The sequence below is a fragment of the Tachyglossus aculeatus genome, chromosome 2 (assembly GCF_015852505.1).
Source record: "Tachyglossus aculeatus isolate mTacAcu1 chromosome 2, mTacAcu1.pri, whole genome shotgun sequence".
Taxonomy (NCBI): Eukaryota; Metazoa; Chordata; class Mammalia; order Monotremata; family Tachyglossidae; genus Tachyglossus; species Tachyglossus aculeatus.
In genome coordinates this window covers 91,443,860-91,515,948 of record NC_052067.1, presented here as the reverse complement: position 1 = coordinate 91,515,948, position 72,089 = coordinate 91,443,860, and positions in this window count along the sequence as shown.

Sequence of the window (72,089 nt, the reverse complement as noted above, 5' to 3'; positions counted from 1 at the left end):
CTAAATCAAATCACATCCTGAAAATCCAAGGGAGAATTTCCACTTTCCCACCCCTTGCCCAGTTGAACTAAATACCTGACCCTGCATGGGAGCTTGGCTCTCATGCTGACTGGAAAAAAAAAAATCTACAAGAGTAGTAAAGAGTAAAATGTTTGTCTTTTTGTGATGTGTTAAGAGTATTTTAGGTGATCAAATGGGTGGATGAAAATGTGGTTTGAAATCAAGGAAAACTCAAATTGAAATTAAAAAAACACATAACTAATGGTATTTGTTAAGCTCATACTATGTATCAAGCACTGTTCTAACCACTGGGATAGATAAAAGGTAATGAGCATGGACACTGTCCCCATCCCACATGGGACTATGTAGGAGGGAGAACAAATATTGAATTCCTATTTTTACAGTTGAGGAAACTGAGGCACAGGGAAGTGAAAGGACTTTTTTTAATGCTATTTATTAAGCATTTACTATGAGCCAGGCACTATACTTTGGCCACACAGGTAACAAGTAGAAGGGCTCGGATTAGAACCCAGGTCCTCTGACGCCTAGGCCTGCACTATTTTCACTAGGTCTCACTACTTCTCTATAACATCAAACTTCATATTACAAATATAACTGATCCTGGTTGAGTGCTTACTTTGTTGACAGCGCTGTACAGTGTTATCCATTTAGGCATATACAAAAATATATATATAAATAGAAGATGATCCCTGCTCAGGCAAAACTTGAGAAATAATGTTGTATTTTCAGAGGCATTTTGTTTTGCGTGGACAGAAAATCCACCTTTTTTGGAAGCATGGAATGGTTTTGTTTGGGAATATGTGTCCAAGGGTAGATTTGGTGTGCCTCCAAAATTCAGCTCATGTGAAGCAATTATTGTGATTTGTTGAGTTACTTGTTGGTTGAGTTCCTGAGAACCTGGGAACATAAATCTTGAAGAACTAGATGGAGATTTGGGACAGTTATTGCCCATTATTTCCTTTTTCTAAAATTGTTTAGTGGGTTTCTAGGACTAGACAAGGCTCCCATCAGGTAGCTGGCTAGAAACTGAATGACACCTTCAAATTTGGGGGTTACACCCCACTACACTGATTAAAGGACAGATGGTTCCCTCTCCAGATGGGAGGTGTCACATGAGCTTGGAATAACAATAATGATAATATTAATGATGGCACTATTTATTGAACAGCAGAGAAGCAGCATGGCCTGCTGGGAAGAGCAAGGGCCTGGATGTTGGAGGATTTGGGTTCTAATCTTGACTCTGCCAATTGTTTGCTGTGTAACCTTGGGTAAGTCAATGGGCTTGGGAGTCAGAGGACGTAGGTTCTAATCCCAGCTCCACCACTTGTCTACTGTGTGACCATGGGCAAGTCTCTGGGCCTCAGTTACCTCATCTGGAAGATGGGGATCAATAATAATAATAATGACATTTGTTGAGCGCTTACTATGTGCAAAGCGCTGTTCTAAGTGCTGGAGGAGGATGCAAGGTGATCAGGTTGTCCCATGTGGGGCTCACAATCTTAATCCCCATTTTACAGATGAGGTAACTGAGGCAAAGAGAAACTAAGTGACTTGCCCAGGGTCACACAGCTGACAGTTGGCGGAGTCAGGATTTGAACCCATGACCTCTGACTCCCAAGCCCAGGCTCTTTCTACTGAGCCACACTGCTTCTCTAACAGCGAGCCCCACATGGGACAAACTGATTACCTTGTAGCTACCCCAGTGCTTAGAACAGTGCTTGGCACATAGTAAGAGCTCAACAAATGCCATAATTATATTATTATTATTCTTCTCTGTACCCCAGTTCCTTCCACTGTCAAATGGAGATTAAATATGTGTTCTCTGTCCTACTTAGACTATGAGTCTCATGCAGGACAGAGACTGTGTCCAACCTAATTAGCTTGTGCCTACCCCAGAGCTGAAAATAGTGTTTGACACCTAGTAAGTGCTTAACAAATATCATAAAAAAATAAACACCCCCACCCCGCCCCAATTTATATATATATAAATGCATGTATGCATATATAAATGCATATATACTATATGCCAAGCACAACACTAAAAACTGGGGCACATATGAGATAATCAGATCAGGAAAAATCCCTGCCCCTAAGCAGGCCACAGTCCAAAAGGAAAGGCAAAGGGATATTTCATCCCGCTTTTATAGATGAGGAAACTGAGGCACTAAAGGTCCTACAGAAGACAAGTCACAGAGCCAGAACCCAGGTCTCTTTACTCCCAGTCCTGTGCCGTTTCCACCAGTCTGCACTGTCCTGCTGAATGTGACAGGTGTAGACACCCCAATGTTCTCTTTATTTTAGTGAAATTAAATTACAGCCATGCTCCAAATTATGTCCACCACACAATACGTGTGACACACTGTAATATTGCTGACTTACTCCAGAAATCATAAGCCCTGCCTCCAGTGTTATTTCTAAACCCTGACTGGTTTGCTGACACCCACCCTTTCTCTCCTCCCTCACTCTATCTCCCCTTGCTCTCCTATTTTCCCAGCAACTTTCCAGCAGATTTCTTGATTTCCCCTCCCCAAATTTATCCATTTCTGTATTCCACTTAAATCCAGTAGGCTTTTTTTTATAGTTAATAGCAGCAGCTCAAGGTTTCTCGCTTCCCCTTCCCCAAACTCATCCCTGTGTCCGTATCCCACCTAAATCCAGTAGCTGCTGTGAGCTGTGCATGCATGATAAAAATAATAATTATTATAATAATAGTGTTAATGAAGTATTTACAATGTGCCAAGCACTGAGGTTTATACAAGATATTCACGTCCGACCCAGTCCCTGTCCCAGCCAGGACTCACAGTCTGTGTAGGAGGGGAACAATTATTGAATCCCTATTTCACAGTTGAAGAAACTGAGACTGAAAGGAGTGAATTGACTTGCCCAAGGTCACACAGCAGAGTTGGAATTAGAACTCAGGTCCTCAACCTCCCAGGCCCGCGTTCTTTCCGGTAGGCCTCCACCAATCTCATAGCCCTGCCTCCCCACTCTACCCAAAACTGTGGGATTATTAGGGACAGGGATGGGTGGGGGCAACATGGTGTGTGAGAGGGGATTTCACTATGGTCACTTTAAAAAAAGGAAAGAAATGCAGGAGCACAGTAAACTGGGAGGACTGGTGAGACTGCGGAGGGAGTAGGGACATTTTTGGGAGGGGTTTCAGGAAACCACTGAGAACAGGCGGTGGGGAGATGATGGCAGGAAGAGGGGGAAGAAATTTGCAGTTTCCTTCCTGGCCTGCTTGTAGTGCTTGGCCATCATATTTGGGGCTGGCTCTGGAATGGAAGCTAATTGCATGGAAATCTATGGGTACTCTAAGACTATGTGCAAAGCACTGTTCTAGGTGCTGGGGGAGGATACAAGGTGATCAGGTTGTCCCATGTGGGGCTCACAGTCTTAATCCCCAGTTTACAGATGAGGTAACTGAGGCAAAGAGAAACTAAGTGACTTGCCCAGGGTCACACAGCTGACAGTTGGCGGAGTCAGGATTTGAATCCATGACATACTGACTCCCAAGCCCGGACTCTTTCCACTAAGCCACACTGCTTCTATGGGTACTCTAAGACCTGATCACCTTGTTACCTCCCCAGCGCTTAGAACCGTGCTTTGCACAAAGTAAGCGCTTAATAAATGCCATCATTATTATTATTCCTATTATGTGAACATTCATGATACAGCCACGTTTCCAAGGAAGATAACTTGCTTCTGTCATGGAGTAGGCCTTACTTGTGAGGTGGAATAGGATCAGTACAGAACATGGATAGTTCCTATCTTTTTGCCTTGACCTTAAGAATGTTCTTCCCATTCTCCCAAGCACTTAGTACAGCGCTCTGCACACACTCAGTAAGCGCTCGATAAATATGATTGATTGTTTGATTGATGACTCCGGCATGGATTTCAGCATAATTCTTTTTGTTAAGTTGTCAGTAGCTGGAGAGTAACTACTCAGCTCCCTCAAATCTCCACGATGAAGGGGCGATACAGAGAGGGTTGCCCATTTGTTGCTTTCTCTTCCGCAGGTTTTCTAAACTCTGGTCCCTTTCTGGGAAGATAACCACCGTCAGGTCTTAATCTTTTTCCTTTCCCAACTTTCTCCCTACTCCTTCTCTTTTTCATCCTTCCCTCCCCAGCCTCTTTATTCCCACACTCCTCTTCAAAGAGAAGAAATCAATCAATCAGTGGCATTTATAGAGCACTTCCCGGCTGCAGAACACCGTTCTAAGCACACGGGAGAGTAGTCTCCAAAGCGTTTAGCACAGTGCTTTGCACACAGTAAGCGCTCAATAAATACAATTGAATGAATGAGGACAATACACGTGGTAGACAAGGGATGAGAGATTAGAGAACCAGTACAGCCTAGAAGAAAGGATACAAGACTGGGAACCAAGGAACTCAGGCACTAATTCCTGCTCAACCACTTGTCTCTGCATAACCTTGGGCAAGTCGCTTAACTTGTCTGTGCCTCAGTTTCCTCGTCTGTAAAATGAGGGCGAAGTAACAGGTCTCCCTCTGTGAGCCCCACGTGGGACAGCGACTTTATCTGGTCTGCTTATAGTTAATAATAATGAAAATGATAACAATAATAATAATTGTGGTATTTGTTAAGCACTTATTATATGCCGGGCAATGCTCAAAACTCTAGGGTAGATAGTCAGGTTGGACAAAGTCCCAGTCCCACATGGGGCTCACGGTCTTAATCTCCAGATGAGGGAATTGAGACCCAAAGAAGTGAGGTGACTTGCCCAAGGTCACGCAGCAGACAAGTGGCGGAGTCAGAATTAGAACCCGGGTCCTCCTGACCCCCAGTCCCATGATCTATCCACTGGGCCACCTAGGGTGCTGGGCACATAGTGAGTGCTTAGCAAAAGCAATTATTATAAGGTTAGAGGGGGGATGTCTCCCCTCTTCTGCCTTCCTCAGAGTGTCACCCTCTAGAAGCAGAGAAGCAGTGTGGCTTAGTAGAGAAGCAGTGTGGCTTAGTGGAAAGAGCATGGGCTTGGGTGTCCCAACTCCGACACTTGTCTGCTGTGTGACCTTGGGCAAGCCACTTAACTTCTCTGTGCCTCAGTTACCTCATCTGTAAAATGGGGATTAAGGCTGTGAGCCCCACGTGGGACAACCTGATTGGCTTGTATCTACTCCCAGCATTTAGAACAGTGCTTGGCATATAGTAAGTGCTTAACAAATACCATTATTATCATTATTATAAGCAGAAACTTGCTGGGGGCTGAAATCAGGGCCTACAAATTCATAGACTCCTGTTGTCCCATTCAGGCTCAGTCTCTCTCTCCCCCTCCAGACTCACATCTCCTCCTGCCTTCAGGACATCTCCATCTGGATGTCTGTCCGCCATCTAAAACTCAATATGTTCAAGACTGAGCTCCTTATCTTCCTTCTCAAGCCCTGTCCTCTCCCTGGCTTTCCCATCACTGTAGATGGCACTACCATCCTTCCCAACTCACAAGCCCGCAACCTTGGTGTCATCCTCGACTCCACTCTCTTGTTCACTCCACATTTCCAATCCATCACCTAAACCTGCCGGTCTCAGCTCCATAACATTGCCAAGATCTGCCCTTTCCTCTCCATCCAAACCGCTACCTTGCTGGTTCAATCAATCATCCTTTACCGACTGGATTACTGCATCAGCCTCCTCTCTGATCTCCCATCCTCCTGTCTCTCCCCGCTTCAGTCTATACTTCACGCTGCTGCCCGGATCATCTTTGTTCAGAAATGCTCTGGGCATGTTACTCCCCTCCTCAAACAAAAACTCCCCACTCTCAGCTTCAAGGCTGTCCATCACCTCGCCCCCTCCTACCTCACTTCACTTCTCTCCTTCTCCAGCCCAGCCCGCACCCTCTGCTCCTCTGCCGCTAACCTCCTCACTGGGCCTCATTCTCTCCTGTCCTGCTGTCGACCCCCGGCTCACACCCTTCCCCTGTCCTGGAATGCCCTCCCTCCACACATCCACCAAGCTAGCTCTCTTCCTCCCTTCAAAGCCCTACTGAGAGCTCACCTCCTCCAGGAAGCCTTCCCAAACTGAGACTCCTTTTTCCTCTCCTCCTCCCCATCCCCCACCTCTGCCCTACCTCATTCTCCTCCCAGCAGCACTTGTATATATTTTTACAGATTTATTACCCAATTTATTTTATTTGTATATATTTACTATTCTGTTTATTTTGTCAATGATGTGCATATAGCTATAATTCTATTAAGTCTGACAATTTTGGCACCTGTCTGCATGTTTTGTTTTGTTGCCTGTCTCCCCCTTCTAGACTGTGGTGAGCCTGTTGTTGGGTAGAGACCATCTGTATATGTTGATGACTTGTACTTCCCAAGCGCTTAGTACAGTGCTCTGCACACAATAAGTGCTCAATAAATACAATTGAATGAATGAATGAGTGCCATCTCCTCAGGAACCCATTTCCATCTCCCCCTCTAGACTGTAAACTCGTTGTAGGCAGGGAACTCTGTTGTATTGTACCCTACCAAGCAGCATGGCTTAGTGGATAGTGCACGGGCTTGTGAGTCAGAAGGACCTGGGTTCTAATCCCAGCTCTGCCACTTGTCTGCTGTGTGCCCTTGGGCAAGTCACTCAACTTCTCTGTGCCTCAGCATCCTCCTCTGTAAAATGAGGATTAAGACTGTGAGCCCCATGTGGGACATGGACTGTGTCCAACCTGCTTAGCTTGTAACTACCTCAGTGCTTAGTGCAATACTTGGTACAAAGTGAGAGCTTAACAAATACTGTAATAAAGTGCTTAGTACATTGCTCTGCACATAGTAAGTGCTCAATAAATAGGCTTGATTGATTGATTGTTTCCACATGCGGCCCCATATCTCTTCCATTCTCCTCCATCCCCTTTGGCAATGACCCATATCTATCCTGCTCACTCCTGGCTCAGGAAAGTAGGAGGAACCAAAATTTTCCTGGGATCCTTTTGGGGTCAGGCCTGGGAGAGGAAGTGTTTCAGTGCCTGGGCCCTCCTCTAACCAACTGTGCAGGCCTAGCAGTCCGCATTTTCAATTTGCCATCTTTCCCTACAAGCTGGGAAGCGGTGTGGCCTAGTGGAAAGAGTATGGCCTGGGAATCAGTGGACCTGTGAATCAGAGGACCACTTACTGCTGTGTGACCTTAGACACGTCACTTCACTTCTCTGTGCCTCAGTTCCCTCATCTGCAAAATGAGGATTCAATACCTGTTGTTCCTCCTACCTAGACTCTGAGCCCTGTGCGGGACTGGATGATCTCGTATCCACACCGGGGCTTAGTACAGTAAGCTTAGTAAGCACTTAGCAAATACTATTATTGTTGTTATTATTATTATTATAAAATACTCCATTGTAGAGCTCTTGGTGCAATTTCCTCTTCTGAGTAGCTAGACGCCACTGAGAAATTCTCCTTCCTCCTATAAGTGGGTGGGATTTATGTCACTTTCTATGACAACTCCTCTGGCCCGCTCACATGCATTCGTACACTAACACACAGACACATACACTCACTCTCTCTCTCTCTCTCTGCCAGACACCCTCACACCCAAACTGCAGCCCTCTACAGCTGATTGATGACATTCCCTTAGGCAGAATGAGGGAGATGACTCCTTTTGAAGAGAGAATTAAAACTTTCCCTTTTTAGGCACCAGGACTTCTTTGGCAAAACCAGGCAGCCCCAAGCACATTAGCTCTTGTGGTCAAAACATTAACAGGGTACTTTGTTAACAAAATGTTCGGGTCACGGGGAGGTCAGCACATGAACCGAAGGGTTTTTTTTTATGAGCTAAATGTTTCCAAATCGCGCTCCAACTAGAAAGGACTGAAAAATGAAACTTTCTCCAGCGAACAGGAGCAATGGGTTTCCGGAGAGGGCAGAGCACTGGCCCTCGAGCACAAATGGTTGCTGACTGAGTCTCCAGCATCCCATTTCAGAATCCTCTTCCCAAGGGATGGGGCATGAGAATGGTTTAAGCTCTCTGATTTTCCCACTTGAGGAACTCCAGGAAAATGGTGTCATGAACCACAGTCTCAGGAGAAGGTGATACGAGAGACTAGTGGTGCTTTCACCCAATAATCGACGTGGAATTTGGTGATCCAGTGAAGTACATCCTTGAGCAGTATGGTTGGGTAGTGGATTTCTGAGAGACTCCAACATCAGGAAGACCAGCTTCACAGGCAACTGTCAGGGAAGGGTTGCTCTCCTTGACGCTTCAGAATTAATAATAATAATAATAATAATGATGGCATTTATTAAGTGCTTACTATGTGCAAAGGACTGTTCTAAGCACTGGAGAGGTTACAAGGTGATCAGGTTGTCCATGGGGGGCTCACAGTCTTAATCCCCATTTTACAGATGAGGTAACTGAGGCACAGAGAAGTTGTGACTTGCCCAAAGTCACACAGCTGACAATTGGCAGAGTCGGGATTTGAACCCATGACCTCTGCCTCCAAAGCCCCTGCTCTTTCCACTGAGCCATGCTGATTCCCATGAGCCATGCTGCTTCCCATTGAGCCATGCTGCTTCAATTAATCCTCTGGACTGTAAACTCCTCTAGACCATAAGCTCCTTGTGGGCAGGGAATGTGTCTACCAGCTCTGTTATATTGTACTCTCCCAAGCACTTACTACAGTGCTCTGTGAATAGTAAGCTCTCAATAAATATAATTGATTGAAATACGATCGATTGAGTCAATCATTCAATGGTATTTATTGAAACCTTACTGTGTGCAGAGCACTGTACTGAGCACTTGGGAGAGTACTATACAAGAGTTGTTAGACACGTCCATGCCCAAAATGAGTTTACAGTCGAGAAGACGAGACGGACGTTAATATTAATAATTTATAGATATGCACGTAAATGCTGTGGAAATGTGACTTTCCCTTCATGACCAAATTTTTAGAACTCTACAGGTTAGTACAGTGCTTTGCACACAGTAAACACTCAATGAATACAACTGAATGAATGAAAGAAGGTTCTGCTCTACTAGAATCAGATTTGCAGGTACAGAGGGGCTGTGAGGTGACATGCTTATAATTATGTCTCAGATGAGAATTAAAATACCTACCCCTCCGAATTATACCCAAAAGAATGAAAATGTTAATCAATCTCTGAGAAGTACTAAGGGATATTCTTGAGAGACTTTCAGGGTTCCAGTGTACATTTTAAAAAGCTCAGGGTCACATAACCGCACCTATGGGTCAGTTCAGAAAAAGACAAAAATAATAGAATAAGTAAAACTAACAGCAAGTTCTAAACCTTTTAATATCAGGAAGATCAGGAAATTAAGAAGCAGATTTAGAATAGGTGGGGAAATATTACTCCCCTCCTCAAAAACTTCCAATGGCTACCAATCAATCTGCGCATCAGGCAGAAACTCCTCACCCTGGGCTTCAAGGCTGTCCATCACCTCGCCCCCTCCTACCTCACCTCCCTTCTCTCCTTCTACTGTCCAGCCCGCACCCTCCGCTCCTCCACCGCTAATCTCCTCACTGTACCTTGTTCTCGCCTGTCCCGCCATTGACCCCTGGCCCACGTCATCCCCCGGGCCTGGAATGCCCTCCCTCTGCCCATCCGCCAAGCTCGCTCTCTTCCTCCCTTCAAGGCCCTACTGAGAGCTCACCTCCTCCAGGAGTCCTTCCCAGACTGAGCCCCTTCCTTCCTCTCCTCCTCGTCCCCCTCTCCATCCCCCATCTTACCTCCTTCCCTACCCCACAGCACCTGTATATATGTATATATGGTTGTACATATTTATTACTCTATTTATTTATTTATTTATTTTGCTTGTACATTTCTATCCTATTTATTTTATTTTGTTGGTATGTTTGGTTTTGTTCTCTGTCTCCCCCTTTTAGACTGTGAGCCCACTGTTGGGTAGGGACTGTCTCTATGTATTGCCAATTTGTACTTCCCAAGCACTTAGTACAGTGCTCTGCACATAGTAAGCACTCAATAAATGCGATTGATTGATTGATTGATTGGGGAAGCAGAGACACACTGCAAATGGCAAATATCCCAGTACAGCAAAGGACAATTCTTTTTTAAATTGTATTTGTTAAGCACTTACCATGTACCAGGCATTGCACTAAGCCCTGGGGTAGATACAAGCTATTCAGGTCCACGTCTCATATGGGGTTTCACAGTCTTAACCCTTATTTTACAGTGGAGGTAACAGAGAAGTGAAGTGACTTGTCCAGGGTCACACAACAGACAAGTGGCAGAGCTGGGATTAGAACCCAGGATCTTCTGACTCCCGGGTCTGTGCTCTATCCACTAGGCCATGCTGCTTCCCTTTCTATCTTTCCGTGGCCGCAGTGGGGAATGGAGTGTCAGCTGTGAATTGGTCTTTTCATGGCCTTCCCTGCATGTTTGGATTCGATCATGTTTGGATTCAATCTTGCTGTTAAGCTCTTAGTACAGTGCTCTGCACACAGTAAGCGCTCAGTAAATACGATTGATGATTGAAGATGTTAAGGGCATCATCTTCAAATGTGAAAGACAGTCTCTCTTTGTCTCTAACAGCACCGGGGACTAAAGGGCCAAGAAGATCTCATCGTGATGGTGAGCTAATTTGATTCAGTAGCTAATGATTAAGAGTTTCATTTTGACTGTGGGAAGAGATTGGGAGCAATGATTTCCTCCGGAAAAGAATGATGTGATATGGCTGATGCTTTGGAAGGGTGACTTACGTGGCTTCATTTAGGATAGAGCAGGGAGAGAACTGAGGTGGAGAGATTGGCCAATAGGCTGTTGGGATAGCTAAGCTAAGAGGGAATTTGTGCAAAGTTATGAAGAGGGGAGGGTTTGGGGCGACTCACTTCATTTCTCTGAAGGTAAGAGAAGCAGCGTTGCCTACTGAATGGAGCAGGGAGCTGGGAGTCAGAAGGACCTGCGTTCTAATCCTGGCTCCGTCACTCATCTGTTATGTGACCTTGGGCAAGTCACTTAACGTTTCTGTGCCTCAGTTACCTCATCTGTAAAATGGGAATTAAGACTGTGAGCCCCGCATGGGACAGGGACTGTGTCCAATCCAATTATTCATTCATTTAATGAATGAATAAGCGCTTAGTACAGTGCTCTGCACACAGTAAGCACTCAGTAAATACGATTGATTGATTTAATCATATTTATTGAGTGTTTGCTGTGGGCAGAGCACTGTACTAAATGCTTGGTACTGTACTAAGTGCTTGGGAGAGTACAATATAATAATAAACAGACACATTCTCTGCCCACAAAGAGCTTACAGTCTAGAGGACTCTATCTATCTTGTATCTACCCCAACGCTTGGTACAGTACCTGGAACATATTAAGTGCTTAATAAATGCAACAAAAGAAAAGGGAGAGGAGGAGTTCCCCTTCAGGCAAATGCTTAGTTTTCCAGGAACACAGGGGTTGTGTTTTTGCAAAACATTACATTAAGGAAAAGTCATGCCGTAGTATAGTAACTTGTTCTGATGCCACATGCATCAGATTACTGTTAACAGGGTTTTTTATTATTAAAACTAATAAAGTACGATTACTATTATTATTATTACAAAGCACTATTATTTATTATTTGTTAAGCACTTATTATGTGCCAGACATTGTTCTGACACTATACTGCTGGGGTAGATACAAGGTAATCAAGTTGGACACAGTCCATGTCCCACCTGAGGCTCAAAGTCTTAATCCCCATTTTACAGATGAGGCAAATGAGGCACAGAGAAGTTAAACAACTTGCCCCGAGGTCACCTAGCAGACAAGAGGCAGAGCCGGGTCCTTCTGACGCCGAGGCCTGTGCACTATCCACGAGGCCATGCTGTTTCTAGTTGCTTCTGATATCACCGGCCTGTTACCATGGTAATATTGAAAGATCACGACCTAATTCCTTATCAACATGCCACACAAAACAGTACTGAGAACTCACATTAATGGCAGAACTGAGAATATTAAATTAGAGGTAGTGACAGGACATCCAAGGGAGGCTATCCCAGAGAAGGGAGGAAATGTGAGTTTGCAGAGCAGATGAGAAGGCAGGGCTAGAGCTTGTAGGCTTGAGAGACATCAGCATAAGTTAGGGGTGGGAGCTGAAAACATATGAGTGGATGAGCTCTCTGAAGTGAACAAATGTAGAGTGAGAAGAGTAGAGAAGAGTGAGCTTGATGAGGGGATGAGAAAAAGAGAAGCCGGCAAGAGCTACTAAGAAGAAGTGCTCAGAGAAGCAGGATGAGAATTAGGAGGGCACCATGTGGATGAAACCAAAACCAGGGACAGTTTCTGGAAGGGAAGTTTGATCAGCTAAATCAAAGGCAGCAGAGTGATCAAGGAAGACTAGGACAAAGAAGAAGCCGTTACTGTGTCAGAGGAAATGGCATGTGTACATGTGATCAATTAATCTATTGATTGTATTTATTGAGCACTTACTGCGTGCAGAGCACTGTACTAAGCACTTGGGAGAGCTCAACAGTATAACAGAAGCATTCTTTGCCCACAAAAAGCTTAATCAATCCATCAATCAATCAATCGTATTTATTGAGCGCTTACTATGTGCAGAGCACTGTACTAAGCGCTTGGGAAGTACAAATTGGCAACACATAGAGACAGTCCCTACTCAACAGTGGGCTCACAGTCTAAAAGGGGGAGACAGAGAACAGAACCAAACATACCAACAAAATAAAATAAATGGGATAGAAATGTACAAGTAAAATAAATAAATAAATAAATAAATAAATAGAGTAATTAATATGTACAACCATATATACATATATACAGGTGCTGTGGGGAAGGGAAGGAGGTAAGATGGGGGGATGGAGAGGGGGACGAGGGGGAGAGGAGTCTAGAAGGGGAGGCAGACATTGATATAAATAAATACTTATGGAAGTGATATAATAATAATAATAATGGCATTTATTAAGTGCTTACTATGTGCCAAGCACTGTTCTAAGTGCTGGGGTGTGTGTGTACAAGGTAATCAGGTTGTCCCACGGGGGGCTCACAGGCTTCATCATTAACAATAATAATAATAACAATTTTGTGAAATAATAATAATAATTCTGGTATTTGTTAAGCACTGTGTGCCAAGCACTGTACTAAGCACTGGGATGGATTCAAGCAAATTGGGTTGGACACAGTCCCTGTCGCATATGGAGCTCACGGTCTTAATCCCCATTTTACAGATGAGGGAACTGAGCCCCAGAGAAGTGAAGTGACTTGCCCAAAGTCACACAGCTGACAATTGGCAGAGCCGGGATTTGAACCCATGACCTCTGACTCCAAAGCCCGGGCTCTTTCCACTGAGCCACGCTGCTTCTCCATATGTACTCATGCGACAAGTGAGCCCCGAAGAGTGAGTTTTCTTAATGCATGTCTTGCAAGAAAGAAAACCTTAGCTCTGAAGACAATCAGTGGTCCTGTTGAATAGCTAATGCCAACTACATGACTTGGGAAGCAGCATGGCGTAGTAAACAGAGCATGGCCCTGAGAGTCAGGAGGTCATGAGTTCTACTTCAGGCTCCACCACTTGTCTGCTATGTGAGTTTGGGCAAGTCACTTCACTAATCTGTGCCTCGGTTTCCTCATCTGTAAAATGGGGATTAAGACCGTGAACTCCATGCGCGACAGGGACTGTGTCCAACTCAATTGGCTTGAATCCATCCCAGTGCTTAGTACAGTGCTGGGCACACAGTGCTTAACAAATACCAGAATTATTATGAGTATTTCACAGAATTGTTATTATTATTATTGTTAATGAGCACTTACCTTATACTTACCTTATACCTTAAACTTATGCGTTACACGTTGTGCTAAGTGTGGGCCTAGATTTAACTAATCACTTCAGACTTGATCTTGGGCCCAAATGTTACTCACGATTTAAGTAGGAGAGGACCAACTCATAAGAAACAGGAATAGGGTACAAAATTCAATCCATTACAAGCAATAAGAGAAAGTAGAAAAACTCAAACAGCATAAAATAAGTCAATCTCTAGCCATTATTCAGCACCTACTAGGTTTGCAGTCCTGGATTAGGTATCTAAAAGATTACAATAGAGTTAGTAGACATGTTCTCTGCCCTTGAGTTTTTAGGCTAGCCGACGAGATAGATCCTTAAATAAACTGCAGTTAGTAGGAATTAATGGAATATTAAGATATGAATCTAAGCACTGAGGAGGTGTGAGTACTCAATTACTTGGTGTTCCGTTGCGGTGTGACAGTTCATGGGTAGAGAAGCAGCGTGGCTTAGTGGAAAGAGCACGGGCTTCGGAGTCAGAGGACATGGGTTCTAATCCTTCCTCCGCTACTTGTCTTCTGTGTGACCTTGGGCAAGTCACTTAACTTCTCTGTGCCTCAGTTACCTCATCTGTAAAATGGGGATTAAAAGTGTCAGCCCCACATGGGACAACCTGATTACCCCGTATCTACCCCAGCGCTTAGAACAGGGCTTAGCACACAGTAAGTGCTTAACAAATTACCATAATTATTGTTATTATTATTATAAAGTGGAGAGATTATAGATGAATTGGGGAAAGCCTCAACGGAGGATAAAGTAGTCAGTCAGTCAGTCAGTCAATCGTATTTTTTGAGGGCTTACTGTGTGCAGACCACTGTACTAAGGGTTTGGGAGAGCACAATATAACAATAAACAGACACATTCCCTGCCCATAATGAGCTTACAGTTTAGAGGGGGAGACAGACATTAATATTAATGAATAAATTACAGATATGTACATAAGTGCTGTGGGGCTGTGACGGGGTTTGAATAAAGGGAACAAGTCAGGGTGACCCAGAAGGAAGTGGAAGAAGAGGAAAGGAGAGCTTTGTCAGGGAATCCAGCATATGGGACAGTCCTGAGACTGTTTTCTTGGTTCTGGGCTGTGGTCTTTGGTTATGAATGGCCTCACCCTTCCCGAAGTTCCAAGAGTTGGGAAGATGGGCTCCCTGTGGAGTTAGGCAGGAATTGTGGGGGTTTGGGGTGATCTACCCCTCCTTCTCCACTCTCCCTCTCGCGGGCTCGGAGCACCTGGTCTTTAAGGGAGTCTAATTCTTTAGTCCACGACCAATCTCTGCTCTTGCAGAGATGGGGCTTCTCTCCCTATGCTGTTGGAGCCAAGGGTGGACACTGCCCTCACACCCAGGACCATAGGATGGGAAGAGCAGGGACTCCAGGAGGAATCGATCTTTGAGGAGCAGTGGGGTCTAGAACACAACACTTCCTCCTGTGGAAAATAATAACTGCATCTCCCACTTACACAGGGTCCTGTGAGGATGAACAGAGATAAGTAATGTGAAAGCCCTGCAAAAGAGTAAAAGCACTCTGCAACCTCTAAGTGTTATTGGTTAGCATGATGGAAAAGATAAATCACCCCTTTTATCCTGTCCTGCAAATCCAGGTTTGCAGCCCCCAAAAGGTGGAGATGATAATAGTCACAATAATAATAATAATAATAATGACAATGTTGGTAATTTTTTATGGTATTTATTAAACACTTTACTATGTGCCAAGGATTGTACTAAGCTCTGGGGAAGATACAAGATAATCACATCAACTTTCAAATAAGGTTCAATTTCAAAGCTCTCCCGTTCATCTCATTTCAGTACCCTCCTTGAAATGACGGAAGTGTCTAACTTTTAGACTTCTAAAATAGACGCATCACGTAACAAATATGAAATCCACCCAGATCCTCCATTCTGATTTCTTCCTTGAAATCCAGCCTGAAGATTTAAGTAAGGAACAGGGTATGGGAAATAAAAGCAGTATGGAAAAACCCAGTTTCCTTCCCTTCCCTCTATCAAACATGGTAAAAAATGACTCTAAATAATATCAACAAATGAAAATGGGATCCTATTTAGGTGATAATTCATATTACCCTTCTTTCTATTGTCTTAAAGACCTCTTTGGCACAATTACCTTTCGATAACTAGGCTTCTCCAGGGTTGGAACGTGGGGTTATGCTATATATCTTCCTAGGGCCTTTGTCAAGTTGACATATTATACTGATTATATATTTGCTGATAGGACCAACTCTGAACTCTGCTCTTTGCCCTTCTGCTTGTTTTTCATACTTGCAATTTTATTTCCCGTTCATTTGAACAATGCAGATGCGTTCGCTGCGGGGTCAGAATAAGGCTTAGAATTGTAGAAAAATATGCCTGACATCCTAATATGGAACGGGGTGCTCCTAGGATGGAATTTGTTGACTTGAGCCCTACATTTTTCAGGGAAAAAAAGTAGTCCCAGGACATTGGTTGGTGATTAGAAAGTTCTGGCTGGTTGCTAGGCATTTCTAATCCACCTCACCTGTCTTTCTGCTCTCCGTTAGGAGAACCAGAAGGAACTGGGAGAGATCTCTTTAGACCATAAGCTCTCCGTAGGCGGGCAATGTGTCTGTTGTATTGTACTCTCCCAAGAGCCTTAGTACAGGTCTCGGCACACTGTAAGTATGGAATAAGTATGATTGAACGACTGATTAAATGACTGAGAACAACAGGAAGACTCCATTTGCTTTTGGAAATTTTAATTTATTTTAATTTCCGCTTCTCCAACTAGACTGTAAGCTCCTTGTGGGTAGGAATCGAATCTACCAACTCTCTTGTACTGTAAGACTGTGAACCCCACATGGGAGAACCTGATGACCTTGTATTTACCCCAGTGTCTACCTTGTGTCTACCCCGGTGCCTAGAACCGTGTTTGGCACATAGTAAGCACTTAACAAATACCATTATTATTATTATTATTATTATTATTATTATTATTATTATTACCCCAGTGCTTAGAACAGTGCTTGGCACATAGTAAGTGTTTAACTAATACCATTATTATTATTATTATTATTACTCTCCAACGTGTTTAGTTCAGTGCACATGGTAAGTGCTCAATAAATACCATTGATTGATTGACTGATTGAGAGCCTGGCTGGACCAGTTTTTATCAATCAATAGATACAGGCTGTGGGAATTCCTATATTTCTATGTATATATATATATATCTTTATATATAGGCCCTTCCTTAATCTAAGGCCTTGGACATAGTCCCTGTTTGCTCCTTCTCCATTCCTTTGTGATCCCTAAACCCACTCTTTCCGACTTCCTCTCCAGCTGTTCCTAAAATGATTTCCCACCTCCATGTTCACCTCTGCTTAACAGAGCTCTTACCCTGCTATAAGATAACTCTACAAGAGCGCAGTTCATCATTTAATAATATATTTCTAGAGTGGCTAATCTGATGGTCTTCATAGAAGGCAGATTTACGAAAGGTGCCACCGTAAAGCATGCTGCTCTGGCTTGCTTCCCAGGTCTATAATGGGTGATTACTAGGAAATGGGCTTTGTCAGTATCCCTGACGTGCATTTCGTGCTTACCTCCCGTGACTTTTTACTCACCTCCTTCAGACCGTCAGAAGGGAATTCTTTTTACGTTTTTTTTGGTATCATCCATTCTCATTAGGGAGCCAATCCAATCTAGCTGGACTCTGAGATTTGAAGAAGAGCTGAACTTGAAAACCTTGTGTTTGGAAACTGACCAGTCCTGAGGCACTGCACAGGAAAGCAGTTCTGGAACACAAAGGGATAGGGACATAATAATAATGATGGCATTTATTAAGCACTTACTATGTGCAAAGCACTGTTCTAAGCGCTGCGGAGGCATGACAGGCTCCTTTGGCTTTGAAAACCTTAATTCTGACTGGAAATTTGATACCTTCCTGATATCCAATGACTTGCCTATGGACCAAAAGGGCAATTTAAATAATTCCCTATTGATCAGTGCATCATTTAATGATCCTTTCTCCCTGCCTAATGGAATTCTTAAATAGCTGTTCATCTCTTCACAAGGTAGAATTTGGATTTGGCAGCTGAGAAACTACTATGCCACTTTGCAAATTTTTTGATTTTTGTTGATTCTGCAAAGCTATCTATAGCTTTGTATAAACCTTTCTTAATTAAAATTCCAATAACAGGACACTGTAGTTAGCAGAGTGGCATAATGGCAAGAGCACAGGCCTGGGAATCAGAAGACCTGGGTTCCCCCGGCTCTGCCATATGTTTTCTGTGTGACCTTGGGCAAGTCAGTTCACTTCTCTGTGCTTCAGTTACCTCATCTATAAAATGGGAATTAAAACTGTGAGCCCCACATGGGACATGGACTGTATCCAGTCTGATTATCTTGTATCTACCCCAGTGCTTAGTACAGTGCCTGACACATAGTAATTGCTGATCGAATACCATCACAAAACAAAACAACACTAGATCAAAGTAAGGCTAAGTGACATTTCATAAAATGAATTTTTAAAAATATATAATTCTGATCATTTTGATTATCTGAAATAAGCAGTCTGCATCATACTATAATAATGATGGCATTTGTTAAGCGCTTACTATGTGCCGGGCACTGTTCTAAGCACTGGGGTAAATACAAGGTAATCAGATTGTCCCACGTGGGGCTCACAGTCTTAATCCCTATTTTACAGATGAGGTAACTGAGGCTCAGAGAAGTGCAGTGACTTGCCCAAGATCACACAGAAAACATATGGCAGAGCCGGGGGAACCCAGGTCTTCTGATTCCCAGGCCTGTGCTCTTGCCATTATGCTACTCTGCTATCTACAGTGTCCTTTTATTGGGATTTTCATTAAGAAAGGTTTATACAAAGCTATAGATGGCTTTGCAGATTCAACAAAAATAAAAAAATTTGCAAAGTGACATAGTAGTTTCTCAGCTGCCAAATCCAAATTCTACCTTGTGAAGAGATGAACAGCTATTTAAGAATTCCATGAGGCAGGGAGAAAGGATCATTAAATGATGCAATGATCAAAGTCACACAGCTCATCAGTGGCAGAGTCAGGATTGGAACCCATGACCTCTGACTCCCAAGCCTGTGCTCTTTCCTCTAATCCATGCTGCTTCTCAATGTGATATGAATTAAATTCATAAATATGTGCTCCCATTGTATATTTTAAACGTCTTTGAAGAGCTCCAGTGTATTTACAACCTATATGTTAAAATACTCATATATTGTATCATCCTTTGTATTTTCAGTATGTTTTTCTGGTGGGTATACCTTCCCTCTCCTCACAACTGAAAGGATAGTTTATACACAGAAAATCCAAATCCTGGAATTTGGCAGAATCGTGTTTGGCTAATGCAGTCTGCTGTCATGCAGTAACACTCTACAGACCTCTGTATCTGTGACAGTGGACACCCATCCTCATAGTATTTAGTAGTAATATTATTTATTATGCTCTTGCTGTGTGCAGAGTAGTGTTAGTAATACTGTTTATTAAGCTCTTGCTGTGTGCAGAGTAGTGTAAAAAGCACTGAGAGAGAATGCCAAGAAGAGAATTAGACACAATATCCGTAACTTTCCCTCTAAAAATCAGTATATCTATTTTACCCTTTTAGGACCGTTAATACTTCATTCATTCATTCAATTGTATTTATTGAGTGCTCACTGTGCACAGAGCACTGTACAAAGAGCTTGGAAAGTACAATTCGGTAGCAAGTAGAGACAATCCCTATCCAACAACAGGCTCACAGTCTAGAGACCCCTACTTTTCCCAGCAGTACTCCATTAAGGACCTTTCTAAATGAATTAGGTAGGCAGTGTGGCCTAATTGAGAGAGCATGGGTTCTAGTGCTGGCTATACTACTGTCATCTGTGTGATTCTGGGCAAGTCACTTAACCCCTCTGTGCCTCATTTTCTTCATAGGTAAAATGAGGATATAATACTTGCTTTTCCTCTGATAGATGGTGAATCTGAGCTTTTAGCACAGATTTTTAGCACATAGTCCCAACTGCAAGGGCAACACAGACAGAAGAGGGAGTAGGGGAAATGAGGGCTTAGATGGGAAGGTCTCTTGGAGGAGATGTGATTTTAATGAAGGTTTGAAGGTGGGGAGAGTGGTGGTCTGTCATACATATGGAAGGCGAGTGGGTTCCAGGCCAGAGGTAGGATGTTCCACCCTCTAACTCTGGAAGCCTACAGGTTTATTCAATAAATTCAATCTATGATATATTCAGTCGTATTTATTGAGTGTTTTGTGTGCAGAGCAGTTTACTAAGTGCTTGGAAGAGTACAATACAACAGTAAACAGACACATTCCCCGCCCACCAGGAGCTTAAAGTCTAGATGAGGGGAGACAGACATCAATCCAAATAAATAAAGTTACAGATATTTACATAAGTGCTGTGGGGCTGGGAGCGGGGGAGAGGAAAGTGAGCAAGTCAGGGCAAAGCAGAAGGGAGTGAGAGATGAGGAAAGGTGGGGCTTAGTCTGGAAAGGCCTCTTGGAGGAGATATGCCTTCAATAAGGCTTTGAACTGGGGGAGAGTAATTGTCTGTCAGATTTGAGAAGGGAGGGCGTCCCAGGTCAGAAGCAGGACACGGGCTAGGAGTTGGCAGCAAGACAGGTGAGATGGAGGCACAGTGAGAAGGTTAGCACTAGAGGAGTGAAGTGTGTGGGCTGGGTTGTAGAAAGAGAGAAGCAAAGTGAGGTAGGAGGGAGCAGGGTGGTGGAGTGCTTTAAAGCCAATGGAGAATTTGTTTGATGTAGAGGTGGATGGACAATGACTGTAGTTTTTTGAGGAAGCAGCGTGGCTCAGTGGAAAGAGCCCAGGCTTTGGAGTCAGATGTCATGGGTTCAAATCCCGGCTCCTCCAACTGTCAGCTGCGTGACTTTGGGCCAGTCACTTCACTTCTCTGGGCCTCAGTTACCTCAACTGGAAAATGGGGATGAAAACTGTGAGCCCCCTGTGTGACAACCTGATCACCTTGTATCCTCCCCAGCGCTTAGAACAGTGCTTTGCTCATAGTAAGTACTTAACAAATACCATTATTATTGTTATTCTTCTTCTTCTTCTTCTTCTTCTTCTTCTTCTTCTTCTTCTTCTTCTTCTTCTTATTATTATTATTATCCTGAACGCTTTCGTAGAAAAATGATCTGGGCAGCAGAGTGAAGTATAGGCTGGAGTGTGGAGAGGCAGGAGGCTGGGAGGTCAGCAAGGAGGCTGATGCAGTAATCCAGGCAGGTCAGGCTGAGTGATTGTATTAGTGTGGTAGCATTTTGGATGGAGAGGAGAGGACAGATTCTAGCTATATTTTGAAGGTGGGGCCAACGGGATTTAGTGATGGATTGAATATGCGAGTTGAATGACAAACAGGAGTCAAGGATAATGCCAAGTTTACGGGCTTATGAAACAGGAGGGATGGTGGCGCTGCCTACAGTGATGGGAAAATCTACATTCCAACACTAATCTCTCTTTTTCTCCTCAGTCTTGCATTGTCTCCTTTTTTTCCAATGGTATTAAGCACTTACTATGTCCCGGGCATTGTACTAAGCTCTGCCTTCAGGACGCTCTAATTGGTGGTCTCGCCAACACCTCAAACTTAACATGTCTTAAACAGAACTCTTCCTATTCCTACCAAAACCCTGTTCCGCCCCTGACTTTCTCATCACTATAGACAGGGCCACCATCCACTCTGTCTTACGAGTCCATCACCTCAGGGTTACCCTTGACTCATCTCTCTCATTCAACCCACATTTTCAGTCTGTCACTAAATGTTGTTTGTTCAACCTTCATAGCTGCGCTAAAATCCACTCTTTCCTCTCCATCCAAGCTGCTACCACGTTAAGACAATCACTCATCCTATCCCACCTGTTTTACTGCATCTGCCTCTTTGCTGACCTCCCTGCCTCCTGTCTCTCCCCAGTCTAGTCCGTACTTGACCCTGATGCCCAGGTCATTTTTCTACAGAAACGTTTAGTGGTTGCCCATCCACCACTGCGTGTACTTCCCAAAGCCAACTTGTACTTCCCAAGCGCTTAGTACAGTGCTCTGCACACAGTAAGCACTCAGTAAATACGATTGAATGAATGAATCAGACAGAAACTGCTCACCATTAGTTTCCCTTTGGCCTGAAACTCCTTCCCCCTTCATATTCAATAGACCACTAGTCTCCCACACTTTAGAGAAGCAGCATAAAGTAGTGGATAGGCACGGGCCTAGGACTCAGAAGATCGTAGGTTCTAAATCCAGCTCTGCCATGTGTCCACTGTGTGACCTTGGGCAAATCACTTGACTTCTCTGTGTCTCAATTACTCCATCCATAAAATGGGGATTGAGACTGTGAGCGCCATGCGGGACAGGAATTGTGTCCAACCTGATAAACTTGCACTTAGTACAGTGCCTGGCACATTCCAACTGCTTAATGATCCCACAATTACTATTTCAAAGCCCTACTTATATCACATCTCCTCCAAGGGCCCTTCCCTGATGAAGCCTTCATTTCTCCCCACTCTCCCTTCTGCACTTTCTATATCCTTGGATCTGTATCCCTTAAGCGGTTGATCTTCATCCCGCCTCCAGCCCCACAACACTTATGTGCAGATCCTTGTACTCTGCCGCTCCCCGTATCTGTAATTCACTTCAATGTCTGTGTCCCCCTCTAGACCCTGTGGGATCTGTGCTCAGGGATTTTATTGATCAACCAGGCAGCCTCCCGAGAACTGGCCCTGATGCCCCTCCTGGCCCACAAAGAGACTCCATCTCGTCCTCCCCTCCACCATCCTGGCAGGAAAGAGCAAAACAGTTGCAGACACAACTTTGCTGTCCCAAGAAAATGAATGCAATACTTTATTGTATTGGTCTGAAACTTGAAGAAGGTAATTTTATTTATTTATATCAATGTCTGTTTACTTGTACTGATGTCTGTCTTCCGCACTGTAGACTGTGAGCTCATTGTGGGCAGGGATTGTCTCTCTTTATTGTTGTATTGACCTTTTCCAAGTGCTTAGTACAGTGCTCTGCACACAGTAAGCGCTCAATAAATACGATTGAATGAATGAATGAATAAATAAATTTTCTTTTCCTAGGAATTTGAAAATCTTCTTTCCCCTGGTCTCCCTGAATCTCTCTCCCCCATCATATTGTCCTCTGTTGGAGATCAATAATCATTACCCCTCTGTGCCTGCTACCTCATCTGTAAAATGGGGATTAAGACTGTGAGCCCCCCATGGGACAACCAGATCACCTTGTAACCTCCCCAGCGCTTTGCACATAGTAAGCGCTTAATAAATGCCATTATTATTATTATTTTGCAGATGGGAAAACCAAGACCCAGAGAAGTTCAGTGACTTTTCCAAGGACTCACAGTAAGTCAGTAGCAAAAATCAAAGAAGTGCGGCTTAATGGAAAGAGCGTGGGCCTGGGATTCAGATGACCTGTGTTCTAATCCTGACTCCACCACTTGCCTGATGTGTGTTCGGGGGCAAGTCACTTCATTTCTCTATGCCTCAGTAACCTCAGCTATAAAACGGAGATTGAGACTGTGAGTCCCATATGGGACACGGACTGTATCCAGTCTGATTATATTGTATCTATCCAGTGCTTATTACAGTTCCTGGCACAGAGTAAGTGCTTGATAAATACCCTTAAGAAGTAAAGGAGAAGAATATGTCAACTTTGAAGGAAGATTGAAAGTTTCTAACATTGGCTCTTGCCTCCTTGCTTCAAGAATTCAACAAGGAAATGGGGGGCTAGGGGAGGACTACGATTAAAAATGTCTATGTTCCAGATGACCCTTTGATAGCATTATACAAGAGAATCAGAACAGAGAGGGTGGGGAAGACAGGAGGCAGGAAAAAAGAGGAAGAGAGGAGACTCAATCAATCAAAGATATTTATGGGTTGCTTGGTCCATGCCGAGCACTGTTTTATGGGAGAGTACAATATAACAGAGTTGGTAGAAGGCTTTTGTGAATACCATGGACTGCCCGAAAAACAAACAAATGGATTTTGGAGCAAATTAAGCTGAAGTGGTCTTTGGAAGGCCAGATGACTTGACTTAGATTAGCATATTTTGGACACATAGTAAGGAGGACTAATTCTGTGGAGAAGACACTGTTGCTAGGAAAAGTCCAGAGAAAACGTGGAAGAGGCAGACCAGCAGCTAGATGGATAGAGATCATAACAGTGATAACGGAAGAACCGTTAGAAAAGTGCCGGATTATCGCAGAGGACAGGACATTCTGGAGAAAATAAAACCATAAAGTCGCTATGAATCGGAAACAACTCGACTGCACTTGGTAGTAATAATAAAGACATGATCTCTGCCTACCAGGAGTTTATAGCTCATTAAAATAAATTGCAGATATGGGAAATGGCAGAGAATAAGGAAATGTACATAAACGCTGTGGGGCTGAGGGTGGAATGAGTATCAGGATGCTGAAAGGGTACAGAGGCAACACAGAAGGGAGAGTGAATAGGGTGGGGAAAGGGGATTAGTCAGGGAAGGCCTCTTGGAGGAGATATTATTTTAATAGGGCTTTGAAGGTGGGGAGAGTGGTGGTTGGTTATATATGGAGTGGGAAGGAATTCCGAGGCAGAGACAGGACATGGACGAGGGTTTAGCAGCGAAATAGAAAATCTCAAGGTACAGAGAGTAGGTTGGTGTTAGAGGAGCCAAGTGTACAGGCTGGATTGCAATAAGAGATTATTGAGGTAAGGCAGGTGGAAAGTCCAACACTTTGGTTCGAATTTACATTTGCTGAACTCAGTTGGGGGCCTTTCCGAGGAAGAAATGGAGACTTACAAACTGCGATGAACTAAAAAGCAAGTGTTAATCCCTCCTTTTAGTGTTTATTCATGCCTCAGTTGTGGGATTTGCAGAGGGGGCTTGCAGAGAGTATAAGCTTGGCGGGCCCAGAGAATCCAGGCTTTGTGCTTCTGGGATTAGGGTCAGATTCAGGTGGAGGGACTCCAAGGAGATTTACCTGGATTCAGACACACAGGAGGGCACTTGTCCAGCAGTCAGTCAACAATATTTATTAGACACCTACTGTGTGCAGAACCCTGTGCTGATGACTGAGTGAAATTATAAATGAAGGAGAAGAGCCACCCCCGCCCTTGGGGAGTTTACAGTCAGGAGAGGGAAGAGGAGCCTGAATCAAGATGATTTCTGAATAATACAATAATAATGAAGGCATTTGTTAAGCACTTACTATGTGCGAAGCACTGTTCTAAGCGCTGGGGGATACAAGGTGATCAGTTTTTTTTTAATGGTGACATTTATTAAGCGCTTACCATGTGCAAAGCACTGTTCTAAGTGCTGGGGTGGTTACAAAGAGATCAGGTTGTCCCACGGGGGGCTCACAGTCTTAATCCCCGTTTTACAGATGAGGGAACTGAGGCCCAGAGAAGTTAAGCGACTTGCCCAAAGCCACACAGCTGACACGCGGCAGAGGCGATATTAGAACCCATGACCTCTGGCCCTGACCGTGCTCTTTGCATTGAGCCACGCCGCTTCTCTGAAGAGGCTGAAGCCCAAGCCCCAAGCACCCCAGACACGGATTTCTCGGCAGGATGAGCATTTTGAAAAGACATTTGGATGAAAGATGGCTTCCTCTCTTTCTCGACTTTCCCTCCCCACTCTCCTCCCCGGTTCTGCCCCTATCAGCACTTCCCCCCACGGGGTCCTGCCATCCCTCCCACCAGGGTGAGTAATTCATCCTGTCTCTGCCGGGCTTCTGGAAGATTACAGTGCTCGTTCACAGCCCGGTTAGGTTCTTCCCTGCAAAGCTGGCAGTAAATGACAAAGGGGCAGAGACTGTGTCCTGAAAGGTTAAGACTAGAATGTGAGCTATGTCCAAAATGTTGTCCACCAGCCCATCTTTCCTTAATAAGTTGTTTCAAAGGCTGCTTTTATTCCCCTTCCCTTCAGATCAAGTTGACTGATAAAAGATCTTTTATTTCTTCTCACCTGATGAGACAGAGGCTATTCGGTATGAGAGGCTCTTTTGTTGAGACTCCTTCATGTGAAGCTCTTTCCCTCTCATTTTTTTTTTTTATTAACATTTCCTCCAGCCTTTCGCAGACTTTAACCTTAGGAGAGATGAAGGCTGGTCTTGTAGGTTTACTGTGGATCACCCTCAATTTTGCGAGAGAGAAGAGGCCTAGACAATCAGGTAACCTGGTTAGTTCATGGGTTGATGTACTAACTGTTCTCTGGTTTGGATTAATAATAATGATAATAATGATGGTATTTGTTAAGCTCTTACTATGTGCCAAGCACTGTTCTAAGCACTGAGGACACTAGATACCTGAAGTGAAGTGCAAGGAAGTACAACCTGATCACCTTGTATCCCCCCAGCGCTTAGAACAGTGCTTCGCACATAGTAAGTGCAGTGAAGTGCAAGTAACTGAAGTGCGGCGTTGCCTAATGGAAAGAGCCCAGGCCTAGGAGTTGGAGGACCTGGGTTCTAAATCCCCGCTTTGACAGTTGCCTGATGTATGACCTTGGGCAAGTCACTTCACTTCCCTGTGCCTCAGTTTCCTCATTTGTAAAATGGAGATTTGATACCTCTTCTCCTTCCTACTTAGAGCATAATAAGCTCCTGGAGAGACGAGGACTGCATCTGATCTTTTGAACTGTACTCTCCCAAACACTTAGCAGAGTGCTCTGCACGCTGTAAACACTCAATAAGTGCCATTGATCAATCTCTTTATCTTGTATCTACCTCCGAGCTTAGTACTGTGGTTGGCACATTGTACACCCTTAACCAATACCACAACTATTATTAAGCTTAGGAGAAGGAAAAGAGGAAGAGAAAGGAGGAAAGGGGTGGTAATGTATATATCTGTATATATTCATTCATGCATTCAATCGTATTTATTGAGCGCTTACTGTGTGCAGAGCACTGTACTAAGTGCTTGGGAAGTACAAATTGGCAACATATAGAGACGGTCCCTACCCAACAGTGGGCTCACACTCTAGAAGTCATATATCATATATCTGTTATTTATTTATTATTTATGGAAGAGAAGCAGTATGGTTCAGTGGAAAGAGCCCCGGCTTGGGAGTCAGAGGTCATGGGTTCTAATCCCAGCTCCCCCACATGTCTTCTGTGTGGCCTTGGGCAAGTCACTTAACTTCTTTGAGCCTCAGTGACCTCATCTGTAAAATGGGGATGAAGACTGTGAGCCCCACGTGGGGTAACCTGATCACCTTGTATCCACCACAGTGCTTAGAACAGTGCTTTGCTCATAGTAAGTGCTTAACAAATGCTATTATTATTATTATTATTATTATTATTATTATTATTATTAAAGTCTGTCTCCCCCCTAGACTGTGAGTTCATTGTGGGCAGGGAATGTGCCTGTTTGTGGCTATAATGTATTCTACCAAGTGCTTAGTACAGTGCTTTGCACACAGTAAGTGCTCAATAAATATGATTGATTGAGTGAATGACTGTCATAATGGGTACATGGCATAGTGGATCGAGAACAGGCCTCAGAGTCATGGGTTCTAATCCCAGCTCTGCCACTTGTCTGCTGTATGACCTTGGGCAAGTCACTTCACTTCTCTGGGCCTCAGTTACCTCATTTGTCAAATGGAGATTGAGACTGTGAGCCCCATGTGGGACAGGGACTGAGTCCAACCGGATTTGCTTGTATCCACCCCAGCACTTAGTACAGTGTCTGCTCTTAGTGAGTGCTTAACAAATACTATTATTATTGTTATTATTATTATTATTATTATTATTATTATTATTATTAAGGAAGGGGAAGAGGAGGAAGAAGGAGAAGAGGAGAAGGAAGAGGAGGAGGATGAGGGGGAGATTGGTTTTGACAGTTCCATGTAAGTGCTAAAGTCCAAGGAGAATCATGAAATCCTTTTGATAATTAAAGACACAACCCATACTGCACCCAGAAGGAGGTGTTAATGTCCTCCATCAGTGAGAACGTAACAATTACCACCATTATCATTACTACATCCTGGTTCAACTCAACTGCCCCAGATAATTTTTAGAAAAATGTGCACATTTCCAGAATTGGATTGCTTTCAGAAGCATTCATTCATTGTCATATTTATTGAGCACTCACTGTGTGCAGAGTAGGGAAGCAGTGTGGCTCAGTGGAAAGATCCCGGGCTTGGGGGTCCGAGGTGGTGGAGTCTAATCCCAGCTCTGCCACTTGTCAGCTGTGTGACTTTGGGCGAGTCACTTCACTTCTCTGTGCCTCAGTTACCTCATCCGGAAAATGGGGATTAAGACTGTGAGCCCCAAGTGGGACAACCTGATTACCTTGTATCCCCCACAGCGCTTAGAACAGTGCTTGGTGCATAGTAAGCACTTAACTAATGCCATCATTATTATTATTATTATAACTAAGTGATTGGGGGAGTACAATATAACAATAAACAGACACATTCCCTGCCCACAATGAGCTTACAGCCTAGAGCCTTCAGAAGCTTTGCACAAATGCCCACTTTAAATGCCTAGATGTCCCGTCCACATTGAAGCACGCTCAGTACATGTTTGATTTGGTTCCCTGAACATTCTGGCAGTTGTATTTAATTTTCTTGTTTTCCTTCTTTTCCTTAGTGCTTCCAGCAGTACATGCAGCTGGCTTTTTGAGAAACCTTTTCCCCTTCCCAGTCTTTGTGGGCCTAAACCATAAGCTACTCCTCTAGACTGCAAACTCCTTGCAGGTAGGGAACGGACCTACCAACTCTGTTATATTGTACTCTAAGTACAGTGCTCTGCACACAGTAAGTGCTCAATAAATACGATTGATGATACTCTCCCAAGCCCTTAGTATAGCATTACACACACACAGTGAGTGCTCAATAAATGTCACTGATTGATCCTCAGGATTCCAGAGTCTAAACTGGGGTGGCAGGGTGTGGGGAGGAGGGGCTGGGAATTATTTTTCTCCCATTGTCACTCTTATTATCCTGTCAGATGTCTAATAATAATTAAACTTAGTACGTAGACAAGTGCTTAGTAGAGTGCTCTGCAAACAGTAAGTGCTCAATAAATACAATTGAATGAATAATAATAATATTAATAATATTTGTTAAGCGCTTAACTATGTGCCAGGCACTGTACTAAATGTGATCCGGACTGTGTGCTCGTTGTGGGCCTGGAGTATGTCTTTTAATTGTTATATTGTATTCTCCCAAGCACTTTACACACAGTAAGTGCTCAATAAATACAACTGAATGAATTCCAGAGAGAAAAGAAGTAGCACGGACACCCCGGAATGCTGGGGCACAGGAATAATAGCGACTATAATTTGTATGGCATTTTTATTTTCCCAGAGTGTGTTCAGATTACTTAGCTCATGCGGTGGTCACAACAATGTAGTGGGAGGCAAGTATTATTATCCCTATTTTCAGATGAAGAAACTGAGGCCCAAGGAGATGAAAGGATTTACAAGGTGACCATGCTCTGCACACAGTACGCTGCTCTGCATACAGAGCACACAGTCAGTGGTGAGCAGGCAGGGGGTGCTCAATAAATACTTATCACTTGGAGGATCGGGATCAATCAATCAATCATACTTCTTGAGCACTTATGATGTGTGGAGCACTTTACTGCACGCTTGGGAGAGTACGCTATAACAGAGTTGGAAGACATTCATTCATTCAATAGTATTTATTGAGCGCTAACTGTGTGCAGAGCACTGTACTAAGCGCTTGGGAAGTACAAGTTGGCAACGTATAGAGACGGTCCCTGCCCAACAGCGGGAAGACATGTTCTCTGCCTACCGGAGCTTTCGTGATGACATCCTGTTCAAGCAGGTCCAGTCTGGAATAAAGGCCATTTTCTGAAATTTTCCATGCTTTCAGAAAACAACCACACCCCCTTCCCTCTATAACAATAATAATGGTATTTGTTAAGCGCTTACTACATGCTAGTCACTGTACTAAGCACTAGGATAGGTACAAGCAACTCGGGCTGGACACTGTCCCTGTCTCATGTAGAGCTCACAGTCTCAATCCCCATTTTACAAACAAGGTAACTGAGGCACAGAGAAGTAAAGTGACTTGCCCAAGGTCACAAAGCAGACAAGTGGCGGAAATCAGGTCTTAATTGGAACACATCCCCCGGTCCATTCTTGGGCCTTTCCCCCTCTCTTTGTCTGACCCAGATCCCGCAGGTTAGTGACGGAGCAGGAACAAAGAGTTTTGCAGGTTAGGAGGGCAGAAGAGGAGCCGCAAACCGGCCCATGGAAGCATCTTGTTTTGGGAAATCCCGGTCCTATATTAGTTCTGTATGATTCTTGGCCATGATACTGTCAGTACTGAATCAGGTTAGAAAAGCGTGCTGAAGCAGACAGGGCTATGAATTGTTGTCAGGTATGAATTGCAACCAGAGGTGGTCCTCTGGAAGCTCACAGAGACCCTCTCTGTCACTGGCATCCTGCAAAATAGCTTCGTTTCCCAGTTCCCCAAAGGACTAGAGATTCAAGCATTGCTGTCAGGGCTACAGATTGGGATTTGGATGTGCTGGGAAAAACTGCCCCCAAATGTTGGGATCTGTGGATTTTCCCAAAATTAAATAGCAAAGCGATGGATAGAGAGCTTACGAACAGTGGAGGGCAGGGAAAGGGAAGGGGGAAGAGAGAGAGGGAGAGAGAGAGACTGTGTGTATGTGTGTGCCTGTAACAATACTAGTAATAATAATGATGATGATGGTATTTGTTAAGTGCTGTTCTAACTGCTGGGGTAGATACAAGGTAATCAGGTTGTCCCACGTGGGTCTCACAGTCTTAATCCCCACTTTACAGATGAGGCAACTGAGGCACAGAAATGTTAAGTGATTTGCCCAAAGTCACAGAGCTAAGTGGCACAGCTGAAATCAGAACCCATGATCTCGGACCCCCAAGCCCGTGCTCTTTCCACTAAGCCACACTGTTTCTTCTCTGGATTCATCTGGAGAGAAATTGCCTTTGGAATTTAAAATGTAGAGCTGCAAACAAGGTATGGCACCCTTAGTATATTCATGAAAGGATGAGATTCCTGACCTGCTGGTAAAAGTTTAGCATCCATTTCTTTTCATCATAATAGTCGCATTACCCGCTAATATGATCCCCTCTGCTTCCAGTAGTTTAACTGTTCCTTGTTTTCTCTCTGAGAGCAAATAAGATTGAATTATAACCATCCATCTCTAGACTGTGAGCCCACTGTTGGGTAGGGACCGTCTCTATATGTTGCCAACTTGTACTTCCTTAGTACAGTGCTCTGCACACAGTAAGTGCTCAATAAATACGATTGAATGAATGAATGAATCTCTCCAAATGAAAGAGAAATTGAGTTCACTGTTTAATATAGAACTCTGACCGCTACGGTTAGGAGAGTGTACCCTGGGACAGAAATTCATTATGAGAGAGGGAGGGAGAGGGAGAGTAAAATGTAAACACAATAGAAATCTTAAAAGTGAGGCAACAAAGCTCATTTATGTGAGTGTTGAGGGGGCATGCATCAGTTTGAGATTTCTGGCTCAGACCAATATTTTAGAATGCACCCTACTTATCAAGCCCTAAAGCTGGCTGCTTATTCACTTTTAGAATTTATCTTTGGATAAAAGACTATGTTATCACCTTCTCCCTCTGTGTCCCAAATTATAAAAACACAGGCAGCGTTCTGGAACAAAGGCTTATTGAAGGGCTAAAATTTCCTTCCAGGAAAAGAACCACAGAAAGTTTCTTTTGGTTTGGAGTGTCTGTGTCAGCAGACAGCTGTCTAAATCGATTCATAGTTTTATTGAGTGCTCACTCAATCAGTAGTATTTACTGAGCACTTAATCAGTGATATATATTAAACTTACTGTGTGTACAGCATTGTAATAAGCACTTGGGAGAGTACAATACAATAGAATTGGTAGACATGATTCCTGTCCACAAAGAGTCTACAAAGATCCCCGTCTCCTCCTAGAGGAAGAGATTCTTTACAGAGCACTGTATTAAGTGTTTGGGAGCATACAATAGTGTTAGTAGAAACAATCTTTGCCCTCAAGGAACTTGCAGTATTAAAGAGAAGCTTCTTTTGCAGAACAGTATATTGAAATCTTGGGTAAGTGTAATAGCATGAGAGACACATTTCCTGCCCTGAAGGAGTTTACAGTCTAGAGGAGGAGCTTCTTCATCATCATCGTCATCAATCGTATTTATTGAGCGCTTACTGTGTGCAGAGCACTGTACTAAGCACTTGGGAAGTACAAGTTGGCAACATATAGAGACAGTCCCTACCCAACAATGGGCTCACAGTCTAAAAGGGGGAGACAGAGAACAAAACCAAACATACTAACAAAATAAAATAAATAGAATAGATATGTACAAGTTAAATAAATAGAGTAATAAATATGTACAAACATATATACATATATTCTTTGCAGAGCACTGTACTAAGTGCTTGGGAGAATACAATAGAGTGAATAGATATGATACCTGCCTTCAAGGAGCTTACAACTGCAAGCCCTTTTCCCCTCCAAATATGTCCATCAAGCTGCATTTAGCTCTAAAATAAGCACAGACACTTCTCAAGAAACCACCAGAAATCCAGGAGAAGCAGAGACTCAAGCCTGGTTCTGGTCCTGAACTCACGTCCTTCAGTGGAGCTCTGTTTCTCCTCCCGCAACTCAGGCTGGGGAGACTAAATCAGAAGGTATTTTTTGGAGGATCTTCGTGGATCTGCCAGTGAAATAGCTGAGAAACAGGATTCAAAATCAACCACATCTAACAGATGACCTGACATCTAACAGATGGTCAGGTCAATGGAATAATGTCCATTGGAGGAGTGATTGAAAATGCTAGAACTTTTCGCCCTACACAGATTTGGGCTGAGAGGGACGGAATTAAGATTTACACATTTTTGGAGGATGTGTACCATGCTAACACAGAATTGTTCCCCTAAATCCAACTGGACCAGGCTGAGGGGTCATCGATTGGAACAAGAAGGAGGTAAGGAGGTATGTTCACGACAAACAAAAGGAGCAGTGTGGCCTAGTGGAAAGAACAGGAGCCTAGGAGTCAGAGGACCTGGGTTCTAATTCCCAGCTGTGTGACATTGGGCAAATCACTTAACTTCTCTGTGCTTTAGTCACCTCATCTGGAAAATGGGAATTAAGACTGTGAGCCCCAAGTGGGACATGAACTGTGTCCAAGCTGATTATTTTGTACCTACCCCAGTGCTTACTACACTACGTGGCATATAATAAGTGCTTAACAAATACCATTTAAAAAAAAAACAAAAAACAAAACACTTCTTTTCCCAGTGGTGGGGTAAGCATAAAGGATCACCTTTCCCTCAGGAAAAGCTGTGCATACTGAAATATCAGCAGGTTCAAAAGGGATTTTGATAGGTCCACAGACCAGACAATGAAGAGTTACCAGTGGAAAAATTAGGGATGTAGAGAGAAAAGTCAAGGATGTTGGCTGGTCCATCTCTAACTACCTTCATATATATCTTTAAGCAAATCCCCTTAGACTCTGAGCCTCTTTTTTTGATGGCATTTATTAAGCTCTTACTATGTACAAAGCACTGTTCTAAGTGCTGGGGAGGTTACAAGCTGATCAGGTTGTCCCACGGGGGGTTCACAGGCTTAATCCCCATTTTACAGATGAGGTAACTGAGGCACAGAGAAGTTAAGTGACTTGCTCAAAGTTACATAGCTGACAATTGGCGGAGCCGGGATTTGAACCCATGACTTCTGACTCCAAAGCCCGGGCTCTTTCCTACTGAGCCACGCTGCTCTTGTGGGATAGGGACTGTGTCCATCCTGATTATCTTGTGTCCACCCTGGGGCTTAGTACAGAGCTTGGCACATAGAAAGTGCTTTAACTTATGTTGCCAACTTGTACTTCCCAAGTGCTTAGTACAGTGCTCTGCACACAGTAAGCGCTCAATAAATACGATTGATTGATTGATTGATTGATTGACTGATTTAACAAATACCACTACTACGACTATTATTAGGCCAGGGTGGTGACTGTCTCACGGATCCTCCAAAAAATCTGTCTGTCCCAGCGGTCACATGAGCTTTCAAACAGTCACTAGCATTAACTGAGTGCTTATTGTGTGCAGACCGATGTACTAAGACCTTGGGAGAGTACAGTGAGGTCATGGGTTCAAATCCTGGCTACACCAATTGTCAGCTGTGTGACTTTGAGCAAGGCACTTCACTTCTCTGGGCCTCCGTTACCGCATCTGTAAAATGGGGATTAAGACTGTGAGCCCCCCCATGGGACAACCTGATCACCTTGTAACCCCCCCAGCGCTTAATACAGTGCTTTGCACATAGTAAGCGCTTAATAAATGCCATCATTATTATTATTATTATTATTATTATTGTTATTATTATTATTACAGTATAGCAGAGTTGGTAGACACGTTCCTTGTCTGCGGTGAGCCTACGGTCTAGAGGACTGTTTTTATTTCTTAATGTAGAATCTCTTGCTTCTTATGTAGAGCTTGGCAACAAGCTCAAGGTAACATCACCTTGCAAGAAATGATATAGGCAAAATCCCTTCTCCTCCCCACCCTTCAGTTCCCCATGTGGACAGCTTTTCTATCGAAAAGGGGTTTCTGACCCATTCGTCCGAAGAGCGTCTTGTTGCCATTGAAATCTCACCGTCCCCTCCTCCTCTGTCTTCCCCCATCCCTGGCTTTCAGCTTCACAAAGAACGCCCCACTGCCACCGTCTGCAAGCTAATGTGAACGATCTCTCTTCACAATCGCCCTTTTGAAATGAAGCTAGCAAATCCCCTTGGAAATGAGAACATTTCCTGCCCTGTACATCTGACACCAAGACGGTATGTGTCCTGTCTGTCTGGGTCCGGAATAATCTCTAAACCGAGAACGTCTGATGGGGATTGGGGGGTGGGGGGCTGGAAGACGGGGTTGTTGTGGTCAGGGAGTAATAATGATGGTATCTGTTAAGCTCTTACTATGTGCCAGGCACTGTTCTGAGCACTGGGGTAGATACAGGTTAATCCAGTTGGACACATTCCCCATCCCACATGGGGCTCACAGTCTCTATCCCCATTTTGCAGATGAGGGAACTGAGGCCCAGAGAAGTGAAGTGACTTTCCCAAGGTCATACAGCAGACAAGTGGCAGAGCTGCGGTTAGAAACCAGGTCCTTTGAACTCCCGGACTCGTGCTCTGTGTGTCTGCTTATTGTGATATGGTAGTCTCCCAAATGCTTAGTACAGTGCTCTGCACACAGTAAGTGCTCAATAAATAATAATAATAATAATAATGGCATTTATTAAGCCCTTACTATATGCAAAGCACTGTTCTAAGCGTTGGGAAATACCACTGAATGAATGGGGAGCAGCGTGGCTTAGGGGAAAGAGCCCGGGCTTGGGAGTCAGAGGTCGTGGGTTCTAATCCCCGCTCTGCCACTTGTCAGCCGTGTGACTTTGAGCAAGTCACGTCACTTCTCTGGGCCTCAGTTGCCTCATCTATAAAATGGGGATTAAGACTGTGAGCCCCACATAGGACAAGCTAATTAACTTGTATATACGCCAGCGCTTAGAACGGTGCTTGGCACGTAGTAAGCACTTAACAAATACCAACATTATTATTATTATGGGAGGTGCAGTGCTACAGTGACCAAAGAGGCACTTGGAAAAGTAACTTTAAGGCCTCCTAGCCAATATGCTTTCCATTCCCCTTCATTCCTCTCTCCCTTCCCAAGATCATGAATGTCGGCTGCTCCGATTTCCATGTGTGAATGCTTCCTCTGCCTGAGCGAATAGCAGTGAGCCTCCGGGCCTGACTGCCATTGAGATTCCCAAGTCCCGCCTGCTCTTCTGAGGGCACCACGCTGAACGGGCAGGGACCACGACCACCAAGCGGGTCACCCGACCCAACCGCGATCGGAAGACGGGGGGACGCACGCTAGGGGGGCCTTGGAGGCAAGTCGGCCGAACAGATTGAACAAAGCTGTTCTGCTCCTTGCCAGCACAAACATTAATAAAAGAGACCGAGTCAATAAAAGTTTCCAGGATCGGGCTATAGAACGAACCACTTATGGACTATTATAAACATTTCGCCCCTCGGTGGTTTGGTCCGCTATCAGGACCAGTCAGAGGCCCGATAAGGCCTGCCTCTTTAGGAGTCATTAATTTCCTTGCAAATTTAAACAGCTGTCACTTGTGATTTTCTTCAGGTGTCCATGTGGGAAAGATTAGCCTGTGTTTATAAGCCAATCTGTTCATTAAGCACTTGCCCATGTGGAACTTCCTTTCCAGGCTGCGAGACAGACTTGCAAATCTCCCACAGATAATTGGAGGCAGCCATGAATTACCCGAACGAGCTGTCGACAAGGAGGGTTGTGTGGCCTTATTACTATCAGCTGGGGCCAGGACAGTGCTGTTCCTGATTCCCGGAGCCGCACTCTCTGAGTGCCACGACCAGACCGTTCTGTCCTGCTGGGGGAGGTGACGTCGATAACCATGATGTTTTAATTTTTTTTTCAAAGATATCTGTTAAGTGCTTACTATGTGCCAGGCACTGTACTAAGTGCTGGTGTAGATACAAGCCAATCAGGTGGGATACAATCTATGTCCCGTGTGGGGCTCTCAGTCTTAATCCTCATTTTACAGATGAGATCACTGAAGCACAGAAAAGTTAAGAGACTTGCCCAAGGTCACCCAGCGGACAAGTGCTGGAGCTGGGAATAGAACTCAGGTAATAATAATAACTAATAATGTTAATTATTGTGATATTTAATAATGATAATAATGATGGCATTTATTAAGTGCTTCCTATATGCAAAGCACTGTTCTAAGTGCTGGGGAGGTTACAAGGTGATCAGGTTGTCCCCCTGGGGGCTCACAGTCTGAATTCCCATTTTACAGAAGAGGGAACTGAGACACAGTGAAGTTAAGTGACTTGCCCAATGTCACACAGCTGACAGGTGGCGGAGCCAGGATTTGAACCCATGACCTCTGACTCCAAAGCCCATGCTCTTTCCACTGATCCACGCTGCTTCTCTGATTTGTTAAGCGCTTACTATGGGCCAGATACTAAGTGCTGGGGTAGATACAAGATAGGTTGGATACAGTCCTTGTCCCACATGCGGCTCACAGTCATAATCTCCATTTTACAGATGAGGTAACTGAGGCACAGAGAAGTGAAGGGACTAGCCAAGGTCACAGAACAGACAAGTGGCAGAGCTGGGGTTAGAACCCATGATCTTCTGATTCCTAGGCCTTTGCTCTAATCATTAGGCCATGCTACTTCTCAGGTCCTTCTGGGCTGTACCCATTAGGCAATGCTGCTTCTCAATTGTTCTAGACTGTGAGCCCGTTGTTGGGTAGGGACCATCTCTATATGTTTCCAACTTGTACTTCCCAAGCGCTTAGTACAGTGCTCTGCACACAGTAAGTGCTCAATAAATAAGATTGAATGAATGAATGATCTCAACACTTGTGGTATTTGATAATAATAATAATAATGTCATTTATTAAGTGCTTATTATGTGCAAAGCACTATTCTAAGCACTGGGGAGGTTACAAGGTGATCAGGTTGTTCCACAGAGGGCTCACAGTCTTAATCCCCATTTTACAGATGAGGCAAATGAGGCACAGAGAAGTTAAGTGACTTGCCCAAAGTCACACAGCTGACAATTGGCAGAGCTGGGATTTGACCCCATGACCTCTGACTCCAAAGCCTGTGCTCTTTCCATGCTGCCACGCTGCTTCTCTAAGTGTTTACTAGGTGCCAAGCTCTGTACTAAATCCTGAGGTAGATACAAATTAATCAGATTAGACAAAGTCCCAGTCCCTGGCTGAAAGTCTAGGGGGAAGAAAGAACAGACTTTGTTGTCTGTCTCCCCCTTCTAGACAGTGAGCCCGTTGTTGGGTAGTGACCGTCTCTATATGTTGCCAACTTGTACTTCCCAAGCACTTAATACAGCGCTCTGCACACAGTAAGTGCTCAATAAATATGATTGAATTAATGAATGAATGCACAGACATTCTATAGAAGAGGAGATAGAGGCCCAGACAGGTTAAGTGACTTCCCCAAGGTGACAAAGCTGTCAAGAGGTGGAGCCCGGACTAGAACCCATGGCTCCTGACTCCCAAGCCTGTGCTCTTTCCTCTAGCGCAAGCTGCTTTTCTTGGCCAGAGTGGCAGGGATGGTTTTCTGGAATCTCTCTGGTTTCTTGCTGGTACCTATTGCTTAATAATGGTATTTTTTAAGTGTTTACTATGTATCAAAGACTGTGCTCAGTGCTGGGTAGAAACAAACACAACGGATCAGTCACACGGTCCCTGTCCCACAAGGGGATCACAATCTAGGAAGGGGGAATCACTCTTCCCACCTTCAAAGGCTTATTAAAATCACATTTCCTCCAAAAGGCCTTCCCAACTTATCTCTTATTTCCCCTACTCCCTCTCCCTTCGACTTCCTCCTTGCACTTAGATATGCACACTTTATCCACCCCATCCTCAGCCCCACAGCACTTATGTCCATATACATAATCAATCTATTTATATTAATGTCTGTCTTCCCTGCTAGACTGTAAGCTCCTTGTGGAGAGGGAACATGTCTACCAACTCAGCTGTATTGTACTCTCCCAAGCACCTAGTACAGGTCTCTGAACACAGTAAGTGCTCAAATACCTCTCACTGATTCGTTGACTGACCAAGAAAACCATAGTAATGGATCACAAACAACAAGCAACAGGGTCACTAAACCTAGACAACAACTTCTGGACAAGTAAATCAGTTAATCAGTGGTATTCATGATGATGATGGTATTTTTTAAACACTTACTATGTGCCAAGCACTGTTCTAAGTACTGGGGTAGATAAAAGGTAATCAGGTTGTACCATGTGAGGCTCACAGTCTTAGTCCCCATTTTACAGAAGAGGTAACTGAGGTACAGGGAAGTGAAGTGACTTGCCCAAAGTCACACAGCTGACAAGTGGCGGAGCCGGGATTGGTACCCACGACCTCTGGCTCCAAAGCCCGGGCTCTTTCCACTATGCCACTCTGGTTCTCAGCACACATTGATCACTCACTGTGTGCAGGCTACTGGACTGAGAGCTTGGTAGAGTACAATACAGCAGAGTTGATAGGATACCTTCTCTCAAGGAGTTTAGAGTCTATGGTAAATCAACAATTCTTGGATGGGTGAGTTCTCTGATTCACAGTGGCTACAGCCAAATGGTTCTTTTTCAAGGGTCTATGAGTCATAATGACTTCTCTGTTTTTGTAAATACGATGGCCCAGCCCACCGGCCTTTTATTGCATCTTTGGTCAGGATGTGGAATGGCCCCTAATCCCACTGCTAAAGTTGTGAAGACAAAGAGTTTGGACAAAATTGGCCAGCTGAATGGCAACCTTTTCTTTTTTTTATGCTATTTGTTAAGTCCATACAATGTGCCAAGCATTGTACTAAACGCTGAGATAGATACATTACACGATAATCAGGTTGGATGCGGTCCACGCCCCACATGGGACTTGCAGTCTTAATCCCCATTTTACAGATGATGTAACTCAAATCAATCTATTAATGGTAATTATTGTGTTTTCTGTACTAAGCAGTTGGGAGAGTATAATACGACAGAATTAGCTGACTCTCATCTGATGTTTTCCCCAGAACTACTAAGTGCTTAACAAAACTCCTTAAGATGTTTCTTATTTGTTCATTAAGCAGAATGGTGGAGATTAACTATTACCTCAGAGAGCCAGTTCATTGATCTGCTTTGAATGGTCAGTTTCTAGACTGTGAGCCCACTGTTGGGTAGGGACCGTCTCTATATGTTGCCAATCTGTGCTTCTCAAGTGCTTAGTACCGCGCTTTGCACACAGAAGCCTCAATAAATATGATTGAATGAATGAATGAATCAGTTGTATGGCCATTTCCTCCTTCCTGCTCTCCGCTTCACAATCTTCCATCCCTACATCTTCTGCTGGGCATTTCCTTATTCCTAAAGATGTAGTATGCACCCACTCTGATCCAAGCGCTTCTTCTATCCCACCTTATCTACTGCATCTGCCTCCTCGCTGATCTCCCAGCCTCCTTTCTCTCCCCACTCCGGTCCATGCATCACTCTGCTGCACAGATCAATTTGCAACAGAAACGTCCCTTCCATATTTTCCTGTTCCATGAGAACCTCCGACGGCTGCTTATCCACCTCTGCATCATACAGAAACTCTTTACCATGGGGCTTTAGAGTGCTCAAACAGCTCAACCCATCCTACCACACTTTACCGATCTCCAGCCCACACACTACGCTCCTCTAGCACCAGCCTACTCACTGTACCCCAATCTCTTCTATCTCACCGTGGACCCCTTTACGATATTCCCCGTCTAGCCTGGAACTCTCTCCCCCTCCATATGCACCACACCACCACTCCCTTAACCTTCAAAGTATTATGATTCATTCATTCACTCAATCGTATCTATGGAGCGCTTACTGTGTGCAGAGCACTGTACTAAGCACTTGGAAAATGCAATTCTGCAATAGAGACAATCCCTGCCTGTGCCAGGCTTAGTCTGTAGCGTGGTCTGGTGGAAAGAGCATAGGACTTGGAGTTAGACTCGGGTTCTAACCTCCGCTCTGCCACTTGTCTGCTGTGTGACCTTGGGAAAGTCATTTCACTTCTCCATGCCCCAGGAACTTCATCTGTAAAATGGGGATTAAGACTGTGAGTCCCATGTGAGACATGAATTGTGCCCAACTTGATTAGCTTGTATCTACCCTGGCGCTTAGTGCAATGCCTGGAAAATTGTAAACACTTAACAAATATCATAAAAAATAAAAACTTGCCTTCCCTGAGTAAGCCCTCTTTTCCCTGGCTGATTCATTCTCCTGTATCATCTACACACTTGGATCTTTGACCTTTGGCCATTTGCTATTCGCCCCACCCTCAACCCCACAGCGCTTATGTCCATATCCTTAAATTATCTATTACAAATTACTTATTTATACATATTAATGTCTATCTTCCCTTCTAGATCGTAATCTCATTATGGGAAAGGAACATGTTTGCTAAATTGGTTGTGCCATATTCTGCCAAGCGCTTAGTTCAGTGCTCCCCCCATTGTAAACACTGAATAATAATAATAATAATGACATTTATCAAGTGCTTATTATGTGCAAAGCACTGTTCTAAGCACTGGGGAGGTTACAAGGTGATCAGGTTGTCCCATGGGGGGCTCACAGTCTTAATCCCCATTTTGCAGATGAGGTAACTGAGGCATAGAGAAGTTAAGTGACTTGCCCAAAGTCATACAGCTGACAATTGGCTGAGCTGGGATTTTAACCCATGACCTCTAACTCCAAAACCCGTGCTCTTTCCACTGAGCCACACTGCTTTTCATTGATTCATTGATCGATTGATTGTGACTGAACACCACTGTCTCTGCATCATCGTCATCAAAATAATTGTGGTATTTGTTAAGCACATATTATGTGCCAAACACTGTACTAAGCACTGGGGAAGTTACAAGATAATCAGGTTGGACACAGTCCCTGTTCCACATAGGGCTCACAGTCTTAATCCCCATTTTACAGTTGAGGAAATTAAGACAAAGAGAAGTTAAACTACTTGTCCAAGGTCTCACGGCAGGCAAGTGGCAGAGTTGGGATTTGAACCCAGGTCTTCTGACTCTTAGACCTGTGCTCTTTCCACTAGGCCTTGCTGCTTCTCAGCTGCTTTTCAACATGTGTTCTAAAGCTGACAGTCTTTCTACTCAGTATTCAGGCCAACATATTCAGGCTGAGGAGGATGGGCCTCCTGGCCCTGTTGCACGTGACTTTCATTCGATCGTATTTATTGAGTGCCTACTGTGTGCAAAACATTGTACTAAGATCTTGGGAAAGTATGATACAACAATAAACACACACATTCCCTGCCCACAGTGAGTTTACAGTCTAGAGCTTTATTTCTAAACTGGAGGAAGGGAAGGTAAACTGTTGATTTTCTCAGAGGCCTAAGGGAAGGAAAGAATAGGACACCAGATGACAAGTTCTTAACTATTTTGCGCATAGTAAGTGCTGAACAAATGTTATTATTATTATTACTACTATTAATGATAATAATGATAAGTATTTTTCTAGTATTTGTTGAATGCTTACTATGTGCCAGGTACTGTTCTAAATGCTGGGGTAGATACAAGCTAATCAGGTTGGACACAGTCCCTGTCCCATGTAGGGCTCACGGTCTTATTACCCATTGTACAGATGAGGTAATAAATCCTCAAAAATCTCCAGTGGCTACCAGTCAACCTACGCATAAGGTAAAAACTCCTCACTCTCGGCTTCAAGGCTGTCCATCACCTCACCCCCTCCTACCTCACCTCCCTTCTTTCCTTCTCCAGCCCAGCCCACACCCTCCGCTCCTCTGCCACTAGCCTCCTCACTGTGCCTCGTTCTCACCTGTCCCACCGTCGACCCCCAGCCCACATCCTCCCCCTGGCCTGGAATGCCCTTCCGCCAGACACCCACCAAACTAGCTCTCCTCCTCCCTTCAAAGCCCTACTGAGAACTCACTTCCTCCAGGAGGCCTTCCCAGACTGAGCCCCCTCCTTCCTCTCTCCCCCTCCCCATCCGCCCAGCCTTATCTCCTTCCCCTTCCCACAGCACCTGCATATATGTTTGTACAGATTTATTACTCTATTTTACTTGTACATATTTACTATTCTATTTATTTTATTTTGTTAATATGTTTTGTTCTGTTGTCTGTCTCCCCCTCCTAGACTGTGAGCCCGCTGTTGGGTAGGGACCGTCTCTATGTGTTGCCAATTTGGACTTCCCAAGTGCTTAGTACAGTGCTCTGCACACAGCAAGCGCTCAATAAATACAATTGAATGAGGTAACTGAGGCATGGAGAAGTTCATTCATTCATTCAGTCGTATTCATTGAGCGCTTACTGTGTGCAGAACACTGTATGTACTAAGCTCTTGGAAAGTACAATTCGGCAACAGATAAGAGACAATCTCTACCCAACAATGGGCTCAGAGTCTAGAAGGGGGAGACAGACAACAAAACAAAACCAGTTAAGTGGCTTGCCCAAGTTCATACAGTAGACAAGTGGCAGAACCAGGACTAGAACCCAGGTCCTTCTGACCCACAAGCCTGTGCTGTATCCACTCGGCTATGTTCTTATAATAATGATGGCATTTATTAAGCGCTTACTATGTGCCAAGCACTGTTCTAAGTGCTGGGGAGGTTACAATGTGATCAGGTTGTCCCACGGTGCTCTCACAGTCTTAATCCCCCTTTTACAGATGAGGTAACTGAGGCACAGAGAAGTTAAGTGACTTGCCCAAAGTCACACAGCTGACAACTGGCAGAGCAGGGATTTGAACTCATGACCTCCGACTCCAAAGCCCGTGCTCTTTCCACTGAGCCAAGCTACTTCTCATTCTCCCACGGTTAAGGATGTTCCAACCACTTTACATTCTTCCTCTTAACTCTCCTAACTTTTCCTCTAGAAACCCACTCTGGACCATTCATCCATAAATTATCCAAACACTTCTGAGCCTACTGCTCAACTTTCCCCTGTACAACTTCCTGTGATAACAAATTCCATGTGCTCGTCATTTTTTTTCTGAATTGATCACTTTCAAGCTTCAGTGGGCACCCCCTTTCCCTGGTGTGAGATTTGGAAAACAGCTATCCCATATTCCCTCTGTCCACACCTTTCATGATTTTTTTTTAATAAACATCAACTGCCTTTCCAGTTGTTATCATTAGAGCAAAGAGAATTAAGATAGTAAACTCCTAAAGGGCAAGGAGTTCTACTCAATTTCTTGGTACAAAGTCCAACATAACACCACTCACAAATGGGTATTTACTAAATGTTCTGGAAAATGATTGTAGAATTAAGCACAGTTTCTTCCTCCTATGAGCTTATGTCCGGAAATGAAAAATATGGGAATGTAGTGGGAGACAAGACTATTCCTTGAGAGGGTAGAGAAATACAGGACAAATATTTGCAAAGTATTGTCACTTGGAGTATAATATGATTATTATTATTATTATTATGGTATTCATTGGGATGAAAAGAAGATACTGTTTCTGTACTCAGGACTGCTCCCTTATTCCTTGGTCCTGAACACTAACTCTTTCCCTAGTTAAGGAATGCTTTTATGGCTTGTATTTCCAGGCAAATGCTAAGGAATTATGACTGCTTATCTAAATGGAAGTGACATTTCTTTCTCTTGAAGACGCTGTGTCAAATCACTTGTATTTATTGAGCACTTACTGTGGGCAGAGCATTTTACTAAGTGCTTGGGAGAATACAGTATAACAGAATTGGTAGACACGTTCCTCACCCAAAATGAGGTGGGAAGACAGAAATTAATATAAATAATATTTATGTTGTATTTTAGTAGTTCTGGAGAGGGGCAATATTGATAGATCAATCAATCATCAAAGTATTTATTGAATTCTTACCACATGCAGAGCTTTATATTAAGAGCTTGGGCGAGTGCAGTGCAATAAAGTTGAAAGATACGATTCATGCCCACAGGGAGCTTTCAGTCAAGAGGGGAAACATAGAAACATTTCCTCTAGCTCAAACTCTTATCTGAGTTAGAGGAAATGGGAGCATCTAAGGATACACATAAGGAAATATGGAACTGGAGGTGAGGTGAATATGAAATTCCTACTGTGTAGGTGGTGCAGAAGGGAGGGTAAATAGGGGTGAAGAGGGGTCAGTCGGGGAAGGGCTCTTGTAGGAGGTATGATTTTAGTTGGGCTTTGAAGATAGGGAGAATTGTGCTCTGTTGGGTATGAAGGGAGTGGAGGAGTTCTAGAGTAGAGGGAGTTGGGATTAGAACCCAGGCCCTCTGACTCCCAGTCTCAGGCTCTTTCCACTGGACCGCTTTCCCATATATCTATTCAACTCCCTCTTGAATTTATTGCTATTTTCTGCCTGCACAACTTCCTGTGGGGACAAGTTTTATATTAATCCCCTTCTTTGGGGAAAAAGAGTTTATTTTTGCCTTGAACTTGACCACTTTCATGTCCCCTCATCCTGGGAGTGTGAAACAAGTGAATAGCAATTGAGGTTCCCATTGCTTCACAATTTTGTAAACGTCAAGAGAAGAGGATGGTGCACAGGCTTGGGAGTTAGAAGGACCTGGTTTCTAATCTCGGCTCTGCTACTTGTCTGTGGAGTGACCTCGGACAAGTCACAACTTTTCTGGGCCTCAGTTTGCCTCATCTGTAAAATGGGGATTAAGACCGGTAACCCCATGTGGGAAATGGACCGTGTCCAACCTGATTAGCTTGTATCTGCTTCGGAGCTCAGTACAGTGCCAGGCACAAAGCAAGCACTTAATACCATTAAAAAAAAAAAAAAACGAAGAATGTCTCCTCTGCCTTCTTTCAGACTGAAGAATCCCAACAATTGCTGGTAAATTGGACCCGTTGGGGAGAGGAATGACTCAGGCTGAGCCAGCCCCATGTAGGACAGGGAATGTGTCCAACCTAATTAACTTGTATCCACCCCAATTCATTCATTCATTCATTCAACCGTATTTATTGAGCGCTTACTGTTTGCAGAGCACTATACTAAGCGCTTGGGAAGTACAAGTTGGCAACATATAGTAACGGTTCCTACCCAACAACGGGCTCACAGTCTGGAAGGGGGAGACAGACAACAAAACAAAACTAGTGGACAGGTGTCAAGAAGTCAGAACAAATAAAATTAAAGCTAAATGCACATCACTAACAGAATAAATAGAATAGCAGATATGTACAAGTAAAATAGAGTAATAAATCTGTACAGATATGTACAGGTGCTGTGGGGAGGGGAAGGAGGTAGGGTGGGGGGGATGGGGAGGAAGAGAGGAGAAAGTGGGCTCAATCTGGGTTGCTGAGAACATTGCCTGGCACATAGTAAGCATTTAAATACAAAGATGATGATGATGGTAATAATAATAATAATTATAACCACAGAGTTACAAGTGGACAGGTGGACAGGTGGACAGATGTCAAGACGTCAGAACAAATAAAATTAAAGCTAAATGAACATCATTTACAGAATAAATAGAATAGTAAATATGTACAAGTAAAATAAATAGAGTAATAAATCTGTACAAACAGATATATACAGGTGCTGTGGGGAGGGGAAGGAGGTAGGGTGGAGGGGATGGGGAGGAGGAGAGGAGAAAGGGGCTCAATCTGGGATGCTGAGAACATTGCCTGGCACATAGTAAGCATTTAAATACAAAGATGATGATGATGGTAATAATAATGATAACCACAGAGTTTCCCTCTCTAGACCATAAACTCTCTGTGGGCAGGGAATGTGTCTGTTTATTGTTATATTGTACTCTCCCAAGTGCTTAGTACAGTGCTCTGCACACAGTAAGTGCTCAATAAATTCAACTGACTGACTGACTAATGGACTGAAGTCACATTTAATAATTTACTGCTTCACCCCAAGGTGGTGACATATAATCTCACATCAACGCATCTCCATGGGCACCCAACCAGGGAATACCAAGGGATACACTCACTTACCATGGTGGGATTAAGCTAAATGGTTGTTTTCTATCCTCAGCTTCCAGGAATGTGGTAATCAAAGGGTAGCCTTCGGAGAAGCAGCGTGGCTCGGTGGAAAGAGCACGGGCTTTGGAGTCAGAGGTCGTGGGTTCAAATCTCAGCTCCACCACTTGTCAGCTGTGTGACTTTGGGCAAGTCACTTCACATCTCGTGCCTCAGTTCCCTCATCTGTAAAATGGGGATTAAGACTGTGAGCGTCACGTGGGACAACCTGATCACCTCGTATCCCCCCAGTGCTTCGAACAGTGCTTTGCACATAGTAAGTGCTTAACAAACACCATTATTATTATTATTATTATTATTATTATTATTATTATCATCCAATAGCTTCTAAACTAGGAGTGTTCCCAAAGTCGGATTTCACACTGAAAACTTCCAATTGCTTTGTTTGGTCTAACGTTAAACGGTTCAAGTGATGGGGCCTCAGCCTCTTCAACTTGCAGATCTTTTCCTATTATGTGGTCGGACACGTGGTCCAGCCAGAATATGAGCCAAGCATACTTGGCGTGAGGGTCACACATCCTCTTCTAGCAGCTTGGCCTAGCAGATAGACCACGGGCCTGGGAGCCAGAAGGACCTGGGTTCTCATCCCGGCTCTGCCACTTGTCTGCTGTGTGACCTTGGGCAAGTCACTTCACTTCTCTGGGCCTCAGTTTCCTCATCTGTAAAACGGGGATTAAGACTGTGAGCCCTCTGTGGGACAGGGACTGCGTTCAACCCGATTAGCTTGTATCTACCCCAGTGCTTAGAAAGGTGCCTGGCACATAGTAAGCGCTTAACAAATACCACAATTATGATTATGATTATTGTTTCTTTGACTCAATTTATCCTTTCGCATCTACTGAATTGATTATTATTATTGTTTCTTTGACTCAATTTTTCCTTTTGTATCTACTGAACTGGTCCACTCAGGTAATTTATCTTCTGCCTCGGCTTTAGATTCTCCCTCCTTTCTGTTCCTTAACCAGTCTGCCAAATTGGAGGTGTCTCTTAAATTGAGAATTAACCCACTTGAGTTATCAATCCCTTTTTTTCCCTTCTTTTCCTTCTCTCCATTGATCCTACGTGGAGTCTCATCATATCTATTTTTAGGGAGGTAACACTTACCGAGTCTGAGAGAGAAGGCATTCATGTCTGTAGCCTAGAATTGCAGTTTTTTTTTGCTAGGGGGGCAGATGGAAAGCCTTGGCAATTGCTAGTTATCTTCATCACCATCTCCTCATTTTCATCCCTGCTTGAGAATCTTTCTCACATTCGAACGTGCCTTCTATTTTAATCTTTATTTTCTTTTTATGGCATTTGTTAAGAACTTACTATGTATCGGGCACTGTACTAAATGTTGATCTGTTAGCCTGGCTGTGAGTGTCTTGTGAGAAGCCGCTTGGCCTATTGGAAAGGAAATGGGCCTGGGAATCAGAGGATCTGGGTTCTAATCCTGGATCCGCCACTTATCTGCTGTATGACCTTGGGCAAATCACTTAACCTCTCTGTGCCTTTGTTACCTCAGCTGTAAACTGGGGATTAACTGTGAGCCCTGTGTGGGACAGGGACTGTATCCAACCTGGTTATCTTGTATCTACCCCAGCGGTTAGTACAGTGCCTGGCACATAGTAAGCACGTAACAAATACAATTTAAAAAAAGGTATGTTCTTAAGTGCCTCAGGTCAGGGATGGAAGTGAGTTACAAAGTGCTAAGGTGTCATGGAAGTACTGAAGTGGCAGGAGGATGGGGGAGAATGGTGGGGAGATGAAAGATTTTGGCCTTGCCCTTCTTCCTCTTTCTAATATTTGTAAATCTAGAGTGTGAGGTCATTGTGGGTAGGGAACGTGTCTACCAGCTCTGTAGTATTGTACTTCCCAAGCACTTAGTATAGTACTCTGCACACAGTAAGTACTCAACAAATGCAACTGGTGGTGATGATGATGGTAAATTCATTCATTCATTCAATCATATTTATTGAGCACTTACTGTGTGCAGAGCACTGTATTAAGCGCTTGGGAAGTACATGTTGGCAACATATAGAGACGGTCCCTACCCAATAGCGGGTTGACAGTCTAGAAGGGGGAGCCGGACAACAAAACATATTAACAAAATAAAATAAATAGAATAAATATGTACAAGTAAAATAAATAGAGTAATAAATATGTACAAACATATATACATATATATAGGTGCTGTGGGGAGGGGAAGAAGGTAAGGCGGGGGGGATGGGGAGGGGGAGGTAGGGAAGAGGAAGGAGGGGGCTCAGTCTGGGAAGGTCTCCTGGAGGAGGTGAGCTCTCAGTAGGGCTTTGAAGGGAGGAAGAGAACTAGCTTGGGGCTGCCTCTCTAATTCAATTGTAATCCCCCTGAGAGCAGAAAACACATCCTTTACTCTTCTATTTGATTAGAACAGTACCTTGAAATCAATCAATCAGTAATATTTATTGAGCGCTTCTTGGGTGCAGAACACTGTATTAAGTGCTTGGGAGAATACAATATAACAATAGACACATTCCCTGCCCACAGTGAGCTTGCAGTCTAGAGGGGAGACAGACATTAATATGAATAAAGACATTACAGATATGTAGGTAAGTGCTGTGGAGTCAGGAGAGGGGGTGGTGATGAATGAAGGGACCAAGTCAAGGCGATGCAGAAGGGAGTGGGAGAAGAAGAAAGGAGGGCTTAGTCAGCGAAGGCCTCTTCGAGGAAATGTGCCTTGAATACGATGGGGCTCATAGTCTTAATCCTCATTTTAACAAATGAGGTAACCGAGGCACAGATAATTTAAGTGAGTTGCCTAATGCCACACAGCAGACTAATGGAAAAACCAGGACTAGAACCCAGGTCCTTCTGAATCCCAGACCTGTGCTCTATTCACTAGACCAGGCTGCTTCTCAAGAGGCGATGCCCTCTCCTTCCCACAGGTTTAAGCACATGAAATATTGATTGAAGGAGTCCACCAAGGGCCAGTCACCGCCCTCACCGCCACTGGGTTCTGCTGCCGGCTCTGCCGCTTGTCTTCTGAGTGGCCTTGGGCAAATCACTTAACTTCTCTGTGCCTCAGTTACTTCATCTGTAAAATGGGGATTAAGACAGTGAGCCCTATGTGGGACAGGGACTGTTTCCAACCTGATTAACTTGCATCTACCCCAGCACTTAGTACAGTGCCTGGCACATAGTAAGTGCTCAACAAATAGAGAAGCACCGTGGCTCAGTGGAAACAGCACGGGTTTTGGAGTCGGAGGTCATGAGTTCAAATCCCAGCTCTGCCAATTGACAGCTGTGTGACTTTGGGCAAGTCACTTAACTTCTCTGTGCCTCAGTTACCTCATCTGGTAAATGGGGATTAAGATTGTGAGACCCCCATGAGACAACCTGATCACCTAGTAACCTCCCCAGTGCTTAGAACAGTGCTTTGCACATAGTACGTGCTTAATAAATGCCATAAAAATATCTTAAAAAAAGAGGATAAGTAAGAAGGGGAAAGCTGATTGAGTTTCTCCCTCTCTAGACTCTAAGCTGCTTGTGGGCAGGGAACATGTCTACCAACTCTGATATACTCTCCCAAGCATTTAGTACAGTCCTCTAAACACGATAAATACTCAATAAATATCATTGATTGATCGATCGATGGTGAGACAACCATCAGAGTTTTCTGTAGCGACGAGAGACGTATGTAGAATTTTTTTTTTGAGAAAGATGATGTGGGAAGGAGAGTAAAGTATGGAATGGAGAGGAGAAAGACTTAGAAGATGGGTGATCAACACACAGGGGGCGGGTATAAGAAGGGTACATGGTTTTGTGTTTTGGAGAGAAATCTATTTAGGTGGTTCCAGAAGAATTAGGTAGGGTCTGGGAGTTTAATTGAAGACTTAGTAAGAAGAAAGGATGAATGATGCAGCTGGAGTATTCCTCCCAATAAAAGGTGGCTCCTATACCATACATGGCTCCTGCAGCTTCTCTGTGCCGCTGCTGGAGACAGAATCCTGGGCTGGACAGACCGTGGGAAGCGCTTAGTTCAATGCTCTGAATACAGTAAGTGCTCAATAAATATCACTGAGTGACTGTTAATGGCATTGCTGATGCTCCACAATTGCATTTGCAACAAGATAGCACTTCTTTTAGCCATATCTAACGCTGCAGCGCTGATCGCAATCAAACCTTCTCTAAGTCAGGGTCATTTTATCGCTAAGTTTCGATGGTTTGTAGTCAGAGTGCCTTGTTCCATTAGAGCTGTTGGGATATTGCAGAGCATCTTGGAAGTGTTTTTTAAGGGAAGCGGGGTGGGCAAGTGGAAAAAGATAGAATCTTAGAGTAAGTGGACCTGGGTTCCAAACTCTGCTCTGCCACTTGCCCGCTGTGTGACTTTGTGCCAATCACTTCACTTTTTTGAGCCTCCATTTCCACATCTGTGAAATGGGCATTCAATGCCTGTTGTCCCCCCGCCCCTACCTAGACTGTGAGCCCCATGTGGAATAGGGTTATCCCACCCTATTTACTTACATTAATGTCTGTCTCCCTGCCTCTAGACTGTAAGCTTATTGTGGGCAGGGTATGCATCTGTTTATTGTTGTATTGTACTCTCCCAAGTGCTTAGTACAGTGCTTTGCACACCATAAGCACATAAAGCAGCGTGGCTAAGTGGAAAGAGCTCAGGCTTGAAAGTCAGAGGTCATGGGTTCTAATCCCGGCTCCACCATTTGTCAGCTGTGTGACTGGGCAAGTCACTTAGCTTCTCTGTGCCTCAGTTACCTCATCTGTAAAATGGGGATTAAGACTGTGAGCCCCATGTGGGACAACCTGATCACCTTGTATCTACCCCAGCGCTCAGAACCGTGCTTGACACATAGTAAGCTCTTAACAAATACAATCATCATCATCAATAAATATGATTGAATGAGTGAATTTTAATGCCCATCCTCCTTTGGACTGTAAACTCCTTGTGGTCAGGGAACATGTCTTCCAACTCTGTTTTATTGTACTCTCCCAAGCACTTTGTTCAGTGGTCTTCACACAGTAAGAACTTAGTAAATATGATTGATTGCTTTGCACATAGTAAGTGCTTAACAAATGCCATCATCATCATCATCATGACAAGCACTCAATAATTCCCACTGAATTGATTGATTGATGGCTTTATGTAACTTGACAAAGGTTAGGCAGTCCTGGGTCTGGGTGTAAGTGATAGTAGTAATAGCAGTAGCATTTACTGAGTGCCTAGTTGATGGGGTATATTCTACTAGGCACAGGGGAAGTCTGGAAAAACAAAGTGACACGATCCCTGTCCACAAGGAAGAAGGAAAGGGATAATCATAATTATGGTACTTGTTAAGTGCTTACTATCAAATCAATCAGTAGTATTTATTGAGCACGTACTGTGTGCAGAGCGCTGTACTAAGCGCTTGGGAGAGTACACCATAACTGAATTGGTAGACACATTCCCTATGTGCCGAACACTGGAGTAGACACTGGCAACATGGCTCTGTGTAAAGAGCCCAGGCTTTGGAGTCAGAGGTCATGGGTTCAAATCCTGCCTCCACCAATTGTCAGCTGTGTGACTTTGGACAAGTCACTTAACTTCTCTGTGCCTCAGTTACCTCATGTGTTAAATGGGGATTAAGACTGTGAGCCCCACGTGGGACAATCTGATCACTTTGTATCCCCCCAGTGCTTAGAACAGCGCTTTGAACATAGTAAGCGCTTAACAAATACCATTATTATTATAATCAGGTCAAACACAACTTCTGTCCCATGTGGGGCTCACAGACTATATGTAAAGCACTGTACTAAGCACTGGGGCAGTTACAAGAAATTAAGAATGCCCACAGTCCCTGCCCCGCATGGGGCTTACAGTCTAAGTAGAGGGTGTAGGATTGAGTCCCCATTTTACAGATAAGGAAATTGAGGCACAGAGGAACAAAATGACTTACCCAAGATCACAAAGCAGACATGGTTTTGAAATCCTTTCTAACATCAGACTCCCTCTAACTCCCTTGTAAGAGTAGTTAAAATACCTGTCTAAGGGATCGAAAGTTATTAAAGGTGGAACACCCTGGCAAAAAGAAGGATTTTTATAAGCTTTTTTTTTTCCCCTAGGAAACCAGGCAAAAAAAAAAAAAAAAAAAAAGGCAGGCTGACAGAGATCCACAGACTCGTTTAGGGACAGATGGATTAAATCTGCACTTGTGCTACAAGCCACTTAGGTAAGTGAAAACTTCTGCTCCAAATGTATTTGCCAGAAGAAATAGATCTAACGGAAAGTTGATTACAGTAACTGAAATTCGTAGTCGAGTGATAGGACTGTTCTGTAATTTGAAACTGGTGTGATTTAGTGAATCCCTCTCCTTTTGTCATAAAGTGACTTTTTGGCGGAAAGACGAGGGAAACGTTAGAGGATTGGGAGGGCGGGATTGGAGAGAGGAGGTTGAATGTGAGTTGAGAGAGGAGGTTGAATGTGAGTCATGGGACGAGGAGGAAGATGAGTCACCAGATGACGGTAAAGTTGACATAATGGTGGACAAGTGATTCATTAGATAGAGATTAGATTTTGAGTCAATACATAATGATTAAGGAATGAGGTCTCTGGTGTGGGTGTGATCTGAAATCTTTGAATTCAAAACTACGAGGATGAGAAACGATTAAATCGTGAACAAATGGATATTCCAGGAAGTGTGTGTGTGTCTAATTTACATGCTACTGCATAGGTTACTGTCATGAAGTGTTCCTAGACCCGCATCTCTCTGCCCTCCAAAGCTACTCCCCAATCCACTATTTTTGCTTGTCCCAAGCCAACAATGGTTGGCACATAGTAAGCACTTAACAAGTACAATAATTATCAATTATTATTATTATTAACCTGCTGGCTGTACCTAACTCTCTACTGTCATTCATTCATTCATTCATTCATTCAATCATATTTATTGATTTATCTCCTGACTCTACCTCATTGTTCACGCTTCCCCTAGCTGCTTAACAATAATAATAATGACAACAATAACGATAGTATTTTAGTGCTTACTATGTGCCAAGCTCTGGGGGAGGTACAAGTTAATCAGGTAGGACACAGTCCCTGTCCCACATGGGGCTTACACTCTTATCCTCATTTTACAGATGAGGTAACTGTGGCCCAGAGAAGTTAAGTGACTTGCCCAAGGTAATACAGCAGACATGTGGTGGAGCTGGGTTTAGAACCCAGGACCTTCTGACTCCCAGGGCTGTGTGCTCTATCCACTAAGCCATGTTGCTTCTCCTTCGCTTCCTAAATGAGACAGACCACATCTCTCTCTACAATCAAAGCTCTCCTGACCCTTCAACCTCAGGATGCCTTCCCCAATTAATTCCCACCGTTCTGAGGCATTTAATCCCATCAACTATCTAGCCTTCCCCGACTAAGCCCTCATTTCCTCCTCTCCCACTCCCTTCTGTATCACCCTTGTGCTTAGATTTGTTCCCTTTATTCATAGATTTGTTCCCTTAGCCCCCCAGAACTTACATCTGTAATTTATTTATTTATATTGCTGTCTCCCCCCACAGACTGTAAGCTCACTGTGGGCAGAGAATGTGTTTACCAACACTGTTATATTGCACTCTTTCCAAGCAGTTAGTAGAGTTCTCTGCACACAGTAAGCTCTCAATGTATATGATTGATTGATTGATTGCCTTCAAACCGGTTGATGGGTCCCCTATTCTAAAATACCTTCTCTGAACCTCACTGCATCCTCCCTCCCAGTTCCCATCCTTACTCCTTGACTGGGTTGTTTACACCCACTGAGTCCTTTTCCTCCCCTCCAATTCCATTCTTGACCCTCCACAATCTGGTTTCTGTCCCTCCACCCCACAAAGACCACCCCCACCAAGGCCACTAGGAACCTGACACGGCCCACTCCTTTCTCCTGGAAACTCTATCCTACCTTGGTTTTACTGAGACTTTTACTTCTCTAGTGGAGACTTCTCAAACTTTTTCACTAGCTCTTCCTTTGTCTCCCACCCCTTAACTGTGGGTGTCCCTCAAGACTGGGTTCTGGGTCCCCCTTCTCTTCTTAATTTGCATCCATTTCCTTGGGGAGCTCTTTCACTCCCATGGCTTCAGCTACTACATAGATGACACCCCTCTTACCCTGACCACTCTCCTTCTCTGTAATCTCACATTTCCTCCTGTTTCTAAGACATCTGTAGATGGAAGTTTTACTGGCATCTTCAGCTTAACATATCCAAAACTGAATCCCTCATTTCCCACCCAAATCCTCCTCTCCCCCCGCCATTTTCCCATCAGAGGTGACATCAACATCCTCCCCATCTCTCAAGCCTACCATCTTGGTACCCTTAACTCCTCCCTTTCTTTCAATTTCCACATTGTCAGTCACAAAATCCTGTCTGGTCTTCCTCCACCACATTTCCAGAATCCATCCCTTTCTTTCTATCCAAATTACCAACACATTGATCCAGACATCAACACATTCTGGCTGATCTCCCTGCCTCCATCCTTTCCCAGCATAGCCTAGTGGAAAGAGCATGAGAGTCCGAGGACCTGGGTTCTTATCCCGGCTTCACCATTTGACTTCCATGTGACTTTGGGCAAGCCACTTGTCTTCTCTGGGCCTCAGATCTCTCATCTTCAAAATGGAGACTCAATACCTTTTCAACCTTCTGGTTATGCTGGGAGCCCCATGTGAGACCTGTATTTTGTATCTACCCCAGCACTTTGTGCTGTGCTTGGCACGTAGTAAGTGCTTAACAAATACTGTTATTATTATTGCTATCTCCACTCTGTATGTTCCCCTGCTTTCTGGATCATTTCTTTAAAACATTGAATGGCATACAACTTCAAATTTCCCCCAAACCTCCAATGGTTGCCCATATTTCTCCTCATTGAGCAGAAACTCCTAACCACTGGCCTTAAAGTTCTCTCCTTGATACCTGTCCCTCTCTTTTCCCCCATAGCCCTCCTCATTCTCTCTGTTTCTCTCAAGAAAATCTACCCATTGTGCCTCTCTCCCATTGCTTACCTCATTCTCATGTCCTCCCACCTTGCCTGAAACTCCCTTACCTTCCACACGATAGCTCTCCCCACCGCCAAACCCCTTCAAAATCACATTTCCTCCTTCAGGAGGGTTTCCTTGACTAGTCTCTAATCTCTCCATCCTACATCCCCCAGCTTCCTCTTCAGCCGCTCCAAGGTGCTTAAGAATTTTAGTTACTACCACCTCTTACAAACATAATTTACATACTCTTTCTCTATTATATCTAGATCTCTGCTACTCTATTTCTCCCCTCAGTTGTAATTTATGTGTTTCTCTCCCCAGATAGGCTATTCAATTCCTTTTACTCCTTTGTCCTCCTACAGTGATCTGACCACCAGAGGTGCTCAGTGAATGCTACTGATTGATTGTTACAGTAGTCAAGTCAGATGAATCCAAAAGGAATTATTTTTATATCGTTTGATTAAATATGTTCAAATCTTCCCCCCTCCCCCTTCACTGAAAGATTTTCTTGGCATTGTGCAGTAAAGATGGCCCACAAAACTTGAAGCGCCCCCATAAGTTGTTGGAAACCAAGATTTCATGTTTCAAGAAACAATCCTTGTGGTTATTCTTTGATGAATTCTTAGAAGATCAACATTCTAGGACTGCTGAAATGAAATGTCCTAATTGGGAAAGTCAGAAGTCTTCAGTGATCTGGGTAGTTTCTCTGTCCACAGTGTTTGGTGCCCAGGGTAAACAATGGGCTCTCCATCCCTCTCTCTTCCTCCTCTCCCCTCTTGCCCGTTCGGTCGCATGATAGGCCAATTTGCAGCACTTTTCTGAAAAACTTCATCTCCAATTCACCTCAAGTGCCCTCCAGTTTCAGGCAATTGAGGCCAGGCCAGACGCTACTGGCATAGTGATTTTTGCTCAGTTTCTGACCCCTAAAGCCACTAGCTGGTGGTAAGGCCTGTGCTTCATCCCACTGAAGTCTGCATTTCAGAGCCAGTCATAAGAATGATCATGGCATTTATTAAGTACTTGCTATGTTGAAGCAGTGTACTAAACCCTGGGATAGCATGACACTCATTCCACCTGGCTTCAGTCCCTCTAGAATAACAATAACTGTGGTATTTATTAAGCATGTACTATGAGTCAAGCACTGTTCTAAGTGCTGGGGAAGAGCCAAGCTAATCAGGTCAGGCAGAATTCCTGTCCCACACAGTGCTCAGAGTCTGAGCCACTAAGTAAGCCACTTCACTTCTCTGTGCCTCAGTTACCTCATCTGTAAAATGAGGTTAAAGACTGTGAGCCCCACTCAATTACCTTGTATCTACCCTAGGACTTAGAACAGCACTTGGCACATAGTAAGGGCTTAACATACACCATTATTATTATTATGTAGGCAGGAGAACAGGTACTTAATCCTCATTTTTTTAGATGTGGTAACTGTGGCACAGAAATATGAAGTGACTTGCCCAAGGTCACACAGCAGACAAGTGGCAGAGTCAGGTTTAGAACCCAGGTCCCCTGATTCCCAGGGCTGTGCCCTTTCCACTAGGCATCAGAATCTTTTTCTGGGTCCTTCTTCCCCATCCTTCATTCATTCATTCATTGTCAGTCAATCGTATTTATTGAGGGTTTACTGTGTGCAGAGCACTGTACTAAGCACTTGGGAGAATGCAGTATAACAATAAACAGACATATTCCCTTCCGACAACAAGTTTACAGTCTAGATTTAGATGATAACCAGATTAGCCCCTGCCCCTCTCCCTAAAGGGAACTCACAGTTTAAGATACAGGGAGAATGGGCAATTTAGCCCCAATTTATTGTTGAGGAAAGTGAGGCACAGAGTGGTTAAGTAACCTACCCAGGATCACACAGCAGGTAAGTGGCAGTGCTGGGCCTGAAATCTGGGTCACTCAACTCCCAGCCCTGTTGTGAAGAAAATCTGGCTCAACTTTGTACACCATGCTCTAGATGCACTTAAGACCAGAGGAGAAATGGTGAATGATGTCAAAAGAACCAGTGGTAAAAAAATTTCAATGCAAGATGATAGTGGCAAAGCCTGTTTCAATGAGGGTATTGTGGACCTGGAATGTGTCTACCGATTCTTAAAGTGTACTCTCCCAAGGCTTAGTACAGTGCTCGGCATACCGTAAGTGCTCAATAAATACCATTGATTGATTGAAATCCTCCTGATGTACTTCATTCACTGTCGTATTTGTTGAGTGCTTATTGTGAGCAAAGCACTGTACTAAGTACTTGGGAGAGCACAATATAACAATAAATAGAAGCATTTCCTACTCAAAACAAGCTTCATGATGCAGTATGGCCTAGCATAGAACTCATGGACTTCGGAGCCAAGAGAAGCACCGCCACTGATCTCTTCTGGCCCTGTGGGCAAGGTGGTTCACCTCTTTAGGTGACTGCTTTCTCCTGTGCAAAATGGGGATTAATCATACTACCTTTCTTCACCTCACAGCTATGAGAACGAAACAAAGAAACAAACCCATTCCACAATCGGAAGGCATTATTATCATTAGGATATACGATATCGACATTATAATGACCCCAGAGATTAGCAGAGTCCTTGGCACATAGTAATGAACAAATAATACAATCATTGATATTATTACAAGTTGAGAGAGACAAGGAGCACGTTTGCTCCTTCCCGCACTTTGAAGTGGGCCTGGCTATTTCACCAGTGAGGTTTCAATCTAAGCAACCTCAACGCGGAAATTGCCATTAAAAGATGCCTCCAAGTTGCACTGCGCTGTCCTTGAATAATCTCTAGAAACCCGAAAATGTGTGCTTGGAAACCGATGTGAGATGAAGAATGTTGGAGGGAGATGTTTAAAATAACCAAAGTCCAGAACAATAACACAATAATCATGATGACAATAAATCCCTTTGGTGAGCCCACTGATGTTTTCCGACCCACTGTGCGAGCTCTGAAAAACAGTCCTGATGGACTTTACTCGCTCTTTCTCTGAGGGAAGGATCTTTTAATTCCGTGACCCCTCTTGATCCTGTTTCTGGCTGAATTTTGGAATTCAACCCACCCTGTTCTCCCAGACCAATAATCTCCTCCAAGGTTGTTCGAGGTTTTGGGGGTTGCAGAAAACTTTTGCTTTTCATTTGGCCTGTGGCAAACTGCCTCTTGCCTTCCTTCTTCTGGAAGAGAAACTCCCATAAAGTGGATACTGCGATTTCCTTCAGAACTCCCCAGTCCTTCAGTGTTTCGTGAGTGAAAACTGAATACTGAGTTATTTTCAGTGAATCAAACTGGCAGATTTCAACCACACAGTATTTTTGATTTACCACCCAAAGGTGTGCAGGGCACTATACATTTTGCAGAGGAGCAAAAAAGGAAGAAACGTGGTCCCTGCTTTGTGGAGCCCACGATCTATCAGATTTACAAAAAATAATGGCAACTCATGAAACCCCTGGTAAGTAAATAAAAGGAAATGCCTCTCAAGGAGCTCCAAGTGGAACTGAAGAATATGGGAGGATGGAAAACAACATCAAGTGGTCCTCCAAACTGATTCCAGGTGACGAGCTCTGGAATTCTTTGAATTGGGTTTATGTGGATGGGTTAAACTCCGAGGATTTTGGAGACCAACCATGTCAGCGGGGGTACAAATACTGTGAGCCCCATGTTGTGCAGGGGTTGTGTCTGATCTGAATTTGTCACACTTTACAGATACCACTATTACTGTTCTTATTGATTATCATAATGATCATTATAATAATAATAATAAAAGAATCAGGATTGGTGGGCAGAAAGAAAAGCCTGGAATGTCATCTGTCAGTCAAGAGGGCATGCTGACATCACAGTTGCGGGGGTTGAAGGTATGGCTGGGGGAAGTGGCTCTGAAAATTTTTATCTTTTTTTCTGTCTGGGTTTACCCTGAAAATATCAGCTTGGGATCACCTATTAGGTTTGCCCAAAGGAGATTTGAGCTGAAGAAGAGATTTCCTCCTAAAAAATTCCCCTCAAAAACTGAACATAACTCTATATAGATATAATCACTGGATGGTTGGATACTCATTTGCTTAAACTGTGAGCCCTATGTACTACCTGATTATCTTGTATATATTCCATCACTTAGTATCAATCAGTCATATTTATTGAGAACTTACTGTGTGTAGAGCACTGTACTAAGTGTTTGGGAGAGTGTAAGCTCCTTTTAGACCGCAAGCTCATTATGGGCAGGGAATATGTCTGCTAATTCTGTTGTATTGCACTCTCCCACTTACTTAGTACTGCCCATGGTAAGCACTCAATAAAGACCACTGATTAATTGATCCAATATAACAGGTTTGGTAGATGTATTTCCTGCCCACCAGGAGCCAACAGTCCAGAAGGGGAGACAGGCATAGATATAAATTTTGTACATATTTGCAAAAGTGCTGTGAGTCTGAGGGTGCGAATCCAAGTGTGAGGGTGATGCAGAAGGGAGTGAGAGAAGAGAAAATGAGGGATTAGGCAGGGAATTCCTCTTGGAGGAGATGTAGTTTTAATAAAGCTTTGAAAGTGGGGAGAGTAATCATTTGTCGGAGATGAAATGATATTAGCACACTGCTTGGCACATAGTAGACAATTGTTATTATTATTATCATCTGACCAAGCTATTTCCATGATTCATTCATTCATTCAGTTGTATTTATTGAGTGCTTACTGTATGCAGAACACTGTACTAAGCGCTTGGGAAGTACAAGTCAGCAACATAGAGAGACGGTCCCTACCCAACAAAGGGCTCACTGTCAAGACGCGGGAGACAGACAACAAAACAAAACATATAGACAGGTGTCAAAATCCTCAGAACAAATAGAATTAAAGCTATATGCACATCATTAACAAAACAGAATAGTAAATATGTACAAGTAAAATAGAGTCATAAATCTGTAAAAATATATACAAGTGCTGTGGGGAGGGGAAGGAGGTAAGGTGAGGGGGAGGGGGAGGAGGAGAGGAAAAAGGGGGCTAAGTCTGGGAAGGCCTCCTGGAGAAGGTGAGCTCACAGTAGGGCTTTGAAGGGAGGAAGAGAGCTAGCTTGGCAGATGTGCAGAGGGAGGGCATTCCAGGCCAGAGGGAGGATGTGGGCCGGCGGTCGATGGTGGGACAGGCGAGAATGAGGCACAGTGGGAGACATGATGAACTCAGAAGACCAGAGGATTTCTGCAGAGTGGGGTGTGAGGGTGAACTCCAGGAGTGTGGTAAAGGCCAGAGAATATCTGTCACCCGGAACCTCAGAAGGAGGCTTGAGGAATCATTTTGTCTAGGTGGAAAAAGAGGATTGTTGGAAAGGGGACATTCCAGCGGAATGTCAGTGCCAAGCAAACAGAGTGAGGGATTTTGGAAATTCATCCTCTGTATCATCACTGATGCTGGCTGGGCGCCTCTTCTGTGAGGAGCATTGTTCTATGATCTTAGGGGACAGATAGGAGGGTAAGACATGCCACTCTGCCACTTGCCTACTGTGTGACCTGGAGGAAGTCACTTAACTGCTCTGTGCCTCAGTTTCCCCATCTGTAAAATGGGGATTCAGTACTCATTCTCCCTTGTACTAAGACTGTGAGCCTCATGTGGGACCTGATGAGCTTGGATCTACCCCAGTGCTGAATTGAGTTCTTGGCACATAGTAAGCACTTAACAAAACCCCTAATTATTATATGGCCTCATTCTTGAGGAGCATTCAGTGAAATAGGGAAAACAAGCAGACATGAATTGATAAATGTGCAATAGCTCAAGAGGGAGATGCAAGTGGATTAATCAAAAACAGAAAAATACCATGATGGCTGAGTGGATATTAGTAATAATAATCATGGTATCTGTTAAGTGCTTACTATGTGGCAAATGCTGTACTAACCACTGGGGTAGAAAGAAGATAATCAAGTTGGACACAGTCCCTGCAGCATGGCTCAGTGGAAAGAGCCCGGGCTTTGGAGTCAGAGGTCAGGGGTTCAAATCCTGGCTCCACCAATTGTCAGCCGTGTGACTTTGGTAAAGTCACTTAACTTCTCTGTGCCTCAGTTACCTCATCTGTAAAATGGGGATTAAGACTGTGAGCCCCCCATGGGACAACCTGATCACCTTGCAACCTCCCCAGCACTTAGAACAGTGCTTTGCACATAGTAAGCACTTAATAAATGCCATTATTATTATTATTATAGGTGGCTCATAGCCTAAGTAGGAGGGAGAACAGGTATTTAATCCCCCTTTTCCAGAGGAGGTCACTGAGGCCCAGAAGAGCGAAGTAACTTGCCCCAAGTCACACAGAATGCAAATGGCAGAGCTGGAATTACAATCCAGGTCCTCTAACTCCCAGGCCCAAGTTCTTTCTGATAGGCCACACCACAGCTCGTAATGGCATAATGGGGAAAATGAGATTAATCCTGGAAGCCTGCCTGGGAAGGTGACTTTATGAGAGGGTGGTTTGGCAAAGCTGATTGGGAAGGGCATTTCAGGCAGAAGTAGTAGTCGGAGCAATAGTTTGGCAGCAGGACAGTTGAGAGTGAGGAGCATTTGGAAGTTGGAAGCAGGAAAGGTAGTGTGGCCTAATGGATAGAGCTCAGATCTGGGTGTAAGAAGAATCTGGGTTCTAATCCCGGCCCCGCCAGTCATCTGCTGTGTGACCTTGGGCAAGTCATTCAATTCCCCGTGCCTCAGTTACCTCATATGTAAATGGGGATTTAGACTGTGCACCCCATGTGGGCCATGGCTCACAGTCTGAATCCCCATATTATGGATGAGTTAACTGAGGAACAGAGGGGTGACTTGCCCAAGGTCACACAAAAGACAAGTGGTGAGCCAGGATTAGAACCCATGTCCTTCTAACTCCCAGGCCTGTGGTCTCTCCATTAGATCATGCTGCACGCAGATGGTAACATCCACATCAAGTCTGCCATGTTGCTTGAGGAATGGCCAATGCAAAGCATAATCAGTGAAACACTGGGGCTCCGGGCATTTCTCTTCTGTAATAAATCGCCTATCTCGGCAAGTCTGGAAAAATCAGGTGAAGGCACCCCCATCTGAAAGAGACCCCCAACCCAAAGTTGCCATGGGATAGGATTGCTGCTTACCGGTTTATCAGAGCATCTAATGGGTGGGGAGACATGGGGAAAGTTCTTCGATTGAAGAAAAGGAGACGCCAATTCCAGAGCCATTAGTTTGGTTCTTGAATTAATACAAAATTACTGGAGGAGAGAGTGGGGAGGGGGAGGGGCTTGGGGGTGCAATCCAGACTAAGTCCAATTTTCTGTCATTGGAGGCATTTAGAGACCCGCATCGGGGCCACTTGGAGGGAAATTAAACCGATATTTCCCCCTCATTGAACTTGAACCATTCCATTTGATTATTTTATTTTTTCCACAGGTGACTGTTTCCTCCGTATGTTTTGGCAGGAATTCTCATCATCAAAGTTTAGCTCCATGGGTGCGTAATAACTTCCTCTCTGCAAACGTGCAAGGATCAGGTTATGTTGTAATTCAGACGGCTGAGGGTTTGCCAGTTTTGTGAGTTCATGTCCATGGCTGACTGGCTGAATGTTTCTTTACCATGGTTTTCTCTGTAATTATCTCCTCCTCCCCTTCCCAACTGGATGGATGCCATCTGTGTTTATCTATCTCACCCAACAGGCTGGAAGCTTCTCGAGGACGGGGCCTGGGTGTTTTGCTCTTAACATATATTCCCAAGCACTTAGTACGGTGTTCTGCATGCCCACTGATCCTTTAATACCAGCCTACTCACTGTACCTCACTCTCATCTCTGTCACCTTTGACCCCATGGTCACCTCCTCTCTCTTGGCTTGAACTCCCTCCCCCTTCCTATCTGACAGGCCACCACTCTATCCACCTTCAAAGCCCTTCTAAAATCACATCTCCACCAGGAAGTCTTCCCTGATTGACCTCTCATCTATCCACCCTATTTTCTCTCCCTACTGCATCTCTAATGCCAGTCCATACCTTAGCACTTAGCTAGTCATCCCATCCCAACCTCCAAAACACTGAAATACACTTCCCACTGCTCCACGGCTGACTTTATCTGTAGTTTCTTTGAATGTCTGTCTCCCTATTAGACTGAAAGCTTCTTGGGGTCGTAAATCATATCTACTTACTCTTTTGGACTCTCCCAAGGACACTAAGTATTCACTGAATCCCATCGAATGATTGACCTCCGGTGCGTGGTAAAAAGCAAAGAAATTGCCTAAAATGTGGCGATTAGGATTTTCATTTGTTTTGGCGGAAGAAAATGAACCCATTCATTTTGACGTGATTCTTGATTTAAGGATTAATAGATTTTGATCGACTGAAATCAAATCTAAGGGTGGGGGAGAGTAGGAGGCGGCAGCATATAATAATAATAATAATGATGATGGTATTTGTTAAGCGCTTACTATGTGCCAAGCACTGTTCTAAGCACTGGGGGGGATACAAGGTAATCAGGTTGTCTCACATGGGGCTCACAGTCTTAATCCCCATTTTACAGATGAGGTAACTGAGGCACAGAAAAGTAAAGTGACTTGCCCAAAGTCATACAGCTGACAAATGGCAGATGGAAGACCAGTTTGGCTTTAGCCATCTGAGCAGAGGCTTTGGAAGAAATGAAATTGGCACCGGACATCTGATCAGTCAATTTGCTGAGCACTTGCTGTGTGCAGTGCTCTATGTGCAGTGTGCTAAGCATTTTGGTAAAGTACTGGACAATAGAGTTGGTAGCTGCAATCCCCACCCACAAGGAGAAGCTTGTCTTGTATTATGCCGTCGAATTGTCTCCGACCCATAGCGACTCCATGGACACATCTCTCCCAGAACATCCCACTCTCCCTCTGCAAACATTCTAGTAGTGTACTCATAGAGTTTTCGAGGTCAGAATACCAAAGTGGTTTATCATTGCCTCCTTCCTCACAGTAAAACTGAATCTCCGCACTCGACTCTCTCCCACGCTGCTGCTGCCCAGCATGGATAAGTTTTGGCTTGTAGCAGATTGCCTTCCACTCACTAGCCACTGACGAAGCTAGGAATGGAATGGGTAGGCCTCTGCTTAACTCTCCCTCCCATTGCCGAGACTGGCAGAGTACTGGAAACCGGGTGTGATTCTGAGAGGGGACAAGGAGAAGCAGGATGGCCTAATTTGCCTAATGGAAAGTGCATGGACACTGGGAGTCAGAGAACATGGTTTCTAATCCTTGCTGCACCGTTTTCTGGCTGCGTGACTTTGGGCAAGTCAATTCACTTCTCTGTGCCTCAGTTTTCCAGGTCTCCCTCCTACTCAGACAGTGAGCCCAATGAGGGACAAGCACTGTGTCCTAATTAACCTAATTAACTTGCATCTACCCCAGTGCTTAGAACAGTGTTTGACACATAATAAGTGCTTAACAAATACTATTTTTTCTTACAAAAAAGAAAAAGGAGCTTACAGTCTACAGGACACAGATATTAAAAATAGATAGAGCTAGGCGTTGTGGTTGTCAAATGAAACAGGGCAGAAAGATACGTTCTGTTTGAGTTCCCCAAGTTGAGGGGAAATGTGAAACTCAGATTCTCCACCAAAAACATGCCCAGCCTATGTCCGGAGGTGTATCTAGTATCACTCGGAGCCAAACTCAGCAGCAAATGACCGGCCAGGATCATCAGCGGCAAAGTCCTTGACTGTGGTCAGCTCTTCAGCAATTAATCAATGGTATTTACTGAGTACTTAACTGTGGGCAGAGCACTGTACTAAGCGCTTTGGAAAAGTGCAATGCAATAGAGTTGGTAGACCGCAACCCCTGCCCACAAGGAGCTTACAGTCTATGGGCAGAGATATGGCTAGCCACCATGGTTTCCAAGGACAACAGGGCAATCACCTTGTCCCTTCCTAACTCTCCTACTACAATCCAGCCATCACACTTCACTCCTCTGATGCTAACTTACTCGCTACCTCCATATCGTCTATCTCGCCACCTACCCCAAGTCCTGCTTCTGGCCTGAAACGCCCTCCCTCTTCAAATCTGACAGACAATGACTCTCCCCACCTTCAAAGCCTCACTAAAGGCACATCTCTTCCACGAGGCCTTCCCTGACTAAACTCTCATTTCTTCTTCTCCCACTCCCTTCTGCATCACCCTGACTTGCTCCCTTTATTCCCTCCACCCCTAGGCCCAGCAGCACTTTATGTACATACTTGTAATTTATTGATTTATATTATTGTCTGCCTCCTCCTCTAGACTGTAACCTCATCGTGGGCAGGGAATGTGCCTTTTATATCGTTGTGTTGTACTCTCCTACAACACCTACAATAGAACAACACCTCCCATTGCTGAGGTGAAGTACGGGACCAACACTGGTGAAGTGCAAGGCCAACACTTGACACGGAAGACTGAGCCAGACTCAGCAGCATATAGTAAGCCAGGATCATCAACAACAAAATCCTTGAGTGCAGTCAGCTCTCTGGCAATTAATGAGTGCTTCCTGGAGCCAAGCACTGTACTAAGCAGTTGGGAGAATACAGTACAATAGAGTTGGTAGACATATTCCCTGCCATATTCCCTGAGGCTTACAGTTTAGCACTGAAAGAATGCTTCTCCATCAAAATTCACATCATTCACAGAAAAACAAGCAACAACAATCAAAAATCCACCATTTCTCTGCTCGCTCCTCCATTCATCAGGCTCTTCATGGGAGAATTCTTTCACTATTTGGCTTTTCTTCTCTTTAGATCTTTCATTGTTCATTTTCTCACGGAACTCCTACCCCAGCCCAAACCTCACACTTCACTTGAATGCCAGCCTACTCACTGTGCCCTGATCTCTCATCCTTCCAGCTGCAAACCCCTCGTCCTTGTCCTTTCCCTGGCCTAGAGCCAACCCCAATCCCTGCTTTATATCTGACAGTCCACCACTCTCTCCACCCTCAAAACCCGGCCAAAATCACATCACTGTCACAATTGAATGAATGATTGTGCCCACCCTTATGCTCTACTGTCTCCCCTGTCTAATTAATTTTAATGTCTGCATCTCCCTGAGCATTTTAAACTCCTCCGGAGTACTTTCCCAGACACTCAGTACAGTGTCTTGCGCACAGTAAGTGCTCAATAAATACCATTGATTGATTGCTCATTCCTTTTGGGTGGGAAGAAATTGTGTTGAAGGAGCAGGAATATGGATAGAATTCTAAACTCCTTCAATCAATCATTTGTATTTATTGAGCGCTTAACTGCATGCAAAGCACTGTACTTAGAGCTCACCGTCAAGAGGACTTCTCTCAGCCTTCAATTCTCCTACCTGATTCCCCTCTGCATCACCTGTGCACTTGACCATACCCACCGTATACCCACTGTGTACCCAGAGAAGCAGCATGGCCTAGTGGCAATAGCACAGTCTTGGGAGCCAGAGGTTTTGGGTTCTAATCCCGGCTCTGGTACTTGTCTGCTGTGTGGCCTTGGGCAAGTCACTTAACTTCTCTGTACCTCAGTTACCTCATCTGTAAAATGGGGATTAACACTGTGAGCCCCATGTGGGACAGGGACTGTGTCCAACCTGATTACCTTGTATTTACCTTGGTGCTTAGAACAGTGCTTGGCACATAGTAAGCGCTTAACAAATACCATAGTTATTATTACCCTTTGAGCACTTGGATTACTCACTCCAGCCCCACAGAATTTACTTCTAGACTGTGAGCCCACTGTTGAGTAGGGACCGTCTCTATATGTTGCCAACTTGTACTTCCCAAGCGCTTAGTACAGTGCTCTGCACACAGTAAGCCCTCAATAAATGCGATTGAATGAATGAATGTGCCTACCCTTGTGCTCTACTCTCTCCCCTGTCTAATTAATTTTAATGTCTGCATCTCCCTGAGCATTTTAAACTCCTCCGGAGTACTTTCCAAGACACTAAGTACAGTATTCTGCACACAGTAAGTGCTCAATAAATACCATTGATTGATTGCTCATTCGTTTTGGGTGGGAAGAATTTGGGTTGAAGGAGCAGGAAAATGGATAGAATTCTAAATTCCTTCAATCAATCATTTGTATTTATTGAGCGCTTAACTGCATGCAAAGCACTGCACTTTTTGCTTAGGAGACTACAACACAACAATATAAAAGGCACAGTCCCCGCCCATGATGAGGTTACAGTCTAGAGGGGGAGACAGACAATAATATAAATCAATAAATTACAAATATGTACATAAAGTGCTGCCGGGCCCAGAGGTGGAGGGAATAAAGTGAGCAAGTCAGGGTGATGCAGAAGGGAGCGAGAGAAGAAGTAATGAGAGTTTAGTCAGGGAAGGCCTCCTGGAAAAGTTGTGCCTTTACTGAGGCTTTGAAGGTGGGGAGAGTCATTTTCTGTCAGATTTCATTCATTCAATCATATTTATTGAGTGCTTACTGTGTGCAGAGCACTGTACTAAGCGCTTGGGAAGTACAAGTTGGCAACATATAGAGACGGTCCCTACCCAACAGCGGGCTAGAAGGGGGAGACAGGGAACAAAACAAAACATATAAACCAAATAAAATAAATAGAATAAATATGTACAAGTAAAATGAATAAATAAATAGAGTAATACATATGTACAAACATATATATATTTATACAGGTGCTGTGGGGAGGGGAAGGAGGTAAGGCGGGGGGATGGGGAGGTAGAGTAGGGGGAGAGGAAGAAAGAGGAGTGAAGTGTGATGGCTGGATTGTAGTAGGAGAGTTAGGAAGGGACAAGGTGATTGACTGCTTTAAAACCAATGGTGAGGTGTTTCTGTTTGAAGTGGAGTGAATGGGAAACCGCTGAGGAGCGGGGAAACCTGGACTGAACGTTTTGTAGAAAAATGATCCGGGAAGCAGAGCAAAGTATGGGCTGGAGTGGGGAGAGACAGGGGGCTGGGAGGTCAGCAAAGGCTGATGCAGTAAAGGAATCATCTCTATCAACTCTACTGTACTGTACTCTCCCAAGTGCTTAGTATAGTGCTAGGCACACAGTAAGCACTCAATGAATATCAATGAGTGATTGACTCTTCCATCCGGAAAGAGACTGAGAGAGAAGGTGACCCCCAGCCCAGATCACATTTTCTCTGTGGGGCGGCAATTGGCCGGGATGAATAGAAAGAGCAGGATTTACCTGGGAATAAGATGCCAGAGGGTATTTTCTTTCAGCAAAGAAATAAATATCAAGCCATCAGCAGCATTGTCTCACAACTGCTAATCTGGCGAGGGATTCCTCACTAATTGATTACAGATGCATGATCTTGTCCCAGTGCAACTTGTTCTTTGGAATTGGGATAACCACATTTTTCTTGTTCTTTCAGTCTCTAAGCATGGTCTCTATCCTTTCCATGTTCTTCCCACCATCCTTTTTCTCTCCATCCTTTTCGCTCTCTTGGTAAAGAGGTAAGGAGAAAGGCAACCAAGATGATCAGCACTTAGAACAGCGCTTCAGTGCTTAGAATAGTGCTTTGCACATAGTAAGCGCTTAAGAAATGCCATTATTATTATTATTATTATCAGGGTGATAGAGAAAGTACCACGTGGGGAGAGGAGAAAGCATCCTTATGGGCAGGGAACGTGTCTACCAACTCTGTTGCATTGAACTTCCTGCTCTGGCATTTGCCTGCTGTGTGATCCTAGGCAAGTTACTTCACTTCTCTGTGCCTCAGTTACCTCATCTGTAAAATGGGGATTGAGACTGTGAGCCCCACATGGGATAGGGACTGTGTCCAACCAAGTTTGCTTGTATCTACCCCAGTGCTTAGTACAGTGCCTGACATATAGTAAGCACTAAACAAATACCATAATTATTATCCAGCACTTAGAACAGTGCTTTGCACATAGTAAGCGCTTAACAAATGCCATCATCATCATTATTATTATTATTGTTAAGTGCTTGGTACAGTGCCGCACACATAATAAATGCTCAGTAAAGACCATTGATTAATTGACTGATTGACTCTCCCATCTGGAAGGAGACAGGCCAAGAGGAGAACATAATGAAAGCTTCAGAATCATAAAATTTGTAAACAGAATCAACCTGGAATTTTATTCCCCAAATCTGACACCCACCTTTATGAGGGAGCAACCATTGAAGTTTGCAGGTGGTGGGTTTAAAATAAAGGAAAGAAACATTGCCTTACCCAGCAGGGGGGAAACACAGGGGATTTGTTATGGCAGGAAAGTGTGCAGGCTGAATACCAGCCAGTTCCAAAGGTGCCGAAATAAATCTGTGACTGTAATGGATAAAGTAAGAGAGTAGAAGAAAAAGAGGTGCCCGAGAGGGTTGGATGGATTGGAGGCAGTCCTGGGAATGGCCTTCGTTATGGGCAGGGACCATGCCTATCAACTCTGTTGTGATCTACTTTCCCAAATATTCAGTCCAGTGCCCTGCACACAGAAAGTACTAACTAAATCCATTGATTGATTGATAATGATAATTGTGGTATTTGTTAAGAGCTAAGGGCTTGGGTAAATAAATACAAGATAATCAGGTTGGACACAATCCCTGTCCCACATAGGGCTCACAGTCTTAATCCCCATTTTACAGTTAAGGTAACTGAGCCATAGAGAAGTTAACTGACTCACCCAAGGTCACACAGTGGCGGTGGCAGAGCTGGGATTAGAACCCAGGTCCTTCTAACTCACAGGCCCATGCTCTATCTACTAGGCCACATTGCTTTATTAGTCCATGCTGCTTCTGACTGATTGACGGCCTTGTTTGTGGTCTGCCCTATCAATCAATCAGTAGGATTTATTGAGCGCTTATTGTGTTCAGAACACTATACTAAGAGCTTGGGAGAATCTGATAATTCAGAGCAGACAATGTTAAAGAGGGAGACTGGAGTGTTGGAGAAGCAGCGTGGCTCAATGGAAAGAGCATGGGCTTGGGAGTCAGAGGTCGTGGGTTCAAATCCCAGCTCCGCCACTTGTCAGCTGGGTGACTTTGGGCAAGTCACTTGACTTCTCTGTGCCTCAGTTACCTCATCTGTAAAATGGGGATTAAGACTGTGAGCCTCATGTGGGACAACTGATCACCTTGTATCCTCCCCAACGCTTAGAACAGTGCTTTGCACATAGTAAGCACTTAACAAATACCGACATTATTATTCCATAGCTATGAGGGTGGGTATTCAGGAGGACAGCCAGCCCACATGGCTCCTGAAAGATTCCTGTCCAGACAAGTCCAGACTGGAGGGGTCCTGGAGATGACCCAGGAAGAACTTTGCTCAAAGTCTGCTGCACTTCTTTTTTCTTTCAATCATATTTATTGAGCGCTTACTGTGTGCAGAGCACTGTATTAAGCGCTTGGGAAGTCAGCAACATATAGAGACGGTCCCTACCCAACAATGGGCTCACAGTCTAGAAGGGAGAGACAGACAACACAACAAAACATGTAGACAGGTGTCAGATCATCAGAACAAATAGAATTAAAGCTCACTGTCACTCTCTTTTGTGTTCTTCTCTCCCTCCGGCCTCTTTGTTTCTTTTCAATTACACCACCTTCCACGGCAGGTTGTATTGCTATTACATGGCCTGATCCACCATCTCTGGAAATTGAGCACGGACTGACCTCCCGCCCAGCTCTTCAAGGGAGCCTGAGGCATGTTGGGGGAGCTGGCCTCGGTGAAGCTGCAGATGTGGGTTTGATTAAAGACCAGTGAAGATGCAGCCAGCCTCTCACAGCCCTTGCGGATGTGGGGACGTCTTCCTTGAGGAATGGATTCCCCATCCCTTGCCACTGGGGACCTCTTTGTATTTTTGGAGGCCGCAGAAACCTGAATGTCATCACTTAGAGACCACACCATTACTCTCCCTGCTGGTTTTTTTTTTTTTACCTCCCTCAGCCTCCACAGTTTTTGTGTCTCCACACACGTTTGATAGAGGTGATTTAAGCTCTGAAAGAGGGATGGAGTGGAATCATTTTAGTCTAAATTCTCACTGGAAAAGAGGTGATTAAAAAACCTGGCCGTCCCCACCAAACACACCCTTTCCCCCAATCTGTGTTTCTGTCTTTCTGCCTTTGTTTCTCCCTCTCCTCTTATAGTAACAGTAACTGTGGTATTGGTTAAGCTCTTCCTATGTGCCAAGCACTCATCTGAGACCTGGGTACATAAAAAATAATCAGAACCAACACAGTCCCTGTCCCATATGGAGCTCACAGTCAAAGTATGAGGAAAAACAGGTAACAGATGAGGAAACTGAGACACGAAAAGTTAAGAGACTGGCTCAAAGTCACCCAGCAGAACAGTGGTGGACTCTCAATCATGTCATTTCCTTGCTGCTTCTTCTCTAGTTGGTATTATATTGACATCGATACCCTTGTTTTCCCAGTTTCTCTGGGCAGCAAGAAGGGTATTTTACATTATCCTTGTGGGTTCCTTCCATGGGAGCCATGTGCAGAAGACTTGGATATTGCCTCCCAGAATCATTAGTTTAGTACAGTGCTCTGCACACAGTAAGCGATCAATAAATACGATTGAATGAATTAATTCATTTATTCAATCGCATTTATTGAGCACTTAGTTCCTAACAAAGATGCTAAGTGTTGGCACCACTGGTGCTCTCCACTTTAGGGCTAAAATTATCACGTTCAAGCTGGTCTTTTCTGTCACAAAGGAGAGTCTCAGGAATCAGCTTATGACTGTCTTTCTGATGCTCTGCTTTTTGGCTGTCTCTGGCCGTCTCTCTGCTTCTGACTGAGAGACTGGTCGATGCAGGAAGAAATCAGTCAATGATGTTTACTGAGTGCCAACTGAGGGCAAAGAACCATACTAAACATTTGGAAAAATACAGAAAGTCAAACCCCATTTTCCAGATGAGATAACTGAGACAAAGATAATAACTGACTTGCCCAAGGTCACATGGCAGGTATGCAACGAA